The 72,089-nt window shown below is 33.8% G+C and overlaps 5 protein-coding genes and 1 pseudogene across 5 annotated transcripts; 4 read left to right on the top strand and 2 right to left on the bottom strand.

The window, feature by feature from the left end:
• The first annotated feature begins 18,493 nt into the window (after window positions 1–18,493).
• LOC125823158 (histone-lysine N-methyltransferase, H3 lysine-9 specific SUVH6-like) lies at window positions 18,494–21,297 on the top strand (annotated as a pseudogene).
• Window positions 21,298–27,571: 6,274 nt separating this feature from the next.
• LOC125823157 (histone-lysine N-methyltransferase, H3 lysine-9 specific SUVH6-like) lies at window positions 27,572–42,641 on the top strand. The gene is made up of 2 exons (XM_049502580.1): window positions 27,572–30,175; window positions 42,615–42,641. Exon 1 carries the CDS (start codon window positions 27,572–27,574, stop codon window positions 30,161–30,163), a length of 2,592 nt encoding a protein of 863 aa, XP_049358537.1. The 3' UTR covers window positions 30,164–30,175; window positions 42,615–42,641.
• On the top strand, window positions 39,567–42,118 carry LOC125823159 (histone-lysine N-methyltransferase, H3 lysine-9 specific SUVH6-like). Its single transcript, XM_049502581.1, has one exon. It carries the CDS (start codon window positions 39,567–39,569, stop codon window positions 42,111–42,113), a length of 2,547 nt encoding a protein of 848 aa, XP_049358538.1. The 3' UTR covers window positions 42,114–42,118.
• A 586-nt stretch (window positions 42,642–43,227) lies between the features above and the next one.
• Window positions 43,228–46,063, bottom strand: LOC125823166 (peptide methionine sulfoxide reductase A1-like). The gene is made up of 2 exons (XM_049502588.1): window positions 45,519–46,063; window positions 43,228–43,715 (listed from the first exon to the last, which is right to left on the bottom strand). The coding sequence occupies exons 1-2, from the start codon at window positions 46,038–46,040 to the stop codon at window positions 43,464–43,466; spliced, it is 774 nt and encodes a 257-aa protein (XP_049358545.1). The 5' UTR covers window positions 46,041–46,063; the 3' UTR covers window positions 43,228–43,463.
• A 926-nt stretch (window positions 46,064–46,989) lies between these two features.
• On the bottom strand, window positions 46,990–51,374 carry LOC125823175 (protein mago nashi homolog). Its single transcript, XM_049502595.1, has 3 exons — window positions 51,070–51,374; window positions 49,706–49,882; window positions 46,990–47,236 (listed from the first exon to the last, which is right to left on the bottom strand). The coding sequence occupies exons 1-3, from the start codon at window positions 51,286–51,288 to the stop codon at window positions 47,177–47,179; spliced, it is 456 nt and encodes a 151-aa protein (XP_049358552.1). The 5' UTR covers window positions 51,289–51,374; the 3' UTR covers window positions 46,990–47,176.
• Window positions 51,375–63,743: 12,369 nt separating this feature from the next.
• Window positions 63,744–64,277, top strand: LOC125823172 (uncharacterized). Its single transcript, XM_049502594.1, has one exon. The coding sequence runs from the start codon at window positions 63,744–63,746 to the stop codon at window positions 64,275–64,277; it is 534 nt and encodes a 177-aa protein (XP_049358551.1).
• Window positions 64,278–72,089: the final 7,812 nt, after the last annotated feature.

The raw sequence follows: 72,089 nt of genomic DNA, 5'->3' as shown, positions 1-72,089 counted from the left end.
CCAGGCCAAGGGTTCGCTTGGGGCCAGCAATGGTCTTCAGGTGCCGGTCCCGCCCAGGGTGTAGGCTCGGGGCGTGACATCTAGTTACATTGATCCAATCATATCTTACTCAGATTAGGAGAGTTAATACAAACTATCAAAACTAGACGATTAAATACATAGGGACTTATATAAATTTCATCTAATAGGGAGGAAGGTCTAAGCCAGGACATAAAACTAATACTTCACTACTATTTAATCTTGGTAATCATAGGAGGGACCTCTAGAACCAAATATGACCAAAACTCATATAATGATCCAAGAAAAATTCTTACTGGGACGTTCTTATGAATCTACCAAATTTCAAATCAATCAGAGTCCTCTTTTTTTTTTTAATTCCAAAACTATGATCGATTTGGTTGAAAACGTTATATGGTCAAAATAGAATTTAAAATCTTTCCGTTTGAAAATTCTTATCACATGACACATATCATCATTTGTGAAATAGATACACAAATCAAGAACAAAGAACAAAATTCTAAAAACTATTTACTTTATCTGAATACTATTCTACAAATTCAAAACACACCTCATAGATATCCATGCATCTTGAACAATATTTTTTGATGAAAAAATGACTACTCATGCAACATACATATGTGGTGTCAGATATTCACTTCAACAAATTTAGAACAAAAGCTAACTCAGATCGAGAGTATATGTTAATTTAAGTCAAGTGAATATCATTATCCTTAGAGCCATTGATCTAATCTATATTCCTCAGATAGGGAGAGTCAATACAGATAATCAAAACTAGAGATTAAATTTTAATGACTTGTATTAATTTCATCCGATATGGAGGAAAGTCTAAGCCAAGACATGAACTTAATAATTCACTAAAATTTAGTCACGAATACCATAGAGAACAATCTCTATTACCACTATATCATAGACGAGCAGTTTTCATTAACATTAATTTGCAAGATACAAAACAAAATCCAAAAACATCATTTGGACAACCTCAAATAACCAAATCACCGCATAACAATGAGTATTTTAAATTTAATCGTTTCTGACGAACCTATCGAATTTCAGATCAATCAGAGTTCACAAATAATATTTATTTCCAAAGCTATGATCAAATTTAGATTCAAATGATTTAAGGAAAAATAATCAGATCTACATCCTTATCATATATCAGTTCATGTTAACTCATTACGTGTAATCATGTACCACATATAACATAAATAAAATTGATATAAAGGATGTCATTCATACTTAATCATATTTTAATTCCAAAGAATAACTTTAAAATCATTTTAACGACCTCAAAGAATCATAACCACATAGCAATGAATACTTTTTAGGCCTTACTTACCAAATTTCAAGTCAATTGGAGTCTATAAAGAATCTTTATTTCCAAAGTAATGACCAAATTCAAATTCAAGTGATGAATCTTTTTAAGTCACCATGTGTAACCATACTCCAAATTTAACATAAACACAACTGACATAAAGAAAGATCTTATCATATTCAAATCGAATTTTAATCCGACAAACTATCTAACACCCATCTAAACTATTTTCGATGGAACCATCAAATTTCAAGTCAATCATAGATCATAAAATTCATGACCATCTAAACTATGTCCAAATTTGAAAAAATAATCGTTCTAGGCATAGTTAAAGATTAAAATAATAATAAAAAAATAAATTTAGATTTTCATTCTCCTTTAATAATTATCTCATGAGCATAAGACATATGTTGTATCCTTTCTTTACTAAGAAACACAACATCTCCTTATATCAAAATTGTCCTTTCAATTAATACATCTGAAAATTCAAGATATTACATTTTTTCCATCTAGATCGGCGAAAACTTTTAATATCTATTTTCATGAATTAATTAAGTGTAACTAGTATCTCAAGGTAAATTTCCATTCTAGTAAATAAATATACACCACTAGTATTCACTTAGGACAATTTATACATGATACATTGAGGATATTTTAATGACTAAAATAAATAGATCACTATCGTAAATCTTATTTATTAAGCATAATTCTCAATTCATATACTATAATCTCACATATATAATATATTAAGAACTTCTAATTATTCCAAATAAACAAACCACTTAATGGTAACCATCTATTAATTATAATAAAATTCTTAATATATTTACGAGTTAATATATACATTTAAGAAAGAGAAATCCTATGCCCATATAATTAAGAAAAACTTTCTAATTATTGAAGAAACATGGCACGCATGTGAATTTTAAAATTGTTCTCTTCCGTTGTTAATCAGGCAATAGGCAGTTAAGAGAAGCATATAATTAAATTGAATAAAATTGTAGCAATCTGGACGCAATCTGGACAACAATTGGTAGAAACCATTCAAATTTAATATGTTAAAATCAGCCTTCACATTGCCTAGTTCACATTATCAACAATTTCCTTTGTAATTAAAAAATAAAAAAATAAAAAAATCACACAAGACCAAACACTAATCCAAGCAATACACGTTTGCGAGTATGGTCACAGTTAATTTAGCCAAAATTGAAACCAAAATCACAATTGCTTTGATATTGTTCAAATCAGCCTTTAAGTCAATTTAGCTATAAAATTTACCTCTCCTGTTTTACCCAAAATAAAATCACACATAACAAATAAGGTTCAACCAACAGAGACCTTTTCGACTCACTTTTGTTTTCCCAAGTAACCAATTTACTTATAGAGCAACTGCATCACCAACATGTGTTTAAAACATGAACCGTATATATAATCGAACATACATATACATCATCTAGGTTATCTATTTAGACGGAAACATACCACAATCTTACTGCTTACATGAATGGTAGATAACCAATACCGTTTTTGCTAGAACACATAATTTTGCTGAAATTTAATTCGATAAATACCACTTGAAGCGTGAGCAGATACCTTCAAGCGAGTCCCCAAGTAAGACAACAACTATGATCTTCTACAGTGATTCCAAGTTTACATCCAAACTCTCTCAATACTTGGGTGGGCAAGCATACCTTCAATCTTTCTAGGGTTAGAAGAATCCCTAATTATAGAGATTTCTTCCGGTCCAAAGAGGAGAACCAAAGCACACGTTATTTTTCTTCCAAAAAAAACACGCTTGTTTTCTTTTTAAAACCAAATCCAAGCCTGACTCCCTTTTTTCCCTTAGAAATAGGATTCCGAGTTCTAGTTAAATATGGGCACTGTAGGGACCACATAATTAATTACTGAGGCGTCCTATTATGGAAATAATTCAAATAATTAATTTAAATTTATTTTTACCATAATAAATTACAAATCATTCCACTAAAAATTCGTAATTGCACTCCTCTATTTATATTTTGAAATTCCTCATTAAACACTTATGTAATTCCATATGTTAAGATTACATATACTAATCAATAAATTAAATTACTGACGAATTTAATTCAATGATTAATTTCTTTTAGAGCACTACTTAACTTATTTCATGTGTCGGATTCATAAATCCACTTGCAAGGTTTGCCACGATGAAAACTTATAAGTTTCTCGAAAAGGCATATCAATCAATCTCTATAACGAGACATGGATTCCATCAACTAACTTATTATTTCACCAATATATATTATTATCATCCAATCTACCAGGCATATTGACCCATCTCAGAATCTCACCTTTTAATAAATCAAAATGATAACTAATATATACAGATCATAATAGTTATATCAAGATTAAGAATATAAGTACATTTAACAGTTTAGAGAATACGCTTTTGTCAGTTAGTCTAAAACAACTATCTTTACTCGATCCCGTTCAATACATACAAAATGCACTAACACAAGAAGTTGGAACTATATCATTCCCATAACCAAGATAAATTATATATAATCTTATGCTACAATCGTACCGATGGCATGTCCAATTGCCATCCTAGATTGTGAAAAACAACATTATACTTATAAAATCGATGATTTAATCCGTTGTGTATAAGCTAAAACTCTATACACTAAATCATCTACTATATAAGTAAATAGACACCATAAACAAATATCTGATCTATTAAAACTGAGTAAATATTTATTCTATAATAAATATTATATCTAAACATATGGTTAATAGTATATATCCCAACACCAGACATTGTATTGGTACTCTACACTATAGTCTACACACTTCACAATACTTCTACTTCATATTATTATGTTTGGATTATAACATGTAATTGTAGCTTTCATACTGCATCAACTCTTATTGATGGAATTTCTCATTATATTTCTTGTTTTACTATATCAAAGTATTTATAACTGATTTTTCTTGTTTCACTGTATCACGCCAAATTTTTAAAGAAGTGAGAAGTCGTATATTTATTTTATGAGCATTTTTCTATTAGGCAAATTAAAAATCGAACCGTTAAGGACCAAAAACTGATGAAGAATATTTTATTGGTTTAGTGTATTTAAAAATTGAAAACTGATTAACTGTGTCAATATAATAGTACATAAAATCGAACCTAACCAACATATGCACACCCCTACATACTTAACAAAATGAGTGAAGGAGTGAAACTGTTTCCTAGAATGGTTCATACCTCCCTAAAGATCAAATCTGGATGTTAATACACCAATTCTCAGGACTCTATTCGATATTTGCTCTTCTACTGAGAGATCGGTGACCTAGGCTCTGATACCAAAGTGTCACGGTCCAACTTACCAGGCTGTGCGGACACCTACTCAAACATCTAGATAGGAGAACTCTTACCATCCAATTTAAATTGTTAATGCAGAAGTAAATGAATATCATTTTATCACCTTATTTAAGTACAAAATTACTCTCAAGTTGATTAAAATAAAAAGCCTTTGAAATTACAAGGGACCCTCCTTAGGAATTACTCTAAACCGGTACAAGATTTTCTAAGAGAATACAATATCTGAAAATAAGATACAACTCCCACCCTAAGGGAAGGATGAGTAGAAATTGTCAAATATTATCATCGTATTCACCTGAGAAACATCACTGACCCGGCAATAAGACTATGCCAAGTGGCATGAGAAGTATTATTACATACAACACGTACTGATAGACATCATTTGTAAATCAAAATCCACCACATAACAACATGTTAATATTCAGAAGAAACATATAACTTGGAGATATATACCCTTGATCCCTTAACCACATACTTTACTACCAAGTAATACCACATATAACTTGGAGATATATACCCTTGATCCCTTAACCACATCCCTTACTACCAAGTAATACCACCTCTAACACACTTTATCCAAAGCATTCCTACCTCCTTCTATTGCGAACTCCACCTTTGGAAGCCATCACACCCCTATCTCGTCAGAACCTAACTCCTCTTTTACATGAAGACTTTCCAACACAGCTCGTCCGGCCAATCCCTGCCCACACCCTGGCCCTTAGCCATTAGATAATTTAGTAGACTGTTCGTGAAACTCTTACCTATCTCTTTTTACTTAACCAAACATATAATTCACCAACACACTCTTAAATAACTCGGACCATCCAAAGATCCCAAAACTATCATATACGGTGTTTGACTTGCAATTTCTGGTCTACACAAGAATCATCCTGCATTTAACATATTAACTTGTACATGGACAAATATGTGATGAATACCAACTAAAGAATAAATTTGGTTCACACATGGAAGCACACACAGAGAAAAGTCAATCATGACTAATAAAATAATTAATATGAACACATAATATAATTTGAAAAATAGTTCAACTTGTAACACCCCGTGACTATAAAGAGCTAGAAAGAAGTTAAAAAGTGGAAATAGTCAATTTTGGAAAGAATATAAAATTTGAAAAAATTTATTAGTATGTTAAATTGGATTTTTGGTCAACTTCAAACAACCATAACTTCTAGCTCAGGATAAGTTAGGTCTGTTTCCAGATATCGTAGGAAATATCTTGGAACAATCTTTCCAACTCCCCGAGTTTGCATGATTCTGAATTCGTATGAGTGAGATATTCCCATTCGAAGTTGGGTTGTCCAAATAAAGAAAGTCCAATCTGGATTTTGAAAGGGTAGTTTGGTCTTTTCCTTACCCAATTAATTTAATTCGTTTTAGTGAATAAATTAAGGGTCAAAACTGAATTTGATCAGTTTAGAAAATAGGAAATCTACGCTAAGGCTTGGAGAAAGGAGAAAAGGCACGATTCATCAAGAACGTTCAAGTTTGATTGTGGATTTCGCCAAGGATTCAATCCTACAAGGTATGTGAGTTCACACAGCGTTGGGTTCGTTCACCCACGCACCAAACATTTTTAATTCAGCATGAATTCGTCCTAAAAGTTGAAAGTTTGAATGTTCTTGATGTGTGTTCTTGAATTTACTTTCGTTCTTGAATTTGGGATGAGATTGAGGAGTTCTTGAGAGTTTAAGGTCGATTTTAGAGTTGTGTTTGATTAGATTCTTGTGTACATAAGTTGGGTATCTTAATCAAAAGAGAATTGGAGAAAAAGAATTGAATTTAGGCGATTTGGGGTTAGAAAACGAAGAAGGAACAAGTCAGCAAAATCAGGGTACCACGTCCGCGTCGCGGTCCTGTTCCTCATAATTGAAATTTTTTCTTCGCGAAGCGGAGCGGTCACGGACCGTTATGCCTCAAAATTTATTTCCCAACCAAATAATTAAATGCATCTCCGAGTCGCGAACTTGCTTCCAAAGAGTGATTTCTTGATCTTTTCTCATGTTTAACTATCTTAAAACACTCCTAAACATCATAAGATCTTTCCTATCACAAATCTCAATCCTTGAATCCATAATTCAATCAAGAGAAGTTAAGAGCCAAGTCTAGGAAGTTCTTAGAGTTCTTTCAAGAAGTCTTTTGCAAATGCTTTTAAGTTTGTTTTTAAGACTTAAAGTTCAAGTTTGAGTAAAGAGTAAAGAGTAAAGATTGAAGTTCTTTTCTTCAAAGAAGTATATGGGGACTATGTATTACCAAAGAGTTTAAAATGTTTTCACATTTAAATAAGAACGGAAACTGAGATTTCCAAAGAGCCCTTGAGCTAGTTTTCAGAAAAGAGTTAATGCTTTCCAATTAAGCAAGAGAGGAAACTTTGATTACCAGGATAGCCTTTGAACTAAGTTTTTGAGCAATTATCTCAAATCACAGAAAGAAGTATTTTTTTTTTAAACATAAGAGCTAGTATAATATTTTGGGAGTATATTTGAGCACCGATATGGGGGAGAGTTCAGACAACTCACAGCCCCCATAAACCATGTAGCCATTATGGGTAGAAAAGGGTCATACTTTTTAGATGATTCCTTAGTGCTTTTTAGCATAGACTAGTGGATCCACTTAGTAATTCAGGTTCTATACCCTCGGTAAGGTATAGGACGGCCCTGGCAGCGTGAGGCAAAATGTCGTATCATCACAACAGCTCTTATTCCGGAAATAGCCTCTCTACCTCCACGAGGTAATGGTAAGGTCTGCGTACACTCTACCCTCCCCAGACCCCACTTAGTAGGATTTCACTGGGTATATTGTTGTTGTTGTATCACAATAGCTCTTACGTGATGGTTGTCGGTTAGAGAAACTCCCACAGCAGTATTTTGTATTTTTATATACATCAGAAATATTTGTATTTTCTTTTACAAACAGAGTGCATATTGTATCTTTGCATACATACAGAGTTATTATTGTATTTCTAAATACACAGTGTTGAAAAATCATGTTTTAAAGCTTTTCTTTATAATGCATTTTTATACACTGCTTTATATTGAAATCAGTTCAGTTGAGTTGAGTTGAGCCAGGTAAGTTCTTCAGTTCCCTTCAAGCTTATGTCTTGTTTTAGAATTCCTCTCGCATACTCGTACATTCAATGTATTGATGTCATTTGGCCTACATCTTTTTATGATGCAGACACAGGTAACCAGGATCAACATTCAGCGCATCGTTAATCCAGTTGAGCACTCAAAGTCTTGTGGTAAGCCTCCTTGCTTCCGGAGGATCCCTTTTATTGCTTTCAGTTTTATTATTAGTTCATTAGGATGTCGTGGGTCTTGTCCCGACATCCATCTTAGTTGTTTAGAGGCTTCATAGATAGTCAAATGTTAGTTCTTTAGTCTTTTCATTGTCATTTTCTTATGATGAGACTTTAGTTTACCTTAATGGCCAGTTGAATGTTCCTTTATAACATTCCAGTTTATTTCATAGGTGTATCTTTATTGAGTTAAGTCTTCCGCAGAGTAAGTAAGTCAGGCCAAGGGTTCGCGTAGGGCCAGCAATGGTTCTCGAGTGCCAGTCCCACCCAGGGTGTAGGCTCGAGGCATGACAAACTTGGTATCAGAGCATAGAGTTCAAGAGTCCTAGGGTGTCTATGAAGCCGTGTCTGTAGAGTCCTAGTTATCTGTGTGAAGCGCGCCACATCTATAATTAGGAGGCTGCAATACTTAGGAAAATTTCTCACTTCTTGCACACTCATTTCGTGCGTTAGAGTTTGATCTCTAAAAAGTTTCTTCTAATTCGTTCTTGCGTGTGTTTTCAGATAATCATGCCTCCACAAAGAGTTGTTAGAGGTCGTCCTGCTAGGCGTAATGTTGAGGAGCAATGGGTACCCAATGCACCTGAAATGCAACCCCCAGGAGAAGTTACTAATGATGAGTTCAAGGAAGCGATAAGGATGCTAAGTCAAGTTGTGACTAATCAGTTTGGGCAACAATGAGGGGCTCAACAAAAACAGGCTGGCACTTCAAGAAATCGTGAATTCTTGTGGATGAACCTTCCAAGTTTCACTGGTTCAAGCACTACTGAGGATCCAAAGAACTTTATTGAGGAGCTGCAAAAGGTATTTGATGTCATGCAAGTTGCTGATATTAATAGGGTGGAAATAGTTGCATACCAAATAAAGGGTGTCTCTAGGATTTGGTTCGATCAATGGAAGAAGAACTGAGTTGAGTATGCACCACCTACGAGTTGGGCTTGTTTTGAAGAGGCCTTCTTGGGGCATTTCTTTCCTTGAGAACTGAAAGAGGCTAAGGTACGAGAATTCCTCACACTTAAACAGGATTCTTTGAGCGTTCATAATTATGGGTTGAAGTTCACCCAACTATCCCGTTATGCTCCGGAGATGGTTGCGGATATGAAGAGTAGAATGAGCTTGTTTGTTGCTGGGTTGTCTCATCTGTCGAGTAAGGAAGGTAGGACTGCAATGCTAATAGGTGACATGGATATATCAAGGTTGATGGTCTATGTGCAGCAGGTTGAGGAAGAAAAGCTAAGGGATAAAAAAGAGTTTAAGAACAAGAGAGCTAAGACAGAAAATGAGTTCGGGAAGCAGAAGAGTAATGCCAACCGATCATCCTTCCAATAGAAACAAAAGGGACCTGCTCCATCATCTGCTAGTGCACCTGCACCTAAGAACAAAAGTGAGTACAATAGTCAGAATTTCAGAGCCAAGCCTTCCTATTCTCAGGGTAGTATGGCGCAAGAGGGTAGTAAGCCTCCTGCCTGCGCTAAGTGTGGTAGGAACCACTCAGGTACATGTCGCGAGGGCTCCACTGGTTGTTTCAAATGTGGCAAGAATGGTTATTTCATGCGAGAATGTCCAAAGAACAAGCAAGGTAGTGGTAATGGGGGAAATAGAGCCCAGTCTTCTTCAGTTGCTCCACCATACAGAGCTGCACCTAGAAGGGCTACTTCTGGTACTGGCGGAGGATCAAACCGCCTATATGCTATCACAAGTCGCCAAGAGCAAGAGGATTCACCAGATGTTGTTACTGGTATGATCCAAGTTTTTAACTTTAATGTTTATGCTTTTCTAGACCTATGAGCTAGTTTATCCTTTGTAATACCGTATGTTGTGATGAATTTTGATGTTCTTCCTGAGCAACTTAGTGAACCCTTTAGTATTTCTACACCTGTTGGTGAGTCTATTCTAGCAGAGAGAGTCTATCGTGATTGTCCCATTTTCGTCAATCACAAGAGTACCATGGTTGATTTAATTGAGTTAGACATGGTAGATTCTGATGTCATTCTTGGTATGGACTGACTGCATACCTGTTATGCCTCAGTTGATTGTAGAACTCGAGTTGTCAAGTTTTAGTTTCCAAATGAGTCAGTCTTAGAGTGGAAAAGTATTTCAGCAGTGCCTAAGGGTCGTTTCATTTCGTACCTTAAGGCAAGAAAGTTAGTTTCTAAAGGGTGTGTCTATCACTTATTCAGAGTTAATGACTCTAGTGTTGACATACCTCTCATTCAGTCAGTTGCAGTAGTAAAAGAGTTTTCAGAAGTCTTTCCAGATGATCTTCCCGGAGTCCCTCCTGAGAGAGATAGACTTCGGTATAGACCTTCTTCCAGATACTCGTCCTAGATCTATTCCGCCATATAGAATGGCTCTAGTAGAGTTGAAATATCTTAAAGAACAGTTGAAAGATCTCCTTGATAAAGGTTTTATTCAATAAAGTGTCTCACCTTGGGGCGATCCGGTCTTGTTTATGAGAAACAAGGATGGTTCCCTTAGGATGTGTATAGATTATTGTCAATTGAACAAGGTTACCATCAAGAACAAGTATTCTCTCCCAAGGATTAATGATCTTTTCGATCAACTTCAGGGTGCCAGCTATTTCTCTAAGATAGACCTCAGATCTGGCTACCATCAGTTAAGAGTAAGGGAATGTGATATTCCAAAGACAGCTTTCAGAACCCGTTATGGTCATTATGAGTTCCTAGTTATATCCTTTGGTTTGACTAATGCGCATGCGGCATTCATGGACCTTATGAATAAAGTATTCAAACCTTACTTAGATATGTTTGTTATCAACTTCATTGATGACATACTAATATATTCAAGGAATGAAGAAGATCATGTTAGTCATCTCAGAATAGTTCTCCAGACTCTAAAAGATAGAGAGTTATATGCCAAGTTCTCTAAGTGTGAGTTTCGGTTTGAGTTTGTGGCATTCTTAGGCCACATTGTGTATAGAAAGGAAATTAAAGTTGATACTCAGAAAATTAAGGCAGTGCAGAATTGGCCTAGACTCACATCTCCAACTGATATTAGGAGTTTCTTGGGTTTGGCTTGCTATTATAAAAGGCTCGTAGAGGGGTTCTCATCTATTTCATCCCCTTTGACCAAGTTAACTCAGAATACAGTGATGTTTCAATGGTCTGAAGCTTGTGAGAAAAGCTTTCAAGAATTGAAAAAGAGGTTGACTACTGGCCCAGTATTGACCTTACCAGAAGGTACGCAAGGCTTTGTTGTCTATTGTGATGCGTCTAGAGTTGGATTGAGTTGTGTGTTAATGCAGAATGGCAAGGTTAAAGCTTATGCCTCCAGACAGTTGAAAGTTCATGAGAAAACTACCCAACCTATGATTTAGAATTGGTTGTTGTTGTATTTACTTTGAAAATATGGCGCCACTATCTCTATGGTGTCCATGTGGATATGTTCACTGATCACAAGAGCCTTCAGTATGTGTTTACTCAGAAAGAGCTTAATCTCAAACAAAGTGGGTGGTTAGAATTACTCAAAGATTATGACATGAGTATTATTTACCACTCAGGTAAGGCTAATGTTGTTGCTGATGCTTTAAGCAGGTTGTATATGGGTAGTACCGCCCATGTTGAGGAAGAAAAGAGAGAGTTAGCAAAATATGTGCATAGACTTACACGCTTGAGAGTCCGACTAATGGATTCCACAAAAGGAGGAGTGGTGGTGATGAATGGGGCTGAATCATCATTAGTGTCAGAAGTAAAAGAGAAGTAAGACCAAGATCTTAGTTTGCTTAAATAGAAGGCAAATGTTCATAAGCAAAAAGTATTGGCTTTTGAACATAGGGGAGATAGTGTATTGAGGTATCAAGGCAGATTGTGTGTACCAAGGGTGGATGAACTCCAAGAGAAGATCATGGAGGAAGCTCATAGCTCCAGATATTCCATTTATCCGGGTTCCACAAAGATGTATCGCGATTTGAGAGAAGTCTACTGGTGGAGTAGTATGAAGAAGGGCATTGCAGAGTTTGTGGCCAGGTGTCCGAACTGCCAATAGGTTAAAGTAGAGCATCAAAGGCCCGGTGGTATGGCTCAGAATATAGAACTTCCGGAATGGAAGTGGGAGATGATTAATAAGGATTTCATCACAGGTTTACCAATGTCTCGCAGGCAGCATGATTCTATTTGGGTGATCGTCGATAGAATGACAAAACTAACCCACTTTTTGCCGGTAAAGACCACTCATATAGCAGAGGACTATGCCAAGTTGTATCTTCAAGAAGTGGTTAGACTTCATGGAGTTCCGGTCTCCATTATATCAGATAGAGGTGCGCAATTTACTGTGCAGTTTTAGAAGTCATTCCAAAAAGGCTTGGGTTCAAAGGTGAACTTAAGTACTGCCTTTCATCCTCAAACAGATGGGCAAGCAGAGCGCACTATTCAGACTCTAGAAGATATGTTGAGGGCTTGTGTGATTGATTTCAAAGGTAATTGGGATGATCACCTACCTCATCGAGTTCGCTTACAACAATAGTTACCACTCTAACATCCAAATGGCTCTTTATGAAGCTCTTTATAGGAGAAGATGCAGATCTACTATTGGATGGTTTGAAGTTGGTGAAGCAGGGTTGATAGGACCAGATTTAGTTCATCAAGCTATGGAGAAGGTGAAAGTGATTCAAGAATGGTTGAAAATAGCGCAGAGTCGTCAGAAATCCTACACTGATGTTAGGAGAAGGGAGTTAGAGTTTGAAGTAAATGATTGGGTCTATTTGAAAGTATCACCCATGAAAGGAGTTATGAGATTTGGTAAGAAGGGGAAGCTTAGTCCCCGGTATATTAGCCCTTACAGAATATTGAAAAGGGTAGGTAATGTAGCTTATGAGTTGGAGCTACCCCAAGAGTTAGTCGTGGTTCATCCATTTTTTCACATCTCCATGTTGAAGAAGTGCATGGGCAATCCTTCATTAATCATGCCAATATCAAAGATATTGGGATCAAGGATAGCTTATCTTATGAAGAGATTCCGGTCCAGCTTCTAGATCGCCAAGTTCGTAAGTTGAGGACTAAGGAAGTAGCATTAGTCAAAGTTCTTTAGAGGAACCAATTTGTTAAGGAAGCTACTTGGGAAGCTGAAGAAGATATGAAGAAAAGCTATCCACGTCTCTTTGAAACCGGAGAAATTCCAGACCAAGGTACTAATTCTCTTCTTAGTACTCTTTAATTTATGAGATTCCATGTTGTATTTGCATTGCTTGCTGGGTGTTTGAGTTGAATGTTAGATGTTACACCCTTAGCCTACTAAGAGTAAGCTCATTCAAGGACGAACGTTCCCAAGGGGGAGATATTGTAATACCCCGTAACTATAAAGAGCTAGAAAGAAGTTAAAAAATGGAAATAGTCATTTTTGGAAAGAAATAAAATCTGGAAAATTTTATTAGTATGTTAAGTTGGAGTTTTGGTCAACTTCAAACGATCATCACTTCTAGCTCAGGATAAGTTAGGTGTGTTTCCAAATATCGTTGGAAATATCTTGGAATAATCTTTCCAACTCCTCGAATTTGCACGATTCCAAGTGCGTATGAGTAAGATATGCCCATTCGAAGTTGGGCTGTTCAAATAAGGAAAGTCCAATCCGGATTTTGAAAGGGTAGTTTGGTCTTTTCCTTACCCAATTAATTTAATTCGTTTTAGTGAATAAATTAAGGATCAAAACTGAATTTGGTCAGTTTAGAAAATTGGAAATCTACGCTAGGGCTTGGAGAAAGGAGAAAGAAGGAGAAAACGCAAGATTCGTCTAGAACGTTCAAGTTTGATTGTGGATTTCGCCAAGGATTCAATCCTATGAGGTATGTGAGTTCACACAGCGTTGGGTTAGTTCACCCACACGCCAAACATTTTTAATTCAGCATGAATTCGTCCTAAAAGTTGAAAGTTTGAATGTTCTTGATGTGTGTTCTTGAATTTACTTTCGTTCTTGAATTTGGGATGAGATAGAGGAGTTCTTGAGAGTTTAAGGTTGATTTTAGAGTTGTATTTGATTAGATTCTTGTGTACATATGTTGGGTATCTGAATCTAAAGAGAATTGGAGAAAAAGAATCGAATTTAGGCAATTTGGGGTTAGAAAATAAAGAAGGAACAAGTCGGCAGAATCTGGGTACCACGCGGACCTCTTCCTCAGAATTGAAATTTTTTCTTCGCGGAGCGGAGCGGTCACGGACCATTCTGCCTCAAAATTTGTTTCACGACCAAATAATTAAATGCATCTCCGCGTCGCGGACTTGCTTCCAAACAATGATATCTTGATCTTTTCTCATGTTTAACTATCTAAAAATACTCCTAAACATCATGAGATCTTTCCTATCACAAATCTCAATCCTTGAATCCATAATTCAATTCAAGGATCAGTTAAGAGTCAAGTCAAGAGAAGTTAAGATCCAAGTCTAAGAAGTTCTTAGAGTCCTTTCAAGAAGTCTTTTGCAAATGCTTTTAACTTTGTTCTAAGACATAAAGTTCAAGCTGAGTAAAGAGTAAAGATTGAAGTTATTTTCTTCAAAGAAGTATATGGGGACTATGTATTCCCAAAGAGTTTAAAATGTTTTCACATTTAAATAAGAACGGAAATTGAGATTTCCAAAGAGTCTATGAGCTAGTTTTCAGAAAAGAGTTAATGCTTTCACAATTAAGCAAGAGAAGAAACTTTGATTTCCAAGATAGCCTTTGAGCTAAGTTTTTGAGCAATTATCTCAAATCACAGAAAGAAGTATGTTTTTTTAAACATAAGAACTAGCATCATATTTTGAGAGTAGTATTTAGCACCGATATGGGGGAGAGTTCAGTCAACTCACAGCCCCCATAAACTATGTAGTCACCATGGGTAGAAAAGGGTCATACTTTTTAGATGATTCCTTAGTGCTTTTTAGCATAGACTAGTAGATCCACTTAGTAGTACAGGTTTTATACCATCAACAAGGTATGTACTGATGCCATTTGGCTTGCATCTTCTTATAATGCAGACATAGGTAGCCAGGATCAACATCCAGCGCATCCTTGATCTAGTTGAGCACTCAAAGTCTTGTAGTGAGCCTCTTTGCTTTCGGAGGATCCCTTTTATTGCTTTTAGTTTTATTATTAGTTCATTAGGATGTCATGGGTCTTGTCCCGACATTCATCTCAGTTATTTAGAGGCTTCATACACAGTCAGATGTTAGTTCTTTAGTCTTTTCATTGTCATTTTTTTATGTTGAGACTTGAGTTTGCCTTAATGGCCAGTTGAATGTTCCTTTATAACATTCCAGTTTATTTCATAGATGTATCTTTGTTGAGTTAAGTCTTCCACTGAATAAGTAAGTCAGGCCAAGGGTTCGCTTGGGGCCAGTAATGGTTCTCAAGTGCCAGTCCTACCCAGGGTGTAGGCTCGAGGCGTGACACAACTATCACCTACCATAGACGACCCTTTCTAGACAAAATTCCAGCTCATAATTCGATAACCCAAAGGTTACCACCCATAGAATAACACACAACAACAATCATAAGTCCAATATTACTAACCAAGTATCTTATCATCCTAAACCACAAAAATTAATGCATTTAACCATTCAAACTTTGTGTCCAAAGGCCTAAGTATAAAATCTCCTGCAAATCTACGACGAATTATGCATTTTGAGACAGGTCCAACTACTCCGTTTAGCCTAGCCAACGTAGACGTCAAGCAACTGCTAAAGAAATATGAACATGAACTTCTAGCTTCATGGAGAGAATCCTTATGCAAGTAGATCTTGACCCTATTTGCACTAGAGTCCCTCCTCTCTATTGTTCCAAGTTTCGAGCCATCTAAGAGGATTTTTAAAGTAACCCTCATCTATTTTACCACTAAAGACGACTCAATTTATAAAATTGAAGATTTTTAGGTTCTGGTCCTATCAATCCCTCTGTAGCGACCTGGCAAGAGCTATAGTGGAGGCGCCACAGTGAACAAAAATTTACTTTGGCGGAATGACATCAGTCCGGAACAAATTTAAATTTTGAAATTTTTGTCATGTCACCCCAATTTAAATTGACAGTGTATTTCTAAAAATTTTGAATTTCACAGGAGGTGACTTTTGAATAACGTCGTAATAGGTCATTACAAGGGTGGGAAGGACTAGTAGATGCGGAAACTAATGATAAACATGATGGTGATTTTATTTATAAATTATCTTGGCTAGTATCATTTTTTATGTTGTTACCTTTCTCAAAGAATAATTTTAATATTTTTTTCTATTTATTAGTGATTTATTGAATTTATTGGTAGAATTATTGAAAGTTTTACTTTTGCTTATTGTCTTAATAATAAAATTATAAACTAAAGTTATGTGAGATATTACACCCCGTAGATTTATGGAACTTACACCTCGTATTTCGGAGCGTACCCCCTCACCCCATGTTGCATAAAAGGTCTCACCTCATGCCCCTACGTTTTAAAACACTGCATAAGATATAATAAGAAAGATACAATTAGAACTTATATTATGCTGAAACTTTTTTTTTATTTCACCAGAAACAAAGGAGCTCCAATCAAGTGTATTTTTTTTTGGGAAACTTACATAAATATACTATATTAAAAAAATATTTACCATTTATAGTAATAATATTATTTTTTTCACTTGATCACTTTTAACACATTTATAATATTGTTTTAATACATATTACAAAGAAAAATTTATTATTCACATATAATACAATTTTAATTGATGGATAATACATTTATCACACATTTTAATACACTTATAATATAATGTGTTAATTTCTTACCAAACAAGCATAATATATTTAAAAAAATTAGTTATAATACATATATATTGCATATATAATTCACTTTTAATACATATTGCAGATTTTGCTATATATTGCTATAAATGGTAATAAATAAAAAGTATCGCTAAAATCAGTAATTATTTATTAAAAGGTATCAATCCATGTAATTTTTCCTTTTTTTTATAAACGTGGACCAAAAAAAAAGATGATAGACGAAAATAAGTAGTCATTAAATCTAAATAAATTTTTTTAAAAAAATACACAATTGCATACAACTCCATTATTTTTGTCAAACCTTTTTTATTAGACTAAAATAAATGAAACTCTAAGTTGTTTTTCCCCAATTATTTTGTCATGATAAGAAAATGCACAATTAAAATAAATAATCATTGTATTTAAAGAAGAAACACATAGTTTGTACCTCATTATTTTTTACGAAACAACTTTTATTTGGCTAAAATGATGGGGTTCAAGCTATAGAAGCATCTATTGATGCTTGCATTAGGGTATACGATCTATATGACAACATGCATCACACGTCTTATAAATATAAAGGGCTTTGAGCACTAAATTGTTCTTCTCATAAAATTCGAGTCAAGTTTCTTTTTAAAATTTGTTTGAAAGAAAAAATAAATAGTTAGAAACAAATTAGTTGAGGCAAATCATCATTATACTTGGTGCACTTGTATTCCTTGTGGAACCAAACATGTATAATAGGAAAGTGAGATTTGTGAATTTAATCCCAAAAATAAAAGATGAAAAGTATTTTTGGTAACTTTGTTTGTTTAAATTTAAAGAAAAAAACGAATTTGAATAGGAATCAAAGGCAGACCTTATCGTATAAATAGGAGCTTGGTATTGGCATACCCTTCCATACTAATTTTTTTTTTTGTGTTGTGGGGTTTTTGGTTTTATAAAGCGTTTTGATTTTATGAAGCAAGCCAACACTTGAAATTACACCTCAAGTAAGTTGTTTCTTTTCTTTTCTTATTGTTTTGAAATTCTTTAGTTTAATCTCTCTGCCGTAATTTTTCTTTTCTTTACATTATTGGTTAATTTTCTAGCCAGAATTTTACGATATGCTTTGATAAGATTCATAGTATTTTAATATAATCCTAAATAAACACGAATTAACTCAACGTGGTTGAAATCCGTCTCTAGTACCCTGAACCAATTGGGTTGAATTTTTGTTGAACTGAAAATTTGGCCCTACCCCTCACAAGTCTAAATAAACCCGAATTAACCCTAAATCGATTGGATCGAATTTTTCTTGAACGAAACCGGTCCGGCTTGAAATCGGTCTCCCAGACTCTCGACAGGCCGATCAATTTTTTTTTAACTAAACTGGTCCGTCTTGAAACCGGAAACCCCGTACCTGTCAAATCAAAATTTTCTTAAACTGAACCTGTCCGGCTTGAAATTGGTCTCCCGGACTCTGGACCCGTTGGGTCAATTTTTTCTTTGAACTGAACTGATCCGGCTTGAAACCAGTCTCCTGGACCCTTTCTATGGCACTAATTTCCCTCCAAATTCAAAGTTAGAAACTGCCATTTTTCCCCCAAAATCTTTGCTCTCCTTTAGCCCTAATATATGTTTCCTTTGCTGTAACTTCTTTATTTTGTCCCATTCATATATTCATAATGCCTTGTCTTGCTAGGTGTTAATAATCATGTAATGTAAAATTATTATTTCTAATAAGGTTTTAAGTTGTCCATACTTTATAAATTGTAGATTGTAGATGTATGTGTTAGCGGAAACAATGAGTCCCACAAAGATGTTAGGCAAGAAGAAACTTCATCATATGGTCGATACTAAATCTCCCTCCACATTTAAGCGCCTAAAAGTTGATGCTACCTGCAATTTTCCTAAAAATTGTGGTTCATTTGTTTGTCAAAAAAATGGAACCAGAGAGATCAACCCGGAATTTCCAACCACCACCAAGCCTGTAATAGTCGAGACCACAAGGAATTTTCCTGAGAATTGTGGTCCATTTGTTCGTGAGAACAACGAAACCAGAGAGATCAACCCGAAACTTCCATCCAATACCAAGCCTGTGAGAGTCGAGACTAGGAGGAATTTTCCTGAGAATTCTGGTCTATTTGTTCGTCAAAACAACATAACCAGGAAGATCTATCTGAAATTTCCATCCAATACCAAGCGTCTAAAAGTAGACTCTACGAGGAGTTTTCCTGAGAATTGTGGCCCATGTTTTCCTCAAAAGAGGAATAGAAGTGATACTCAATGCTATGTTGATGCTGAGAGCAAAAGTTGTTCAGAAGTGGCAACAAATGTGGTTGAGTCAGCGCGTCCAAAAGAGGTTGGTGGTTCAAGTCATTTAAATACCTCATGTCGACCTACTAATGGAAACCAACCTTTGAAATTGAAAGAAGAAAATCTTTTGTGTGATGAATCTACTCAACAGCATGAAGTATTGGTTAGTCAAGCTCTCCAAAAGCCGTCAACCGATACAAGTGATACATGTGATTGGTTTATAAAAGATGTGCCTATTGAAAATGAACCAGAATTGCCTGCTATTGTTTCACAAGAAAATCTAATCGAAGCTCTAAATGAACTTAATAACGAAACAAGCCAAAGAGTTCACCATGAAGAAGTTTCTGACATTTGGGTAGATGATTATGACATTTCCATTTTAACATGCTCCGAATGGAACTCCCTAAGATCATGTCTCAACGCCCAAAGTACCGATGGTAAGAAAGGTGGCAAGGAGGGCAAGATTATACACAAGTGCTCAGATATTTTAGAAGAAGCAATTGATTTCAAGCCATTGCCCGGCATCATACGTCCTGAGCAGCACGATGAACTGAACAAAGGCCAGTATTTTTTCTGCAAGGATTGGGATGAATATGAATCTATGGTCATGAAGAAGCAAATGGATCTCAGAGTTCCTCAACAAGATTTAAGGAATTCTTCTGTCATGTGTGGTGTTTCTGGTCATGGATTGTCAACTGAATATGAACATATTCATAAGGTAAAAATTGTTAGAGAGACTCTGAAACTTTTTGATGACGTATATACTAAACTTTTGCGAGAAGATAAAGCAGAGAAACCTGAAGGATGATCCAAAAGAAATATCCATATAGAGAAAGCAATGACTTTGAAAAATCAGAAAAAGTGGGTAAATTGTGAGTGGACTTTTGGACATGTTCCTGGAGTTCAAATTGGGGATCAATTCCGGTTCAAGGCAGAACTTGTTATGATCGAATTACATCACCAATTAATGAACGGTATCAATTATGTGAATATTGGCAGAAAATATGTTGCAACAAGCATTGTGGATTTTGGTCGGTACGATAACAAGGCCATCTCTTCTGAAACATTCATTTATGTAGGTCAAGGCGGGAATCCAAAAGTATCTGCTAATGCGAGAGTGGAAGATCAAAAGCTTAAAGGGGGTAATCTTGCCTTGAAGAACTCCACGGACATGGGATGTTCGGTGAAGGTTATTTGTGGTCGACAAAGAGTGAATAGTGAAAAGAGTGATAAAAGATACACTTACGATGGGCTCTACACTGTGACCAAGTGTTGGGAAGAAATAGCTCCAACTGGAAAATATGTTTTCAAGTTTGAACTAAAAAGAAATCTTGGCCAACCAAAACTTAATCATGAAATTAGTGTCAAGGCCAACTAGTTTAGTCAAGTTAGATCATTTTCATGTTAACAAGGCAACAAAATCAATTATGCAGTCGGAGTTTGTTGTGGACTATGATGTCTCGCAAGGAAAAGAGAAGATACCAATTCGTGTTGTCAATGCAATAGATGATGAGAGACTCCCATCATTTACTTACATTACCAATATCAGTATCCAGATTGGTATTACATCTCTAGGCCTCAAGGTTGCAATTGCACAAGTGGATGCTCGGATTCCGAGCAATGCTCTTGTGCTTCTAGGAAAGGAGGTGAGATTTCATTCAACGCAAAAGGCTCTATTGTTAGAGCACAACTTCTTGTTTATGAGTGTGGTCCACCTTGCAAATGTCCCCCTTTTTGCAAAAATAGAGTTAGCCAACATGGTCCTTGATACCATTTGGAGGTTTTCAAGACCGAATCGAGAGGATCGGGTTTGAGGTCACGAGATTATGTCACATGCGGTAGGTTTATATGTGAATATGTTGGGGAGTTGCTTGATGAAAAGGAAGCTGAAAATAGAATAGGCCATGATGAGTACTTGTTTGATATTGGCAATTATGATGAAGAAATCCCCAAAAGGAATGTTGCACGTAATAATAACCTCAAAATTGAGTCAAATTCTTTGATGAGGAAGGATGAAGATGGCTTTACCCTTGATGCGTTAAGATATGGGAATGTTACTCACCAAACCTTTATGCTCAAAATGTCATGTATTACCATGGTGATAAGAGAGTACCTCACATAATGTTTTTCGCTTCTGAGAGTATTGCTCCATTAAAGGAGCTTACTTATCACTACAACTACCATGTTGACCATGTTTCTGATAAAAATGGCGATATGACAAGAAAGAATTGTAGATGTGGCTCCCGGAAGTGTGAGGAGAGAATGTACTAAATAACTATTGTTAGTGTGACATTTTAATATTAATAAAAAATACATCATATGTCACTTTGGACTCTTCAACTAAATCCGGAGTTGCTTGAGTTGTCTAACGTTGTGGGTTGTTGTATCCTAGAGGGGACAAGTCAAGAGACATATTGTTGGATCAGTGTAGATTATACCACAATCGGCATGAATCTCGTTAAAGAAAGTGAGATATTTGTACCTCAGCCTAAAGATTTGTTTATTCATTTTTGTCATTTTATTTTCAATTGTAATTTAATATGTTTGTTTTATATTACACCAACAACTACTAATGTGACACTATTTCTCTTGACCTGATGTTTGAAGTATAATTTTTATAATCTTTGTGCACTTGTTATTCCATTTACGTTTAATTGTGCAAACTTTGGGGGAAATAAAGTACCTATTTCAGTGACGCCTATTGCCTTCGTCTTATTCAAACATTATTGATAGAATGCCTTCAATCTAGTCTTGAAGCAAGGAACCAATTGTCATGCTTAACATAATTTCATGTTTCTTTATGACTGTTGTTTGGTTTTGAATGTAGAATAACTTAAATGGTTGCATAACCACATTTGGGAGTTAATACTTATTTGTTTTAGACTTGCTGAAATAAGGCTTACTTACCACCAGGCTGGACCAAAATCCTAACATTTATCTTAAATGCAAATGTCTATTTTCCTATCAAGTAATGAAATTTGTACATGATTGCAACACTTTGGGAAATCTTAGTGAGTTATGACATCTGCTCCTACATACTAATCAACTTGCCACTGAACCAAAGAGAGCATGGGTTGAGATTCTTCAATTCTTTGGCCTACTGTAGGATGTTGCCATATCTTTGCTAAATTCATTTTTAGAAGGTGTAATACCGAGTGATGGTGTGTTTGCAAATTTCATTCTCACAAACAAAGGTCTACGCGGAATGCACATATGGAGATTCTTGCTTGCCCTATTGTTACTCATGTGGTTATTTCATCCTTCCTGATATTCTTATATTGGTTTTAATTTGGATAATCAAACGGTAGAAAAAAGAAAACTCCAAAGATGTGGAAAAGGTATGCACCAGTAAATCAAGACTCATCAATTAATTTCTTATCACAAGATTCAACGACCAACAAATAATTTTGATGAATCCAATTTGAATTGGTGAGGGAGGTTGTACAAAGGCCATAAAGGTTGTGGATTTGGCTATGGCAATCCAAGTCAAAAAAACTACGGTGACTTAAGTGTTTTACTTAGAGCCCCTGTTTGGAATTGCTATGGGAACGCCATAAGTGCTTTTTTGAGAAAAAAAAATACTTATTTTGATAAATTAAGTGTTTGGCAAATGCTTAAAATTGTTTTTAAATGGAAGCAAAAGCAGATTTTCTGTTGTTGGGAAGAAGTTATTAAGAAACAGAAGCAGCAGAAATAGAAAAAAAAAATTAATACTAAAATATCTCTTACATCTATACATATTTATCAATATATCCCTTATTAATTAATTAACATATCTCATAAGTTTGGTTGATTTTTATTCAAGAATTTTATTTTTTATTTTTATATAATAATTTTTTTATTTTATTTGTGTTTATATTATTATTTATATATTATATTGTACATATTACTTTATGTATTATTTTACAAAATTAGAAATAAAAGTAACAACGATATTTTCGTAGGATTAGAAAAGAGAAAAAAATAACAATTAAAGATTTAGACTCTCCAAAAAAAAAAGTAACAAATAACAAAAAAAAAAATTCTTAATTTTCATATTATTTTATTTTAATTTGATTTTTTTAAAACTTCAAAGTATTATAACAAAAAAATGATAATAGCTAAGATTGAATCCAAAAAAATAGGTAACAAATAACAAAAAGATTCCCCTATTCAATATTTTTCAACAATATTTATATACGTATAATATTGATTGAAAATTTGAATATGTACATTTTAATTAATTAAATTAAAAATGTAATTAAAGTTTCTGTATTAAATGTTTAAAATAGTTTCTCTTTATAAAATAATCCTATTATTAAAAGCACATTGATACTTGTCATTTTTAGTAATTTGACTCTCAAAAGCACTTTTTAAAGAAAACTAACCAAACACAAATTGATTATCAAAAGCACTTTTCAAATGAATTTGTCAAACACAAATTGTTTTTTTTTCTTTCGAAAAGAACTTTTCTAAAAAAACTATTTTAAAAGAACGCTTCTAAAAATAAGTAGTTTTTAGCAGTAATGTCAAACAGACTCTTAAATTAGAATTAGTAATTACGGTAACTTGTTGGTTTAAAGAGTCCCAATTTGAATAAGAATGAAATGCATACTCCCTCCGTCCCAATTTATATGCCACTTTTCGGATTTCAAGATTCAAACAAAGTCTATGTTTGACCCTAAATTTTTCCTATATCTTTTAATTAGTTTGAATTGTCAATTATTGTGACTTGTAGTACTTTACGTAGTTTAAAAATATATAAATTTCATTTCAAAAATTTGAAGATTCCACGCACAAATTTTTGGTCAAACTTAAGTTGTTTGACTCTCGAAAAACGAAAAGTGTCACATAAATTAGGACAGAGAAAGTATTTTATTGTACCTTCACTTTATTTTTAGAGTTTAACTAATACCACCATCCTTAGAAACTTTATTTTACACAAGTATATAAGTTTAATAGATAATAGGCTAAGAGTTAATTACCACAATATTTTCTTAAATTACTTCCTTGATTACTTACTAGTTATTCTACAGAGAATGTAGAATCATACTTGGAAAAAAAAAGTAGTTTTTGATCTCAATTTATGTGATGATGTTTGGATTTTAATAACTAAACGAGTTCTCTTTATTCTAATTGTTTATGTGCATGTTAAATATTTTTAATTATTAATTATTATAACTTATACTAAAAAAATTCATAATTTTTAAATATATAAGTTTTATTTCAAAAAATTAACAAATATAATACTAATTACATAATCAAATTTAAAAGAAAATGAATTTTACGAAATGAAAAGTATCAAAAAAAATTGAAACATTAAAAATACTATATTATAGAATAGTGATAGTGATTGTTTATGTTTTATTTTGATGATTGCTTTGAAGGTTGATACTGCTAATTGATTCAAATTTCAAGGGATCCTATAATTCAAATTCGATGGTAGAGTAGAAATTGACATGTATAAAAACAATATATTATCCTTCCTGATTTTGGTAAAAAAGTCACAATGCTAAAAATAAAATGGTAGAGTAAATATAAAGTCCTAGTTACCTTCTACAACTATTATTCTTATTTTTAATTTGAATATAAAAATAATTAAAACTTATCTATAATAGGTTTAAAGTACGTGCTTGCGTAGAAAAATAATTTTCACGAGGTTGGTACTAGCATTATCGTTCCAATTTTATCGGATGTCCACGAAGGAACGTTAACGTTATACCCTTGTTCGATACTAATATTTTGGCTTTGAAAAGTGTTCGATATTATGAAGCCAGCCAACACTTGAAATCACACCTTCAAGTAAGTTGTTTCTTTTGAGTTTGAGTTTTGAAATTCCTTAGTTTAATTTATCTGGGGTAATTTTTTATTTTTTTTAATGTGTTAGTTAATTTTGTAGCCGCAAATCACAATTTTATGATATGCTTCGATTAAAATTCATAGTATCTAAATAGATGTATGTGGAGATTTTGATATGTAGATAAAGTGGCACCCGAAATACACAAATAAGTCTCGGGTGTCATGATTTAGTGCTGCATTTGGAGCGTTCTTCCGCGCCCTGAGTCCGAGTTAAGATCCTTGGAAAGCACTAAGATTGTTTTCCCCTGCATCTTCTTGGCCTCAGCTAATTAGGGTGTCTAACATATCGGGCTGATTTGGAACTGGATCGGACCGAACTGATTTTCATCAGGACCAGTCCTGCCCGTATAGAGGGGCAGGGTTGGGCTGGTTCTACAATAGATTAGCCTGCACGGATCCATTTGGGGTGCCGATGGATTGCGACCGGTAAACCTAGTAATCGGCCCGGGCTGGTTTGGTCCGCGTAATGCTAACTTTAAGTTAGCATATTTTACCAGTATTAATTAATTAAAAATACTAAATTTTATTTAAGTTTAAGAATATTATTTTAAAATAAATTGGACCAGCCTGGTCTAGTCCTCATAGGCCTAAATAAACTCGAATTAACCCATCTTGGTGGAAACTCGTCTCCCCAACCCATACCCAAGACCTATGGTTATCAAAATGTACTCAAATATAGGTAATTTGCCTCAAAATTTTATAGATTGGACTCGAGATAATTTAAATTGGGTCAAACTCAACTTATTGTAGTCTTAACTCATTTTAAAATGATCTTCAATTGAGTTTAATTTAATCTCCAATTCAACCTGTCTTAAGACACTTTATTTGCATTGGTGCAGTAAATTGATTGGTTAATGACCCGCCTAATAGCTAGTAGGGTTGAAATATGGGTCAAAACTCAACCTGCATAATACTTAGTTTTAAATGCTTTATTTGTTCTCTTATTTTTTAGTACCTAATAAAGTTAGGAGAAACAAACATTCCTACCACATATATTAATTCAATCTATAGTTTGAAATAATTACATATTATCTCACCAATTTATAATTTTGTACAGATTTCAAATCAGATACATTACTCCTTCAAATTTCCCCCTTCGCTCTATTTCTTTCTTTCATCTCTCTACTCCCCACCCCCCACCCCCCACCCCTCTTCCTTTCTTCTCTCTCCCCCTCTCTTTTGCTCTCTTCCCCTCCCCTCTCTGTATGCACGGATTCACTGATGAATATAGAAGTGCATCTTTTTTGTATAAGATACATTGTAAAATATATATACAAAGGGAGAGAGACTAGTAAGAGAGTCAACATGCATTTATGATACCAAATATGTTCTGCCATACAAATACACAGGTAGAGAGGTGTTTGATACCAAATATATTTTGAAATACAGAGAGGCGAGGGAGAGAGGCACAACAGGGCGGAGCTACATTATACTAGGAGTGGCCACGCGGACACCCTTCGTTGTAAAAATTACACCATATATATAAGTAAAATGTTACTTAAAATAATAAAATAAGACAATTTGAACACTCTTAAAACCACAAAGTTGTGTAGCCTAGTGGTTCCAGATGCTCAGGAAAGATGAGGCTGAGCGATCAACATGTGCGCAAGTTTGATTCCCCGTTCAAACTAATATTATCTTTCAAAATAATTTTTAATTAGAGACCTACAACTTAAAAGTTTGAAAGAAAAACAAAATTAGTAGCCAATTGGATTTTTGATTGATTTGACTTTTTTTCTGTTCATTAAAATTTTAAATAAAATCTCAAAGTAATATTTAATTTAATGTTAATAAGCAAATTCTATTTATTTTTACTATAAAGCTACTATTGATTCTAGTCTATATTTTTTTCATGTCTAGTTGTTACTGTTATCCTCACCAGAGGTTGGTAAAAGTGATTTCACTCTAAGCTGAATTTTCTTTTTTTCTTTTCTTTCTCTATGTGTTCACTTCCGATTAAATTAAGCATAAACATTGAAATTAAATATTATGTAGTTTGTTTTTTTTTTAAATTACATTTAAAAAAATAATTAATAATATTACGTAGTTTGATTTACAAAAATATAGTGGACTTATTCGTCAATTTTTCTTTTACCTATGCGATTTATGGGCACCTTTCGTGAAATTTCTAGGTCCATCACTGAGAGTCTGTGTATTCTAGATACATGCAAATCACTAATGAATATAGTGTATCTAGAACAATTTACACCGTACCTGTATTTGGAAAGAAAAAGGTATGGAAGTCAATTTTCTAAATTGATGTGAACTACGTAATTAGAACCTAAACTAGTGGATTTTGTGTTGTTTGTTCATAAAATTATTATTTATCTTTATTATGGCTATATATAATATATCAAATAAAAAGATATATTTTCGAAAATATTTCTCATGGATCAATTTAGGTCATATATCAACCCAAATTTTGGGATCAAATGGATTGGATTAGGCTAATAATGAGCGGGTAATTAATCAGTCCTAACTTGAGAATCTCTGCTCTCCTTTAGCATCAATGTGAGTTTCGTTACTCTCCTTCATTGCTTGTTATGTGGTATCCTTTGCTGTTACTCTTTTTTTTTGTTTGATTCGTACATTCATAATGCCTTGATTTGTCAGATGTTAATAATCATGTAAAGTAGTATTTGTTTTTATAGTAGAATTGTTTTTTTCTAGTAAGGGTTTTAAGTTGTGCATACTTTATAAATTGTAGATGTCTGTGTTAGCGGAAACGAGTCCCTCAGAGATGTTAGGGAAGAAGAAACTTCATCAGATGGTTGATACTAAATCTCCCTCCACATTTAAGCGCCTAAAAGTTGATGCTACCCGCAATTTTCCTGAAAATTGTGGTCCATTTGTACATGAAAACTACGGAACCAGAGAGATCTACCCGGAATTTCCATCAGCTACCAAGCTTGTAAAAGTCAATGCTACAAGGAATTTTCCTGAGAAATGTGGCCCATGTGTTCTTCAAAAGAAGAATGGACGCGACACTCAATGCTCCGCTAATGCTGAGATCGAAAGTTGTTCTGAAGTTGAAATGAATGTGGTTGAGTTAGGTGAAAGTGTTTTTGTGCCAAAAGATAGGCAATTTGATTTGGCTGCAGCTGGTGCGTGTGAAAAAGAGGGCGATGATTCGAGTCATTTGAATACCTCATGTCAACCTACTACTAATGGAAATCATGTATTGAAGACGAAAGAAGAAAATCTTATGTATGATGACTCAACTCAATTGAATGAAGTCTTGGTAAATCAGGTTCTCCAAAAGCCGTCAACTGATACAGGTAATACATGTGATTGGTTTATAAAAGGCGATCCTATTGAAAATGGACCAGAATTGCCTGCTATTGTGTCACAAGAAAATCTAATTGACGGTCGAAATGATGAACGTAGTAAGGAAACAAACAAGAGAGTTCAGTACAAAGAAGTTGCTGACGATGAATCCAGGAGACAGGTAGATAGTTCATCCTGCTCCGAGTCGAACTCACAAAAATCAGGTCACAAGACCCCAAGTGCCGGTAAGAAAGGGGGAAAGGGTGAGATCGTGCAGGAAGAAGCAGTGAAGTGTCCCGAACCCCTACACACGTGCAAGGTTATTTTTGAAGATGAATCTGTGGTCATGAAGAAGCAAATAAATCTCGGAGTTTCTCAAGAAGATTTAAGGAATTCTGATGTATTGTGTGGTGCTTCTGGTAATGGATTGTTAACTGATTATGAACATATTCAGAAAGTGAAAGAAGTCAAAGAGACTCTGAAACTTTTTGATGACGTATATACTAAACTTTTGCAAGAAGATAAAGCAGAGAAACATGAAGGACGGTCCAAAAGAAGAATCCATATAGAGGCAGCAATGAATTTGAAAAAACAGAAAAAGTGGGTAAATTGTGAGTGGACTTTTGGACATGTTCCTGGAGTTCAAATTGGGGATCAATTCAGGTTCAGGGCAGAACTTGTTGCGATCGGACTACATCACCAATTTATTAAGGGTATCAATTATGTGACTATAGGCAGAAAAGATGTTGCATCTAGCATTGTTGATTCTCGTCGGTACGACAACGAGGCCATATCTTCTGAAACATTCATTTATGTAGGTCAAGGCGGAAATCCAAAGGTATCTCTTAATGGAAGAGTGGAAGATCAAAAGCTTGAAGGGAGTAATCTTGCCTTGAAGAACTCCATGGACTTGGGATATCCGGTGAGGGTTATTTGTAGTCGACAAAGACTGAATGGTAAAAAGAGTGATATAAGATACATTTACGACGGGCTCTACACCGTGACCAAGTGTTGGGAAGAAAGAGCTCCAACTGAAAAATACATTTTCAAGTTTGAACTGAAAAGAAATCTTGACCAACCAAAACTTACTCGTGAACTAGTGTCACGGCCAGCAAAGTTAGTCAAGGTAACTCATTCTTGTGTTAATAAGGCAACAAAATCTGTTATGCAGTCAGAGTTTGTTGTGGACTATGATGTTTCGCAAGGAAAAGAGAAGATACCGATCCGTGTTGTCAATGCAATAGATGATGAGAGACTCCCACCATTTACTTACATTACCAACATGCAATATCCAGATTGGTATTATATCTCTAGGCCTCAAGGTTGCAATTGCACAAGTGGATGCTCGGATTCCGAGCAATGCTCTTGTGCTTCTAGGAACGGAGGTGAGATTCCATTCAACACAAGAGGCTCTATTGTTAGAGCACAACCTCTTGTTTATGAGTGTGGTCCATCTTGCAAATGTCCCCCTTCTTGCAAAAATAGAGTTAGCCAACATGGACCTCGATACCATTTGGAGGTTTTCAAGACCGAATCGAGAGGATGGGGTTTGAGGTCACGAGATCATGTATCATCCGGAAGTTTTATATGTGAATATGTTGGGGAGTTGCTTGATGAAAAGGAAGCTGAAAATAGAATAGATCATGATGAGTACTTGTTTGATATTGGCAACTATGATGAAGAAATCCCCAAAAGGAATGTTGTGCATAATAATAACCTTAAAGTTGAGTCAAATTCTTTGATGAGGAAGGATGAAGATGGCTTTACCCTTGATGCGTTAAGATATGGGAATGTTGGAAGATTTATCAACCATAGTTGCTCACCAAACCTTTATGCTCAGAATGTCATGTATTACCATGGTGATAAGAGAGTACCGCACATTATGTTTTTCGCTTCTGAGAGTATTGCTCCATTAGAGGAGCTTACTTATCACTACAACTACCATATTGACCATGTTTATGATAAAAATGGTGATGTGAAGAGAAAGAATTGTAGATGTGGCTCCCGTAAGTGCGAAGGGAGAATGTACTGAAGAACTACTCATGTAAGACTATTCTTCTTGACATGATATTCGAAGTATGATATTTATTATCCTTGTGCACTTGTCATTTCAACAATTTGATCCCTTGTTTTTCCATTTATGTTTAATTGTGTAAACTTTGATCTCTTGTAACATTCATTATACTTAATTTCCTACTTTTTATGACATTTGTTTGGTCTTAGATCAAATGGTTGTATAACCACATGAGGGAGTTAATACTTATTCGGCCTCTTAGTTTTAGACCAAAATCCTTAGAAGAGACATTTGTCTAAACTGCAAATGTTTATTTTTCTATCAAGTAGGTGAACTTTGTATACAATTGCAATTGATAAGTAAAATTCTTCATTGAATCATGATATGATTGTTCAGTTAATGTTTTTTTCTGATTCTCTTCAGTCTTTGTCATGTATGATTATGGTTGTCTGAATCTATCGAGTGATTTGTTTAATCTTGTTTCTACAGCCTGAAATTTTGAACTACTTATCAGCGGATGATTTTTTTCGTGGACTAGTAGCAACGAATACCAGCTTGTCACATGTTGTATTAAGGAACTGAATTTTTCTAGTTCAGCTTTCATGGAGTTCAGCTTTAGCTCTTGTTGGTAATTGAACTCAATTGTTTTCTAACTAGATTTTCGGCTTATTCTATTTTGAAAAGTTTGGACAGCTATTACTTTCAGTTCCTTATTTCGTGCATCAAGCTCTTGAACAGAAGAGAAAATGACAGTTCTTTTGCAAGCATTTGCTTTGCTGCTTTTGTTTTCTAGACCTTTTTTTTTTCTAGCATCTCTGTATAAATTTAGTGTAGTTTACAATTTATTCGTTAGGTGTTGTTTGGTATGCTATTATAGTCTTGAGATTAAATTGTTTGACAAATTTATCCCATCTCTGGGGTTGGGATAAAATAATCCCTAGTTTGATGGGATAAGGTGGGATATCTAGGATTAAGTTTGAGATTATATTTATACTGTGTTTCATTGACGGATAAATTTACATAGTATAATGTAATCCTATACTTAATTCTGGGATATCCCATCAAGTTTCATAAAGTGGAGTATCTTTCTTAAAGGAACAAATTTATTAGCGAAAGTTTCTCCTCTCCCCTCCCCTCCCCTCCCCTCCTCACCTCTCCTCTAAGTGATTACACACACCACACGTCTTATAAACAGAGTCAAGCACGTAATGCACATTTACTTGTTTCTCGTTCTGGCATTCTTCACTCTATTCCTTGTTCTTGGGTCCCATGGAACCTCTATTAATAGTCATGTTAGCTTTCTTTCAGCTTGCATTTACATAGAAAGATCATGGTGTTCTTCCAACATATATAATGAAGGAGTTCAACTAATTATATGCAGGATTGAAGCAACTGAATTCAATCTCTAAACTCCATAACATAAGATAACGAGATAAGTCGAGTTTTCAGTGATAGTAATTGTGAATGAGCAAACTTCTATTAACTGCCTAAGCAAAAAAGATTTGTGGTAAAATTGACTGCTTGAGCAAAAAGATTGTATAACTTACATCAGAAAAGTGGCTACATATGTTGACAAAACAGTAAAAGATGGTTTCAGGATCTATAAAGTTTTCCAGACAGAACAAATCAACAAAACTATAACTATAATGTTTACACTTTAATTTTGAGTCTGCTTTGACAAACAAGTTCATTAGCATTTTTTTGGTATAAATCTAACTCAATTGTTACACTAACTGTCATAAGTGGCACCCATACTAAACAATCTGGTGGAAGAACCAAGTCTAACCCGAAACCAACCCAATATTATTTAAAAGAAAACAATTCATCATAGATAAGGTAAAACAGTTTAGTTGGCTAGAGAATTGACTCCCCATAAACTCAACCCAATAGCCAAAACATCTAAATGCGGAAATAAACCCCTAAGATCTAAGAGTCACCATATCAAAACTCTAAAACAGTCAAATTAGGGATGCAACACCGAAAGCTAAACATAAACTAAAGTTTGTAGTCTGTGTCCGAACAAATAGACAAGAAAGTGTAGAAGAATTCATGGGAGTCTGAACGACAAAGCTCACCCTAGGACTCGAAATCAAATGTCTCTCAACTGAGGTCTCGGATAAGCCGCTGGAAGATTCGTTACACCAACAAGAAAGAAACAAGTGCAGTAGCAGTACACAAATCACTGTGTACGGGTGGGATCACGCAGCCAATCCAATATATGAATGAAAAAAGTTCACCACCAAATAGTAACACAGAACAATGCAGAATATAGCAACAATTATCAACCACACATAGACTCCAGTCACATGCCATAAAGCAACAATACATGAATCAACCAATGCATAAAACATGTCTCGATCACATGATCAAAATGCAAATGTTCGGTGCTCTCATGAAATCTCAAACACATACATGGTCCTCTCACTAAACTCAAACCAAACTGTCAGTATCATACCAGGTGTGGTATCCAAGCTAACTGTATATAATCATATCAAGCATGTTATCCGATCCAACTGTAACACCCCAGAAAATTTTTGAACTAAGACTCGAACCGTTCTTTTAGTGAGTGAGATTTTACCAAGAAATTAAAATTTCTTAAGTGTTAAGGTCACTAGATGTAGCACCTTGAGTTCCAAGAAGAACTAAAGAGAGTTCATTCAAGTCATTCCTAAGTTTTTCTTAAGTTTTGGGTCAACTTCAAACGACCATAACTCCTAGTACAAGATGATTTAGGTGAGCTTCAAGATAGAAAATTAAAGCCCTTCGAGTCCTCTTTCCAACGCCACCGAGTTTGCTCAATTCCGAGCTCTGAGTAAAAAGTTATGACTGATTTACTAACGACGCGCAAACCTGGCAGCAGCTCCGCGACGCGGAGCCAATACGGTCTGTTCTAAGTGGCTAAATTGTTGTTCACAGCACCAGCTAATTCCAATCAAGGCTGCATGAGGTTCACTAAAATTGTTAGTGCAGAAGTGGGTTGGATAAGCAAATGCCATGATCATCTCCCCAATTCTGTTCCTCACAATTCCCCCAGCTCCAGCTTTGTTTTGGTTGATCATATAACTTCCATCTGTATTAATCTTCCAGGTATCAAGGTTAGGTCTAGTCCAGTAAACCATTAAGCTACATATAGTAGTTTTTTTATTTTGTACTACTTGACATAGTTTTCCCAGTCTCATCTCCATTCCATTTTGTAGAATTTCTTTCCCATTGAAATTTTAGCTTGGTAGTTGATTCTGTGACAGATGCTGTCAATGGAAATGACCTTCTGTTCATGATTCCTAGTACATCTTGCCTTCCAGCATACGATGTTGGGAGTAATTTGAAGAAGGAAGTGGTGTGCTTTGGATGTTAGCATATGTTAATTTATAACTGTAGTTTCCTTTGTAACTTAGCAAATAAGTCAAGAATGACTAATTAGTGACTTTATGTTGTATTTGACAGATATTGGAATTCCTAATGAGATTAACAAGATATTGAGGATCTATACATGAAAGAGTATGCATCAATTTATCGAGTCATTGACAAAGATGAAGCTTCCATTGGACATTGAAAATGGGACAACAAGTTTGATAATTCGAGGTTAGCTGATACACCGTCTGATAATTGTTAATTTGTTACTGAAACAACCGAGATCTTATTGGTTTGCTAACGGATTAGTACATTTGAAAACTAATATTCTATAGGTCAAACTGTTAAGCAAAATTATCCGCCCGACAAGCAGCCCTAGAGCTGCCCTGCCAAAAAGTGTCAATTTTGGTGCCAGTTTCGGACAGTGAAGTAGAGTGGGATGAAGGCGGCATGTGGTGAATGCGCTCAGAAGTAATTTTCACAGCTCAGATTTCAGTACATGAGTGACAAAATTTAGTCACTAATTAACTAGTCTTTTACAATTTATGTTGGCCCTTGTACAATTAAAAGTCTTGAAAATCATTCAAATATCTACAATATTTTATGTAAGTTTGATGTGAGAACTTTCTCTTAAAATGATACTAACAAAGATGAAATAATCTAAAACTGCAGTAATATACTACAAACAGCATAAGCAAGTCCTTAAATACATTGATAAAAACTAAATAATGTGCCAGATATGCTAGCAGCATGTAATGTCATATACAAGAATTCTTACTCAGGTACAGATATATATTCTGTCAGAAACATATTTACTTAGTCTCAACTCATAAATATCTACACTTTATCAGATTCATGAACTCCTATTCAAATACATGTGTATATATATATTATGAGATGCATATATACTTATCAGATATATTGATAAAACTAGATACATATAATCTTAACTCGGTAATGTATATACACATCAACAATGTGTCAGATACATGCGTAAATCTCCACTTATTGTTTCCACAAACAATTGTTTTTTTGACAAAAAAACTTCCATAACTTTTTACCTTTATGCAAACTTTAGAATAGACATAATACATAAATATGATGGGATAAGACACAAGTATCTCCTTAGACTATGACCGAAATTTCAGAGACACATCTTAACAAAATTAAGGTCCTATTACCCCTGAACTTATTTTTTTGTAATTGTGTGCACCTTTTAGCTTACGTGGCATACTCCGTGACTCTACGAAATTGAGGCGCATGGGAGATATTTGGATGTCACATAAGCCAAAAAGGTGTACAAAATTACAAAAAAAATGGATTCAGGAGGTAATAGGACCTTAGTTTAGTTAAGGTGTGTCTCTGGGATTTCGGTCATAGTCTAGGGATACTTGTACCTTTTTCCTAAATATGATTTTTAACTTGGCTTCAACTGGTATCCATGTCCTTCAACTTTGGGAATGCACAAGTAGACACTTAACTTTGTATAAATTAAACAATTAGACACATATCCTACATGACATAATACACATAGGACGTCACATAGGACAAAAATTGTCATGTAGGATGTCACGTGGGTCAAATATATCTATTTATTTAATTTTATACAAATTTAAGTGTTTATTAGTGCACACTCAAAGTTAGAGGGCGTAAATGTCAACTGAAGTCAAGTAAAAAGACATATTTATATATTATGCCTTTAGAATATCCTCCACCTCGTCGTTAGTGACATTAAAAATCACAACCCATCCACCATAGAAAATAGTCAGCACTGCAATCTTCATGTCATTTTTTGAGCAACAATAAGCCTCGACATAAGACTAAAAACGATCAACAAAGGGTAATTCTCCCAAGGCGTTAAAGGATCTAAAAGGCTCGTGCATTTTGATGCTGCTACGGCATTCACTAATCCAATAGAATCAATCTTCAAAACTATACTATCAATATGCATATATATGCGCATATAAACGAATATATGTAACAAATTAGTGAAAGGAGAGAACAAAAGTAGTACTGGACGTTTTCTTCATGTTGAAAGTGCAGTAATGGAGGTGGGTTTATCAGACGTCTGAGGGAGAAGTACGAGAGAATGATGAATAAAATGTAGGAGGGGAAATTTAGGAGAGAGAGTGAGTGCATAAATTATGAAAAATATTAAGTGGGTGGTTCTATTTTTAGATTATTTTTGAAGAATGATGTATCTCAATATATCTAACATAAAAAATTATACAAATTCTTAATTAATAAAAATATATGTAATTATTTGAAAGTATAAAATAGACTTGATATATATGGTATGAATGTATATCTAATAAGGTAGTTTTTTGATTGGTAATGGTAACTTTGTGTATAACTTAGAAGAAACCCAATTTGAAAAGGAATCGAATGCATACCTTATATTTACGTTCAGTTTAATTAGTATAAAGAGGAACTTTGGTATATTGGCATACCCTTGACCCTTGTTTCATACTATATTTTTGTGGTTCATGGCAACCTTTTGTGTTATGGGGTTTTTTGGCTTGAAAGCGTTTGGATCTTATGAAGCCAACATTTGAAATCACACTTCAGTAAGTTGTTTCTTTTCTTTGATGTTTTGAAATTCTTTAGTTTAATCTCCCTGGTGTAAGTTTTTTTTTTTCTTTATGGTGTTGATTGACTTTGTATCTAGAATTTTATGATGGGTTTAACTTTTATATATATATAAGTTTTGGGTTTCATGATTTCGTGTTGCGTCTGAAACGTTCTGTCCCATCCGGAGTCTGAGTTTGGATCCTTGGGGAGCACCATGATGGTTTCCCTTGCATCTTCTTGTCTTTTCCCCTTTTCCATGATTGTATGAGGCCTCACCTAAGAGTGTCTAATGTGTGGGCTGATCCAGGATCAGTTGTTTCCGTCAAGATTAGACTGGTCCATGTAGAGGGGCAGGGTTGGGTTAGGTTATACAATAAATCAGACCCACATAAATACTTTTGGGGTGTCGGACGATCTGGTAAAGTCCCATCAGATATAGAATCGGTTAATCGACTCAGACCTATTGGGCTCGGTTCAACAATAACCTTAGGTTAGTAAAAAAATTTACGGGTATAACTCATAGAAATTCCACTAGTTTAGGAGCCAATTACTTACATACACGCAGTATTATGAATCTTAGCAGAATTTGGTGCGTCCAGATACATGTGTCTTGGGATACACGAGGTTAAAATTAGGTTGTTCTAGATATATTATATCTAACTAGATTCGCATGTACCTAGGATACATAGACAAATCTCGCTTGCCTCTCTCACCTCCCTCCCAACTCGCTCACTACTCTCGTCACTCTACTATGTATCTAGTATCTTAGATACATGTAAATTACACTAGATATATACAAATACATGTATCTAGTTATATCTAGTGTGATTCTCATGTATCTGTGATTCTCATGTATCTGTGATACATAGACTAGACAATTCTCACTCCCTCCCTCATATTCTCGCTTGCCTCTCTCCTTATTATAGTGTATCTGGTAGCAAAAAAACATGTATCTAGGTGTATCTTACTTTAAATCTGGTATATAAAATTATTAACTTAGCGATATAAAACGTAATTATCTCAAACTATATGGAGAACTAGTAAATATGGTAGGAATATATGTGTAATTTAGTAGTTTCTCCTTTTTATATATATAAATATTAAAATACTTTAAAAAATAATTATTTTTAATAAATTTTTAAAAAATATTATTTTAATATAAATCCACCCAGTTCGATATAACCCAACCCCTCACGTGCCTAAATAAATCATAATTAACCTAGCTCGACTAGAACCGGTCTCCCCAACTCGTACCACAGACCAACTAGATTGATTTTTTCTTGAGTTGAACCAGTTCGGTAGAACCCAACCCCTCACAAGCCTAAATAAATATGACGTAACCCAATTCGATTGGACCTGGTCTCCTCAACCCGTACCCTAGACCATCCAGATTGGTTTTTTTCTTGAACTGAACTGATCCGGCCCGATCTGATAGAACTCGACCTCTCCCAGATCGGTTGGAACTAGTCTCCCCAACCATACTCCAGACCAGTCGGATTAAATTTTCCCTTAATTTAACTTATCCGACCCAACATGATAGAACCCGACCCGTCACAAGCCTAAGTAAATTTGAATTAACCCAGCTGGGTTGGAATCAACCCAGGTAGGTTGGAATTGGTCTCCCCAACCTATACCCTTACACTTTTAGCCTATGCTCGTTCGTGATTTATGTTTATTTGTAATTTTATTCAAGAATATAATTTAAATCAAGGTACAAAACTGAATAACCACAATCTTAAGATTTTGGATTCGTTACAACTAATTGCCCCATTACTCCCTTTTTATATGACATTATTTAGGTCAGTTTTAAAATGACATTTTACTAAATTTATTAGTAATAATTTGACTTTAAATTTCTTCTTTGTTTTTGATAACCGTGGTACGGTTAACTTGTGTATTATATGAAATATCGATCACCTCCCACTAAATTTTAAACTTCTCATTTATCCTTAATGAGATAGTTTGCAGCAATACATATACCTATGATTTATTTTAGACTACAAATTCTGAGAGTCTTTCTCTCATTCTTAAACTCCATGTCCAGTAAAAATATCTTTTTTTTGTTAGAGAATTGAGGTTGAATACATCAAATAGTCCATTAAACTTATCATATATTTCATTTAAAACGTTCCTATGAACTTCTGACTAAAATTTGGAAAAGAATTTATATGTGTTTTCAAGTGTCCTTGTGCAAATAAGTTAACCAATTAAATATGTCACCTCAGTTTATGATTATACAGATTAGCCTAAATAAGCCCTAAACTTTCCAATTGATGTTGATCTATATAATTAAAAGAGATAGTTTATGCGACTATAGAGGTGTTTGACAACACGTGCAAAAAATATATCCTAAATTTGAGGCAAAAATATTTAATAGAAACAGTTTATCATAGGTTAAATTGTTCAATTGAAAAAGTTCATGTTGAACCATCGAAATAAAATTAATGTGATTGTATGTGAATAATCAAGAGTTTAATTTTGTAACTTTGAGGCAGTAGGCCCTCTGTCAATTTATAGGTGGTAAATGGTCGGGTTGGATTAAATTTGAACGGGTCAAGATTAAGCTCGGATGATAAATGGGTGGGTAAATGACACCCCTAATAATTATTAGGGCTTAATTGTGGGTTAAAATTCAACTTGCTCAATTCTTATTACGTTTTAATTATTTTATTTATTCTTTTATAATTTTAAGTTACCTAATTAAATTATTATTCTTTTATATCATATAAAAAAAATGTCATTTCAAAAATATTTTGATAACATTTCTCATGAATAAAGTTAAATTATATATCAACTCAACTTTCGATGGGCTGAAATTACAGTTTTTTTTCCTTTTTTCTGTTCCCATCCGGAGTCCGCATTGGAGCCCCCACTAAATTCGAATCGCACACTGCAAGCCCATTTGGGGTGAACCTCCCAATAGATTTTTCTCCATACCCAAGTCTCAAATTCGAGACATCTGGTTAATGGTAAAGCAATCCCACAACCATGTTAATGACGAGTCATTAATCGGCCTTAACTTGAGTAATTTTTCCCTCCAACACTATTTTCCGTAGAAAAAGTTTAACTAAACTTTGAGTAATTAATCTTTTAATGCCTTCTACTTCGCCTAGTTTAAAGCGTTATAACGACCCACTAGTTTAAAGCGTTCCACTTCCCCTCTTTCTATGGCACTAATCTCCCTCCCAAATTCAAGTTAAAAAACTGACATTTTCGTAGGCTTTCAGAGTTCTGCACTCCTTTAAGGCTAATGTGAATGTGAGTTTCGTTATTCTTCTTCGTTCCTATTCTTTTTGCTTCTCGATTTGTGTTTCTTCTTGCTTTACTATAACGTTTTTAATTTTGGGTTCGATTCAATAATGCCTTATCTTGTTAGGTGTTAATAATCATGTTAATGTGTTTGTGTTATCGTAAAATTGTTCGATATTATACTGTAACCAGTAAAACTGGGGTTTTTTCTAGTAAGGGTTTTAAGTTGTGTGTACTTTATAAATTGTAGATGTCTGTGTTAGCAGAAATGAGTTCCTCAGAGATGTTAGAGAAGAAGAAACTTCATCAGATGGTTGATACTAAATCTCCCTCCACATTTAAGCGCCTAAAAGTTGATGCTACCCGCAATTTCCCTGAAAATTGTGGTTCATTTGTTTGTCAAAACAATGGAAGCAAAGAGATCTACCCGGAATTTCCATCCAATACCAAGCGTGTAAAAGTCAACTCTACGAGGAGTTTTCCGGAGAATTGTGGCCCCTGTGTTCCTAAAAAGAAGAATGGAAGTGATACTCAATGCTCTGTTGATTCTGAGATCAAAAGTTGTTCTGAAGTTGATATGAATGTGGTTGAGTCAGCTGAGCCTTTAAGTGCTTTTGTGCCAGTAGAGGCTGGTGATTCAAGTCATCAGAATACCTCATGTCAACCTATTAATGGAAATCAGCCTTTGAAGATGAAAGAAGAAAATCTTATGTATGATGAATCTACTCAACATCGTGAAGTCCAAAAGCCGTCAACTGATACAAGAAATACATGTGATTGGTTTATAAAAGACGAGCCTATTGAAAATGAACCAGAATTGCCTGCTATTGTTTCACAAGAAAATCTAATTCAAGGTCGAAATGAACCTAGTAAGGAAACAAGCAAGAGAGTTCATTTCGAAGAAGTTCCTGACAATGAATCCAGGAGTCGGGTAGACTATGTTGAAATTTGCATTTTATCCTGCTCCGAGTCGAACTCACTAAAATCAGGTCTCAAGACCCCAAGTGCCGGTAAGAAAGGGGGCAAGGGTGATATCGTGCAGGAAGAAGCAGTTAGGTGTCCAGAACCCCTACACAAGTGCAAGGTTATTTATGAAGATGAATCTATGGTCATGAAGAAGCAAATAGATCTCGGAGTATCTCAAGAAGATTTAAGAAATTCTGTTGTCATGTGTGATGTTTCAGGTAATGGATTGTTGACTGAACATGAACATATTCAGAAAGTGAAAGAAGTTAGAGAGACTCTGAAACTTTTTGATGACGAATATACTAAACTTTTGCTAGAAGATAGAGCAGAAAAACATGAAGGACGGTCCAAAAGAAGTATCCATATAGAGGCAGCAATGGCTTTGAAAAAACAGAAAAAGTGGGTAAATTGTGAGTGGACTTTTGGACATGTTCCTGGTGTGCAAATTGGGGATCAATTCAGGTTCAGGGCGGAACTTGTTATGATCGGACTACATCACCAATTTATTAAGGGTATCAATTATGTGACTATTGACAGAAAAGATGTTGCATCTAGCATTGTTGATTCTGGTCGGTATGACAATGAGGCCATATCTTCTGAAACATTTATTTATGTAGGTCAAGGCGGGAATCCAAAAGTATCTGTTAATGCAAGAGTGGAAGATCAAAAGCTTGAAGGGGGTAATCTTGCCTTGAAGAACTCCATGGACTTGGGATATCCGGTGAGGGTTATTTGTGGTCGACAAAGAGTGAATGGTGAAAAGAGTGATATAAGATACATTTACGATGGGCTCTACACCGTGACTAAGTGTTGGGAAGAAAGAGCCCCAACTGGAAAATACATTTTCAAGTTTGAATTGAAAAGAAATCTTGGCCAACCAAAACTTGCTTGTGAACTAATGTCACGGCCAGCAAAGTTAGTCAAGGTAAATCAATTTCGTGTCAACAAGGCAAAAAATTCTATTTTGCAGTCGGAGTTTGTTGTGGACTATGATGTCTCCCAAGGAAAAGAGAAGATACCAATCCCTGTTGTCAATGCAATAGATGATGAGAGACCCTCACTGTTCACTTACATTACCAACATGCAATATCCAGATTGGTACTATATCTCTAGGCCTCAAGGTTGCAATTGTACAAGTGGATGCTTGGATTCCGAGCAATGCTCTTGTGCTTCTAGGAATGGAGGTGAAATTCCATTCAACACAAGAGGCTCTATTGTTAGAGCACAACCTCTTGTTTATGAGTGTGGTCCATCTTGCAAATGTCCCCCTTCTTGCAAAAATAGAGTTAGCCAACATGGTCCTCGATACCATTTGGAGGTTTTCAAGACCGAATCGAGAGGATGGGGTTTGAGGTCACGAGATCATGTCACATGCGGTAGGTTTATATGTGAATATGTTGGGGAATTGCTTGATGAAAAGGAAGCTGAAAATAGAATAGGCCATGATGAGTACTTATTTGATATTGGCAATTATGATGAAGAAATCCCCAAAAGGAATGTTGCGCGTAATAATAACCTCAAAGTTGAGTCAAATTCTTTGATGAGGAAAGATGAAGATGGCCTTACCCTTGATGCGTTAAGATATGGAAATGTTGGAAGATTTATCAACCATAGTTGTTCACCAAACCTTTATGCTCAAAATGTCATGTATTACCATGGTGATAAGAGAGTACCTCACATAATGTTTTTCGCTTATGAGAGTATTGCTCCATTAGAGGAGCTTACTTATCACTACAACTACCATGTTGACCATGTTTCTGATAAAAATGGCGATATGAAGAGAAAGAATTGTAGATGTGGCTCTCGGAAGTGCGAGGGGAGAATGTACTGAAGAACTACTCACGTAAGACTATTCCTCTTGATATGATATTTGAAGTATATGTTTTATAATCTTTGTGCACTTGTCATTTCAACATTTTGATTCCCTTGTTATTCCATTTACGTTTAATTGTGCAAACTTTGATCTCTTGTAACATTCATTATGCTTAATTTCCTACTTTTTATGACATTTGTTGGTCTTGGATGTAGAATAACTTAAATGGTTGTATAACCACATGAGGGAGTTAAATACTTATTCGGCCTCTTAGTTTTAGACTTGCTGAAATAAGGCTTACTTATCACCCAGGCAGGACCAAAATCCTTAAAAGAAACATTTGTCTAAACTGCAAATGTATGTTTTCCTATCAAGTAGTGGACTTTGTACACGAATTCATAAGTATTCTTCACTGAATCACTATATGATTGTTCAGTTGCTGATTCTGTTCAGTTTCTTTCATGTATGTTTTTGGTTGTGCGACTCAATTGAGTGATTTGTTTAATCTTGTTTCTACAGCCTGAAATTTCGAACTACTTATCAGCGGATGAGTTTTTTTCGTGGACTTGTAGCAATGAATACCAGCTTGTCACATGGGTGTATCAAGGAACTGAAATTTTTCTAGTTCAGCTTTCATGGAGTTTAGCTTAGCTCTTGGTGTTGATAATTGAACTCAATTGTTTTGTAACTACATTTTCGGCTTACTGTATTTGCAATGTTTGAACAGCTATTACTTTCAGTTCCTTATTTCCTGCATCAAGCACTTGAACAAAAGAGAAAATGACACTTCTTTTGCCAGCATTTGCTTTGCAGCTATTGTTTTCTAGACGTTTTTTTTCTAGAATTTCTGAATAAATTGTGTAGCTTACAATTATTCATTAGGTATTGCTTGGTATGCTGACTAAATTATCCTGGGATTAAATCGTTGAGCTAATTTATCCCCTCTCTGGGGTGGGGATAAAATAATCCCAAGTTTGATGGAATAAGGTGGAAATATTCAAGATTAAGGTTGAGATTAGATTTATACTGTGATTGATCAACGAATAAATTTACACAGTTGATCAAACACACTATAACCACTTATTAGCTAGTCTATTTACAATCTATGGTGGCCCTTATAAAATTAAAAAAGTCTTGAAATCATCCAAATATCTACAATATATCTTATGCAAGTTTAATATGAGAAATGACACTAACAAAGATGAAATAACCAGAAACTGCAATAATATACAGTTGGCTTTTTTTTTGTAAATTATATAACAGGTCGATGAAATAAATACACTAGTATAAAATCACAATTTCAAGCCAGTAAACAAAACATAGCTTACAAGAACAAACATGTATTTCTCTTCTGCAAACAGAGCGGCCTTAACCATAGCATCGGATGGGATCGTTGCATCCTTTCTCAACAGACTGCCTGAAACCAAAGCGACCCCCCTTTGCAAGGTACTGTTGATGATACTCCTCAGCTCTGTAAAATTTCTTAGCAGGCAAGATCTCAGTAACAATATTCCTGTTCAATATCTTTTGTTGTCTGTCTCGCGCTTCTAGTGCTGCCTTCTCTTGCTCAGGTGTATAGAAGTAAATTCCAGACCTGTATTGGGTGCCAACGTCATTACCCTACAAACAGCACAAACAAGCTGTTAGATAAATTATACAAACGCTGCTGTCACTAAAGCTTGTATCCACAATTATTTAGTACATAATGACCACTAACGAAAAATTCACAGTAAGAGGTACCCAAGACCACTAGAGCTAGTCCCAAAATAGGAATAAGAAAACTTGCAATTGGTGAGACGTGGAAGGTCCAAGAGTCCATTTTTCCAAGTTTCCAAAATCTACTTATTTTGGGAAGCACTTTTGTTAAAATAGCAACATGTGTTTGACAAATCCATTTGACAGTACTACAGAAGTCATTTGTATTTGGCCAACATTTCAAAATGTGCTTTTTAAGAGCTATATTACGAAAAGGGCATATAAGGTTTTCTAATGAAGTTTTCCAATTTTATTTCATCAAAATGCAGACAAGAGAATCACACAACAATTTTATTTTTTAAATCAATACCAGTATAATTAAATCGAAGTAACAAAATGAAAAATTATATACAATTACTCTAGTCTTATATGACGACTTAAATATATCAAAGTACATCATTCGATATGTATCAAGGAGGGATAGTTCGGTGTGTGTGTCTATATATTGTATAATTCTGTTTATAGTTGAGAGATATATGAGATCAAATTAAGGATGAATAGTTAGTAAAAGTATCCGGTAAGGTACTTTTTCCTTGAATAAAATATTTTTTCTACTTCCACTTCCGATTCTAGGATAAGCTACAATTTGTACTTCTTCCCTGTGGCAAAAAGGCCGTCTGCTACGGCTTAAAATTACTTATTTCTTCCTAGAAGCTTTCCCCAACACCTGCGAGCTCTTTAAAAAGAATAATCTTTTTGGAGAAAATAACTCAAGATGTTGAAGCCCGACCAACAGGCTATAAATCATCCAGAAAAAGGAAGCTAGGAAGAAGTGTCTAAAATCTAAATTACTGTTGGAATTTATCTCGAAGCACATAAAGTAATGCTTCAGACAAAATTCCTACACTAATCAATAAACCCCGAAGCTAATGCAGAGCTGCCTATTTATTTAGCCAACTATATACACAGGAGACAAAGTAAGCCTCCTGTGTTACCTTTCTCAAAAAAAAAAAAAAAAAAGTAAGCCTCCTATACTACTATATTTCATGGCATAAGTGGATATCAATAGAAATAACTCCAAATCTTATAACACTCTTTTTTTAGAAAACATCTAAAACGAAACCAATTCACTGTGGTTGCCCCTTAAAAAGGAACTGGATGCCAAATCCTCAAACTAGAATAACAAGGCAAAGTCTTTAAGCAAAACATGACCTTTGAAGATCTTAAAAGGCATGGTCTTTGAAGATAATTCAAAAGACATAATCTTTAAGAAAATGCAGCAATTTGATGATGTACCTGAGATGACATTTTACTTATATTAAAAAAAAAAAAAAAAAAAGGATGGTTGGGTAAGTGGACATTCAAAACTATGCTAAACATGCTTCTAGTACTACTAACTTTGAAGCCTATAAAGACCTGACTTAGGTTATGAACACCCAAACTATGCATACGATTGAATGCCCCACAAAGACTCAAATTGGGCAACAAGCTTAGCAACAGTGACCAAATACAGCTACCCAACCTAGAGGGAATAAGCTCTTAACTACTTACAAATCAATCACATTAACAAACCATAGAAATTCAAGATTCTTGCATCAATTTCTCTACCAAAATTCAACTTAAACCATTTGGGGTTAAGCAAAATGGCACAATTCCATCCAAAACAAAACAATTCAACCATTATTTACCACCACAAACAAAATAAACACAAAAATTTCAGAAACCCACCTGTCGATTGAGGGTGGTGGGGTCATGCCGATCCCAAAATACATCAAGCAAGGTATCGAAATTGCACTCCTTAGGATCATACTGAACTCTAACAACCTCTGAATGAAAGGTATTCCCAGAGCATATATCTTCATAAGTAGGATTATCCAAATACCCTTGTGAATATCCAACCTCTGTCTTGGTAACACCAGGCACTCTCTGAAACGCCAATTCGACACCCCAAAAGCATCCCGCTCCAAATTGGACAAACTGTTGGCCTGGGGCAGGGATGTCGGTGTCAGGTCCTTGTGGAATTGCAGAGGAAGAAGAGTCCATTGGCGTATCAGTACGAGCACCAAAACCCAATTTGTTGAGCCAACTCATCTTTGGTGGAGAGTAGAGAGATGGGGTTTTGGAAGTGCGCGGAAAGGGTGAAGAAAGTTTATGGGAGAAGGGAAGAAGAAGAGAGGGTTTGGAGAAGGAAATGAGTGGAGAAGTTGTGGTGGTGGTTATGGTGGAGGGGAGGCAAGTCTTGAGGAGCATTGTTGATCTATAAGAACTTTTGTTTGGATAAGTATTGGGGGAAATGTCAATGAGAATTTCCTTATAATAATGTTTTATTACTTTTTCTTTTACACCACTAGTATATTCCTATAAAAATTCAAAATCTATAACCCCTGTTCACAAAATTATTGAGACTTAATTTTGGTATTATTACAGATTGCCTAGAATCATTTGGTTTTTTTTTTTTTTTTCTGTTGGAATTTAAAACTAAAATTTCATAGATCTCAATTACTTTATTGATCATTAGACCACGTATTAGAGTGCATTCTTTTATATTTTCTAGTAGAATAGTTTGAGGATATTGAAAGGATAATAGTAAAGAAAAACAATATCACAATAATTTTGAACATAAACGTAAGTTTGATAATACGACTATAACATATGTTATGCTAGATTGAGCGAGTGATTTTCCGTTCCCCTACCTACAGCCTTCTCAGTCAGATTTCATCGCCCTAGCCAGCTACCGGCTTCTGGGAGGTTCCAAGAAAAATTGATCATTAGGATATACAAATGGTCTTTTTCTTCACGTTTTAAGAGTTTCAGGTGTTTAATTTATAATTAAAAAGACGTAGCATAGATGATTCTTTGACTAGAAGAATTCAAATTTTGTTTCTGTTTCTAGACTTTCGTGGGGTTGAAAATATATTAGAGATATCTGTCAAAGCTTATGATATGTTATTTATTTATTTAAAAATATATGGACATAGTATGTATGCGGAAAACGAAGCATACGCGGAATTTGGTCCACCTCTCGTGCACAACGAAAAAGGGACAGAGAAACCTTGTATTTTTAGAAGCATCTGGAAGGGAAAAAGGCAAAGATGCCAAAAAGATTTGTTAATTAAATGGATTATTTACCCTAACATGTTGCTACAGAGATGAACAACTAAATATACAGCGACAGATTCGACAAACATATGCAGATAGATGATGGTAAAGAGCACACGAACAGTTATCTTTACTCACAAAAACAAGGTCTACAAAGACTTGTCCACACATTTAAAAAAAGAAAACACCATCAAACGGCACCATCTCTTTGGATACACGATTCAACACATTCAAAACATGAGGCTGAGCACATCCAGCTAACGTTTAGCATACGCCATAAGAACTAGTTAAATGGGTTTGATCTTGAAATGGAGCGAGATCAGAGAGAACACAAAACACTTCAGATCCTGCAATGACAAATCCACAGTCACATACTGCTGAAACAAACTTAAAAGAAATGCATCAATCATACTCTGCTTTAAAAGATAATAACATGTCAGCAGTTGCAGACTTGCAGCAAGTTTTCAATTAACAATTAATTAGATCAAAAGAAACCAAGTGGGAGTTTAATTTCTTCCCTTCTTTAGTTCAGGAGACGTACTATAGTTTAGTTCTATGAAATCAGAAAATCTCACAGGAATCTTTGGCAACTCATACATTTTATTAAATGCATGTCCAAGAAACTACTGTTCCCCCTTACCCCTCCACGCACCCCTAGCCTCCCACCCCCAAGAAAAAAGGAAAGAAACATCTCCTCTTAATTTACTATATTCCGCTTCAGATAATACAACATCTTTATTCAAAAGTCACTTGCTAACAACATTCTCACAAGACACCTAATCCATCCAGCCTTTTCATATTCCAAGTAGCTTCAATATGTGCTTATAAAAAGCTAAAGTGGTTACTTTTCATCTATCTAAGTCTTGGTTAGCAGAGTTGCCTCATGCATGTGCTGGTGGGAGGTACCAGGTACCGGTGGAAGAGCCAGTCTAGCCACCAGCACTACTGAAAATGAAAAAAAAAAAAAAAAAGGAAGTCATTGTGCTTCGGAATCAACCACCAGTGCAAATTTTATCATTATTAGGGTGACAATATGTAGCTCAAATTCCTCCATAATTTTTCAACCAAGCAATGGAACTCTATGTTGCTCGGACTCTTCAAAAATGCCAATGGTTGCGTGTCGGATTCACCAAAAGTAGTGTATTTTTGAAGAATCCAAGACGAGTGCGGCATCAAAAGTGAAGAGTCCGCGCAACTAAGAATTGGAACTAATTGGTTGAGAACACGAAATCCTGGAGAATCTCTCCCAACATAAAAGGAACAGAGAAGATCATGAGATTTTTTTAAATGAGTGAGAGGATCATTAGATTTTAACAGTGTAGGACTAGAGACCACAGTTATTAAGGCAATCCTTTGGCCTGCGGCTTCAAATTACTTAGAGATTCTACGTTCAATAAGCACAGGCAGCCAGGACTAAAGTTCCCGCTATGCATGGGATCAAGAGAAAGGCTGGACCACAAGGGTCTATTGTATGCAGCCTTACCCTACATGCATCACAAAAACACAGGACGCATCGCAAAGTCAAGCCATCACAATTACAGCACAATACCAGTCAGAGGTGTAGTAACTACACATCTGGTATGAGCTGAGCTAGTTCACACTTTTATAAGTTTCAACTTGAGCCTGAGTTTCCATTTTGTAAAGTTCTATATACCAAAGTTTCTGCTTTGTTCCTTAAACAATGCACAATCTCATATATTTTTAGTGCATAAAATATTCTAAGGAAAAAAATTGCAGTCTTCTCCTTGATGTTTACCACTCAAAACAGTCAGACCAACTTCAACGCCATTGTATCCCTGGACCATCTGAAGTCCCTCAAGATACCACCACACGGACTTCAACCTTTCCGCTGGCCTCTCCGCACCTAGCCCCCTCCACCATTGTTCTTCTCAAGTCTAAATTCCAAAAAAAACCTCCCTCCCCCCTCTGAATCCTGATACCATGTCCTACTTTCTTGCCATCCTGGATCACTATTGTCATAAGGTAGGAAGTTAAAGGACTAAGATCAACAAGAATTCTTAATATCGAATGCTCTTTCTTTTCTTTTACTCCTAATAATTATAATCTCCCCCAACCCAACAAAAAAAGAAGTAAAACGATAATAAATACCCATCACTTTCTCTTCATGATCAAACCATGTTGTTATTGAAAGGGTGGAAGATGAAAAAAAGGAGAAAGTATGCAACCATAGAAGCAGCATTATGCACAATGAGACTACAAACTAAGTCCAGCTGCAATAAGAGGAGTATCTCCAAATCAAAGTCGCTCTTCTCTATTCTTGTAAAGATAGAACAGAGGCCTTCACCATCCAGTTTCCGATGCAATCTAAAGAGGGAGTTTGATGGGAGTTAATTTTTCTTATGGAACTCAGCAATTGGAACCAGATTAAGTCCAGAAGGTTCACATATAACAGATTTACACATTTGAACGACCATTTAACTGTTTACAACTAGGATCCTTGATCTGCTTTGAGTGAGTAATATATCTAGCTAATGAAGACTAATACCATATTGCTTGTACAGCTCCAAATAAAAGTGAAACATAATAATATTAAGTATCGTGCATCTAGACCATTTGAAAGAAGAAAAAGGATCCTCTAAAAGTAAACTCCGCTAGATAAAATGAGACCTACATGTATATGTAATAAAAATATAAAATATGGATGTAAATAGCCAGAATGATGTTCGCATTTCTATCAGAGCTATTTATATTGCATTTTCACACATTAATACGTACAACATTCCAACTTATTCCAAGAAGCTTTTGACATATCCACATAAAGAAGTAAAAAAGAGAAAATTATTGTAGATCATAACCTGAACAAGATAATAGAAGATACGAAGTCCCTCGGGATCATTACTGGTCTGCACATCCATTAATGAACCAATCTTAGATGTAGTGAATGATATGTGTTCATTTCCCATCACAATCTCAAGCTCTTGTCTACCAACTCTATCTGGTTCTGGCCAGTTGTTATCATCTTCCTTCATGATCTACAACAAACACACACGCAAATCCTTTTAATTCTTCCATTTTGTAATCAGAATGATAGTCAAGTTATTTATACCAAGGAAGTAAAGAGGTGGAAGAGATACAAAGTCGGAGTCGCACAAGACATCAGCCTGAACAAAACAAACCCCAACCCTCCACTGCACCTCTCTCCCCTCCTTAAAGAACCCTTCCTTGGACAACAATTCAAACAAGAAAAGTTCATCTATGTGATGACTAGAAATTTACATCTAGTTTTTTTTATGACGAATTTACATCTAGTTTTTTATGTTATCAAAATAATAATTTTGCTTCCTTGCAATGAACATTAACCCCAAAATTGCTTCAAATATAGTGGTTATCTTTCTTCTGATATGACGATTTCGCCTCTTCACTAACATTCTTAGATCCAAATGGCTCTAAGAATTGGTATTCCTCTCTTTTTATTAATCTTCCACAATCATTGGTCTTTAAAAGACTATGATCTTGGCAGAATCAGGACATAAGTAACAAGCGAAAGTTAGTCCTGAAAAAGAAAAATCCCACCCCTCCACCACAGCTCCTTCTAAAGGAACTCTTCCTAGGAAACCAATTCAAATGAATAAAACAAGAAAATCTCCTTTTCACCAAATTGATATCTAGAAATTTACACCTAGTTGCCATGTTATCAAATTGATAATTTTGCTTATCACCAATGAATGTTGCACCATAATTGCTCCAAATATCGTGATTATCTTTCTCCTAGGATGAGAATTTTGGCTCCTTACTAACATTCTTATATCATAATGGCTCTAAAAATTAGTATTCCAGTCTTTTCATTGTCTTTCCCACAGTCATTGACCTAGAAATAACTTGGATTTTTCCCACATCAGAACATAAGTAACAACCAAAAGCTAATGGACAGCACTCCATAGACAATCAATCAATCAATTATGCCTCATCCTCACATTAACTGGGGTTGGCTAGATATATAATCCTCCACATCATAGTTAGACTACTCATCCTTCAAACGTGCTTCCGACTGACGATTAAACCACATAAATAACATGTAGCAAAAAGCAGCTGTAAGTTAATCCAAAACCCTACACACCAAATTGAAAGGAGGAAGCGAGTTTGGCCGAAACCCTATTGTAAGCCAAAACAATAGAATGCAATGGAATAGAAGAAAAAGAGAGAGAGAGGGACAAAAAACCTCGCTATCAGCAACTATGCGGCGGCATTCTTTGAGAACAGAAGGGGTAAGGAAGACTTCCTTGCGAATCATTGTATCGTTCTTGTAGTTGGAATTGTTAGCATAACGGAGCTTGCCATCAGGCCTAAACTCAAACTCTAAGAACTCGTGACCGAATTTTCCTTTGTGACCCACGTAATATCTCAGGTAAAACTCGTCATTCTCTGCCATTTCCCCCATAGTTTGCCCTCTTCTTCCGAATACAGTGTCAACGGCGACTCCCTTTTAGGTCTAAACACCGCCCCTTTGAGTTTTGAGGCCAAACTGTGAATTAAGAAAGCCCATAGGGGCCTTTTTTCAAAATTATAGAATTTTGGAGGAGTAAAGTGTTTAGACACAAGAAGTTAATGGGGTCATTGTGAATATTTAAATACATTAAATTTTTAGATAATTAAGTGCATTTATGGTTTAAATATTTACTAGTGAATTGAACCGCGCTTCGCGCGGTAATAAGTTTTTGAACAATTTATTCATAACATGCGAATGATAAAATTGATCTCTTAATGTACATGAGTAACAAATTGGAAACATAATTTTCCTTTGTACATTTTAAAAAATGTATTCAACCTTATTTCCTTTCATGGAAAATTTAATCTTTAATATGTTTATATACTATATTTTAAATTTAAATCTAAAAACGTGGTTACTATATAAACAGAACTTGTCTAACAGTCTCATTTACATGCTACCATGTTTTCTATCTTTGTATAAAATAAAATAAAAATTACTTTGTTCTCTTTTTTTTCTCTTCCTTTCCATCTTTCCTACTCACCACTCTTCTTTAATCTTTACATTTTCATTCACCTTCATTTATAAAATTGAAAAGAAGTAGAAAAAGAATAATATTGTAAATCAAATCTATCTTTCCTTTTTCTTTCTTTTTCTCTTCAAATTCGTTATCTCTAGTCTCCTATTAATTTTATCTAACTGTCTTATTTTTCTCTTATGATAATATTCATTATTGTGCCTTGTAAATTATATATGAAAGATATTGAAATAACTCTCCCAAGCAAAGCATACTATGTAATAATATGAAGAATCATAAATATTTGTATAATTGTATAACACAATATTTTATTCAATTTAATTAGAAAATATGAAAATTATTCAACCAGATAGGAGTTGGGACTTAAGACTTGGGAGCAATAATCTTAAACCGGAGAACAAATAACTAAGAATATTACGGAAGAACCAACATAATAATATAAATTATTCTAATATTTTTTTCTTTTTTATCACAAATGTGTCTGTAAGCAAATTCTTCTTCATGTTAGTAGTTGTTTCTATGTTTTCAATTTTTATATAATCTCTTATTATTGGTCTTTTTAATTGCTCGTACAAATAAATTCAACCAAATAAAAAAAATATGAATCTCACAAGATAATTTTGATTAAACAAAGTTTTAAACAAATAAAATAGTGAATATGCCAAGTGAAGATCTACATTCTTTCTTTGTCTTCATTGTCTTCCTACTTATCTAACATAAAATAATTTAAACAAATTAAATAATGACCTGGTATTTATTGTTGATGAGAGGTGACATTTATCTCATGAAATTAATTAAAATGCACGCACAAGCTGATCTAAAGATCACACCATTATATAAAAAATATATATAAAAATTAGACTTTTAGACATAAGCTTACAACTGCAAAACTGAAGTACTACATGCGATATATTTGAATGAAGAATTTAAGAAAACCCAAGGAATATGAGAGAAGATTAAATGCATGAATATTAATATGTATTAACTGTTAATTAAACTTAAATGAGATTAAATAATTGTTAATCATCTACAAACACGAAAGAAATGAAAAACGGATTAAGAAAATGAAAAAGTCTCATAAATATGTATTAGTTATTCAATTCCATTAGAAATAAAAAATTGTTACATAGAGAATAATGGAACAAAAGAAGTCAAAAGAAAGAAAAGAAAAAAAGGGGAGATCCCCAGCTAAAGAATATACGTGTTTGTTATTTTATTGTATAGTAAGTAGTCATTAAATTGCCAAATTAATGATAATCACTCTTGGGTTTTTTTAAACTAAAAAAGAGAGGAATAATTAAAAGAATGTAATTAAGAATAACTTTAGATTTTCTAATAATAAATTATATAAATAGAAAAATTAAGAAAAATATCAAATATATATAACTATTTCATTATATATACACATATACAGAATTTAAATATTATGCTTGATCTTTATATGCATAAACATAATTAAGTATATTTAGAAAATGTAGGAAAATAAACATAATCATCATAGATTGTTGTCGTATGATTTCTTGATACTGAGTCACAATGACAGATTACAAAATACTTTTCTCCATGTTAGCGTCATCGGCAAATCCCTACATCAGATCCAATTCGGTTATTAATAGAATTTCCATCATGAAATAAATTTTTGTTCAAGAATAAAATTTTATTGAAATTGTTCATATCCAATTTATTTTTCGGAATCATATCACAACCTAAAAATGATGAATTGACATGATATTGTCTAAATATTAAATTATTTTGAATATATTAATCATTTTTTAAGTTTTTGATTGATTGAAAGGACAACAAAATACATGATATATGCAACTTCATTTTGATGCAAACAAAAAATATATTTTCTTGCCATCTTTTCTCCCTTTCCCCTTTGTTCTCTACTCAATGTCTCCTCTATATATTCTTGTTTCGGTAAATCATCTCCCTTTCTTCTAAGTTCTAAGCATATCTATATCCAATTCCGTATTTTCAATCTAATATTTTTGCTATTTGATTTTTGTTGAAATTGTTTTTTTATATTTTTCAAGACCTCATCAGTTGCACTTATAAACTATTGTAAAATTGAGATTCAGAATATTTTACAAGGTCGAGATGTTCATAGATATACTATCAGTTAAGCATGGAAAGATATGAAGATCTAAATAAAGTTTATCCATTAGACCAAAGAAAAATGACGATACTTTAAAAAAGACTATTACATCTCAATTAATAATGAATAACGTAAACTATAATTTAAAAAATAAAAGGAACCTTTGAATTGTTCATAGGCTTTGGCTACTATGTGATAATATTTTTTAATAAAAAATTGAAGCATAAGAAAAGGGGGAAAATAATGTAATAGAAGAATAAATTTGACATACCAAAGAAAGTATATTGATGTGTTAATAGCATCTCAGATCAAAGTTCAAACTTGACAAATTGAGAAGAAACAGCAGTCACATTTCATGGCTTAGTAGTAGGAAATAAAGATGAGTTTCTCCTCTTATATATATTTGTTGGACAATAAAATTGATGTCACTTTTAAACTTCCTAATGAATCGGTTATTCTCCATTAAAGAGATTGAACGTGTGTAATAAATTTTTATGATAAGAACATCTTAGATTACTGCTATAACGTGGGCTGACTCAATATAATTACATGAGATTTATTGTCCAAATATTTAAGGCTTTTGTTAATCAATTTTTATATAGAGAAAGAAAGAAAAGAAATCCAAAAAAAAAGACAAATGTGAATGGAGGCCATAGAGAGGTGCCACATCACCTCCTCTATGTTTCTCCTTTATATAAATATATAGATTTGATTTGAATATATTTTAATAATATTAAGATTTAAACAGTTATTTTGTTTACATTAACATCTTTATGGTCTTAATATTATTAAGAGATTTTTTGTGTGGATAATTTTTACTAATATTTTATCCATAATTACCGACCATCATTGCTAGTCATCTCCTCCATCATAACCAGTGCACCACCATTATCCTCATCAGCTACCAATCATCTCAGTTATCATAATCACTACAAATAACTAGGGGTGGCAAAAGATTATGAAAAACTGACTAAATCTAATCGTATTGAATCGATATAAATCATTTATATCATTTTTCAATAAAATTGTGGACTTTTAAGTATATACCTATTCCGAACAATTGGTATATCTCTTTAATTTATAAAAAAGTCAAATTGAACCAAATAACCTTACATGTATGCAAATATATTTTATGTATTAACAATACGTTAAATTTAATATATAAATATATTTTATAACATTTATCAAATAGAAATATAACTTAGGTCCCGAGTCTCTGGAGACTTGACGATTTTGGGTCTTTGTCCTTTATCTAGTCCTTAATTAATTAGCTTTAAAATTAAAAGATACCATAATAGATACTTCATCAACAATACAACAAAACTTATGTAAACACTCCTATTAAAAGTTTAAGATCAAATAATACGACAATAAAGTTTTACATTCTTGGCTTCTTGGTGAAGAATTAAAGTGTGTCTTCAAAAATATACTTGCGAAAGAAATGTTTTAATAATAGTGTATTTTAAAGAGACACTTTAAAAGTAAAAAAATAAAAATTAACCGAATCATACTGATTTCGAAGAGAAAGCGATATGATTGGGTATTTTTTAAAACAAAAAATTAAAATGGCATAATATTTTACAATAAGCCGACCGAACCATCTCATTGACACCCCTACTTGCAACCACTATTGTTTGCAACTATACATGTTAATTGCTACTACATATACCACTTCCATAGCTATAGTTATTTTTATTGCCATCATCCTCATCGCTACCTCCACAACCTATCACTGCCCAACTATCGAGTCATGCGACACATATTCTAACACCTAGATAGGTTACCTTTATCATCCAATTTAAAACAAGTTTTGCGAAAGAAAATCAAACATACTATAACTCTTCAAAATAATGACTAAAAACTTCTTGTAATTCAACAGAACTCCTTATTTCATATATAAAAACATTACATGTATATATACTCTAGCAAGAAGCTATACCAAAGGTAAGAAAATATCCTACAGATCTCTCCTATGATTCTTACAGATTTCTCCTATGATACTGCTAACTATATTAGGTAATAGAATATTTATAACATTCTGTCACACTCCCCCTCAAGCTGGAGCATATATATTGATCATGCCTAGCTTGTTACACAAATAGTTAACTCGAGCTCCAGTCAATGCCTTTGTGAACAAATCAACTAGTTGCTCTCCTGTCTTTACATAGCTCATGGAAATCAAGTTCTCTTGAATCTTTTCACGAATAAAATGACAGTCCACCTCGATGTGCTTCATTCTTTCATGATACACTGGATTTGAGGCGATGTGAAGGGCAGCTTGATTATCACACCAAAGTTTTGATGGTGTGGGATACTTCAACCCAACTTCACTTAAGAGGTGATGTATCCACATAATCTTACTTGTGGATTGTGCCATAGCTCTATACTCGGATTCTGCACTAGATCGAGATACAACATTTTGTTTCTTATTTCTCCATGATACCAAATTTCCACCCACAAAGACACAGTAGCCAGTAGTAGACCTTCTATCAATCTTGGATCCAGCCCAATCAGCGTCTGCAAAACACTCAATGCGAGTATGTTCATTGTTTCTATATATAATGCCAAGTCCAGGGGCGCCTTTCAAGTAACACAATATTTGTTCCAAAGTTGTCCAATGTTTGATTGTAGGCGTGGAAATGAACTGACTAACAATACTTACAGCAAAAGAAATATCCGGACGAGTTACAGTGAAATAGTTTAATTTCCCAACTAATCTCCTATATCTCTCTGGATCATCGAATGGATCACCATCATCTTTTGTTAGCTGCGTATTGGGGACCATTGGAGTACTACAAGGCTTGGCTGCTGACTTTACAGTTTTCTCAAGAAGGTCTAGGATATACTTCATTGGAGATAAAAATATTCCCTTCTTGCTCCTACTTACTTATATTCCCAAGAAGTATTTCAATTGTCCTAAATCTTTCGTGTGAAACATAGAATGCAAGAATAATTTGAGAGAAGATATTCCTGCATAATCACTCTCATTGATGACAATGTCATCCACATATACAACAAGAAGAATAATGCCAACTGCTGATTGTCTGTAAAAGACCGAATGATCACAATTGCTCTTTCTTAGCCCAAACTTCTGAACTACCTCACTAAATTTCCCAAACCAAGCACGTGGACTTTGTTTCAGACCATATAAGGATTTCTTCAAGTGACAGACTTTCTTATTCTCCCCCTGAGCAACAAAATCGGGTGGTTGCTCCATATACACTTCTTCTTGGAGATCACCATAAAGAAATGCATTCTTGATATCCAACTGATGTAGCGACCAATTTTGAGAAGCAGCCAGAGAAATAAACAAGCGGACGGAAGTGAGTTTGGCCACCGGAGAAAAAATATCAGAATAATCCACCCCATAAGTCTGAGCATATCCCTTAGCCACCAATCTAGCTTTAAGCCTAGCCACAGAACCATCAGGATTTACTTTGACTGTAAAAACCCATTTACATCCCACTGCCTTCTTCCGTTTTGGTAAGTCCACCAAATTCCAAGTGTGGTTTTCATCTAACGCATGTATCTCATTGAGCATTGCATTATACCACCCAGGGTGATTCAAAGCTTCTCGAACTGTTTTGGGTACAAAGATAGAATCTAGAGAAGCAATCAAAGAGCAAGATACGAGAGACAAATGGTCATATGAGATAAAATTAGCAATGGAATATATTGATGGACATTGACGCTTACCTTTGCGAAGAGCAATAGGAATGTCAAGATTTTCTGTTGGAGAGGGATTGACTGGAGGAGGATCTGATGACAAGAGAGTTGGTGCAAGACATGTATCATTGGTCACTTGTCGCCTCGAATAAACTTGAACTATCGACGACTTTGTTTAAGCAAGAGGAACATCAGAAGACACATTTTTCATTGATTGTTTAACACTACCAGGGACTTCTTTATGATGTTCTGATCTCGATGGAGTTGTCCTATAAATGAGCCATTCTTCTTCTTCCTACTGCCCCTGAGTGGGAAAAGTGTCGGAAGAGGAAAAAAATGATATGCTTTCAAAGAACACCACATCTATCAACATTATATATTTGTTAAAGGTTGGAGAGTAGCATCGATAACCCTTCTGTAAGCGAGAATATCCCAAAAAGACACACTTCAAGGCCTTTGGATCTAGTTTAGTAATATGGGGTCGCACATCACGAACATAACAAGTACTCCCAAACACCTTTGGTTCTAATGGAAATAATGGCTTATTAGGAAAGAGAATACCATAGGAAATATCACCATTAAGCACTGTGGATGGCATGCGATTAATTAGAAAGCTAGTTGTGGATACCGCATCCGCCCAAAATTGCTTAGGTACCTTCATTTGAAATAGCAAAGCACGAGCTGTCTCAAGCAAATGTCTATTTTTCCTCTCAACCACTCCATTTTGAGAGGGTGTATCAACACACGAAGATTGATGAAGGATACCATATTGATTCATGCAGTTCTGAAATGATGCTGACATGAATTCTTTAGCATTATCACTCCTCAATATATGTACAGAAGCATTAAATTGTGTCTTAATCTCAACACAAAAATTTGAGAAATGGGAGAACACTTCAGAACGATTTTTCATAAAGTAAATCCATGTCATTCGAGAAAAATCATCCACAAAAGTAACAAAATATCTAAACCCAACTTTAGACACAACAGGGCATGGTCCCCAAACATCTGAATGAACTAATTCGAAAGCAAAATCAGCCCGCTTATTATTTCTAGGACTTAACGAGCTTCTATGGTGTTTTGCAAAATAACAAGACTCACAGTCTTCAAAACTGGAAGAAAAGGATGTCCCAAACGACAATGTGCTTCAAATGACGAGACGATACTAGAGCAAGCAACTGATGGAGGTGCCCATTCATCAAGAATGTATAGACCGTCTGATACATGTCCTTTACCAATAATCTGTTTCGTCATAAGATCCTGAAAAAGACAATGATCGGGATATAATGAGACAAAACATTTTAGTTCTTTGGTAAGTTTACTCACAAGAATTAGATTAACGGCAAGACTAGGTAAGCCTAGCATAGAGGACAAAGTAATAAATGAAGTGGCGTTAACGGTCCCAGATCCCTCAATGGTATAACTAGACCCATCAGCTATGGTAACAGAGGATGGTACTTTATGTGCCCGGAATTTAGAAAAAAATTTGGGATTACCTATCATGTGATTTGTGGCACCCGAATCAATGATCCAGTTGCTTCAGGAGGAAATGAGACATTTGTTACCTGACTCATTAAGGGCAGGAGCTGGCATTGATTCTTGATACTTTGTAAGTCTAGCATACTCATCAGCAGAAATTGTAACAGTTGAGGGTGAACTCGAAGTGGCAGCAACAGCGGCAATTTGAGTCTGTTGGTTGCGAAGTTGTAATTTTTTATAGTTTCGCCTTATGTGCCCGGGTTCCTTACAATAGCGACAAGTATTGTTATTGTTCCATCTCCCAGCATCATTGTTTCCTTCTTTGTTATTGTTCCATACCCTAGTATTGTTGTTATTGTTCCACCTGAATGGTAGAAGTACATTCAGTTCCTCGTAGGTTTTCTTGAACTCCATGAAGTATGTAGTGAGTGACTTAGCTTCCTTCTCAGAACGATAGAAAGCCTTAGAAACTTCATAAATCCGAGATAAATTACCTTTTCCAGAGTACAAATACTTCAAATAATCCATTAATTCTTTCACAAACTCACAGTGATTAACCAAACCAACCATTTCATTATCAATAAAGTTTATGATTTGCAAGATTAGTGTAGCATCATCTCTAAGCCAAGCCTTTTTAGCATCATTGGTTGGAGGATCTTGTATAAGATGACCATCTTTTTTAACACTACGCAAATAGATCCTGATTTTTCTACTCCAATCTAAATAATTAGACCCATTTAATTTAGAATCTGTAATTTTGGATAATGCTGGAACAATTTCAGTCATGGCAGATTTATCCTCAGCCATTTTAACTAATGTTTAGCCAAGAAATTGATCAAGGAGAACAAAGGATCAAAAAATCTGCCACTAAACTGGTCGATAAGAGCAATAGATCGACACTAGAACTGACCAAAGCAGTCACAGAAGCAAAGGTAAAAATACAAACCCGAAAGTCGATGCTGGGACAACAAGCGAAGATGTAATCTTCCAAACCCAAGAAGTCGAAACCTTTTCCCAAGATGCTAGGAAAAGTTCCAAAATTTTTCTGAATCAAGATCTTGAGCCCTAATGGCTCTGATATCATGTAATTCAACAGAACTCCTTATTTCATATATAAAAACATTACATGTATATATACACTAGCAAGAAGTTATACCAAAGGTAAGAAAATATCCTACAGATCTCTCCTATGATTCTTACAGATTTCTCTTATGATACTGCTAACTATATTAGGTAATAGAATATTTACAACATTCTGTCACACTTCTCAATCTCAACTTCCAATATAAAATTAGTGGCGGAACCAGAAATCTTATCAAGGTATTCAAGAATAAAAAAATTTCGATAAGTGAGTTGAATGTTATTTTGTTTAGCCTAGCTGATTTTTCCATGAACGATCTCAACATTCTATCAAATACGAACAATCAAGATGTTTTTTCTCCTGCATTGATTTTATAATATAAAAAATATAGTATGAATTATTGTGTATAAAGTGAAATACTAATTAAACAAACGAGTCCAAATATTTACCAAACACAAATCACACCATCAATGAAAAAAATTCAAAATGATTTTTTCGAAAATGCATTCTATATTGGATAAAATTATAAATACAATTGTTATCTACTTAATCACATATTTCAAATAAATAATTTATTTATGAACTCTATATTGATTTAAATTTGTAATTTTAAGAATTAAGAAAGTTGAGAAATATTTTTAAAAATTTAGGTGAACTAAAATTAATAATCTAAAATAAATGTATTTGTTTGATGCAAGAAAAATGGTGTATGTACAAGTGAGTTGTTGTCAAAATAAAACAAAAAATATTGTGCTATAAAATGGTTCGAAACCTAGGACTAATTGATTCAAATAGACATCCTTTACCACTGCACCAAATGTGTAGCTTTTGTCAAGTGTGTCCAACTTTAAATATATATCATTTAAACGCAGAATTTCACATATATATTCAACGTAATTTTCAAGATAGCTACAACTCTGCCCCTGTATAAACCCATTGAAGATACAATGAAAACCTTTTGAAGATATCATAAAAATCTTTCCTAGGAACTGGTCTAAATAGGTACAAAAGCTTCTAAAAATATGAAATAACATAAAAGAAAAATGGGCATGGCTTCCACCATGGCCAGAGAGGAGTCAAAATTGGTGGAGATTATCATCGTCTTCACCTAAGAAACCTCATTGATCTTTCAACCAGACTATGCAAAGTGACATAGCAAGAGTAGTATCAGTATAAACAACATGTATTGGTAGGCATCATTAGCCGATCTGAATCCACCACATAATATCATATAAATATTTAGAAGAATATATGCAATATGAAAATCACTCAACCCAACTTTTAGCCACACGTTTTTACCATCACAGTCTAATAATCATGACCCGTAAGCCTTATTTTCGGCCTTCCTACCTCATTATGTTGTCAACTCTACTATTAAACATTCAACCTTCTTATCACTCTAAGGCTTTACCAAACCTACTACTTTTGCCACCCTAAGGCTTCTTAAGTCTACCTTGTATACCAAACATCATACATATCCCACTCTAGCCACTCTAACTCTTGGTCTGCTTGACTCTACCATTTTTTATAAGAAAAGTTCTAAATCACTATAACAAACATATATCGTCCTAGCAAATAAATTATGCACAAGATCCCCAATGATCAACCTAATCAGTAACTTAACAACCATATGAGACATGTCTAAACAATCACAATAACTCATACTACTTGATTTCAACTCACCTTTCAAGTAATTAACCCCGATCACTCAGAGATTCCTAAAATATCTATTAAAGTGTTTAACGTCTAAATTCGATCTACACAAGAATTATACCTGCATTAAACACAAGCACAAATAGTCGAATCATAAATCCATATAAATGTGATATCCAACTTTTTAGTCAGTATAGTATTTGTCAACCACATAAGTTTTTGTGTGTGTTTGGCCGTAACAAAAATCAATAGTCAAATTTTCTAACTCGTACAAATTATTTTATTATTCTTATTATTATTTTATCTTTTCCAAATGAGATAAAATCAGAGTCAATTAATAGAGTGTTTAAGACAATTAATAGAACTGAAATTGCTTGCACACCCAACCTTCAGAGAATAGAGTATTGAACCTTGTTGTGAAAAGTGTACTTAGGTTTTTAGAAACGGAAAAGGGCCAAAAATACCCTTATACTATTCGAAAAGGTTTAAAAATACCCCTCATCCACCTATTGGGTTAAAAATACCCCTCAGTCAACCTTTTTGGTCCACTATTACCCTTTAAACTAACAGCCCCATATTTTTTAATTATTATTATTAATAATTATTACGTGGCGTCTTTCTATTGGTTAACGTAAATTCTAACACACCAAACTTTCTCCTACCCACCGACCCGACCCATATTGACATCCTTGACCCAAACCCAATTAAAATGATCCATCATAAATAAAAAAAATTGAATCATCTCCTCTCCCCTAAACCCAATAACCTATTTTTCTTCATTTCCTTCTTATTAACCAATTTCAAGATCAATTTCACCTAAAATGGCTTAGATTTTTAGTGCAATACTTTGTTGAAGTTGAGAGATTCAAGTTGGAGCATTGACTTTTGAAGTCTTCTCTCTTTTAAGTAGGTCGTTTTTCCATTTTCATGGCTTAGGGTTTCTGAAATTTTCATGTAGTGTTACTCTCGAATATTTTGAATGTTTTTACGTCTTTCTTTACTTAGCTCTCAACTTTTAGTGGTCCCTTTTCAATTGTTATTATCTGAACTTTGATTTTTAATATTTCTTTATATTGTGTTTAGTTATTGATATGGTGTATTCTCTTTCTCTTTTGCAATAGTTTATTCAAAAAATGTTTAGTTTATTTATCTATAGTTTGTTGTGGACCCTTTCTCTTATTCTTGTATGTATTTTAGGGTAATAAATATTGTCTTCTTTAACCTATTCTTTGAATGATGTTGATGGGTCCTTTTTCTTGTTTTTTTTCATGTACTCTTTTTGAAGAATGATTAAGAAGGTCGATTTGGTGTTTAACTATGGAGGCAAGTGGGTGTTGAAACCTGAAGTGTTGTATCTTAAAAAGTTGAAGCACATGATGCAAGATTTTGATGCGGATTTACTATCTTACATAGATATTTGCGCAGAGTATACTGAAAAGTTAGGTTTCAGTAAGGTGAAACAGGCACTAATAAATGGGCCTTCTGGTAGATACTTTCTGATTGAGAATGATGCATGCATTATAGCACTACAATCTTTAATGTGTACCGAGTTCAATGAGCTTCAACTATATGTTGTGAATGAGAATGAATTACTTGTTCCATCTCCTAGCATTATATCATTGCAACCCTTATTGTCTAACCAGGTTAGTGAGCTTCAATTATATGCTATAGATGAAGGTGAACTACATGTCTCTACTCCTAACACCATTGATCAAAATGAGCGTCATAATATTGCGGTAGATGTTGGAACAGATTGTGATTTATCTGATGAGGAGAAAAATGTTGGACTTAACTCTAGTGATCGTGACAGTGAAGAATTAGAACTCTTTAGAAAGGAAAGAACTTAAGATGTTAATGAAAAGCTTGACAAGTTTTTACACTTGGAAAAAGGCATGAATTTTAAAGATTTGTTTGAAGCTAAAAGGGTTATGGGATTCTATGCAGTTGCTAATAAGGTTGGTCTTAAAGTAAAACAATCGGACACTACTAGACTTAGATATGTATGTGATACTGGATGCCCTTTTGTGTGCTTGATATCTAAGGATAATAAAGATCAAGGATTTAAAATCAAGACTTTGGAGACAAAACATAAATGTGATCCAACATTTCATAATAGAAGAGCTACTCCTGATGTTTTAACACATTATTTCAAAAACAAAGTCCAAAATGATCCTAAGTACAAGATCAAACAAATGAGGATGGACGTGGATCAGAAATTTAAACTGAATATTAGTTATTCTAAGATGAAGAGAGTTAAGAAACTTGTCTTAGAGGAATTAGAGGGCAGCTTCATTGATGATTTCAATAGGTTAGAGGCTTATGCTCAAGAATTGAGGGATAGTAATCCTGGTACAGATGTGGTTATAAACATATCAAAAAATGCTTTGACAGAAGGAAAAAGGAGATTTTTGAGAATGTATGTGTGATTTCAAGCTTTGAAAAGTGGTTGGAAAGCAGGATTGAGGCCTCTAATAGGTTTGGATGGCACATTTTTGAAAGGAAAATGCAAGGGAATTTTACTGGTTGCTATGGCACAAGATTCAGCAAAACACTTTTATCCATTTGCTTGGGCCGTGGTGGATAAAGAAACAAATAAAACATGGAAGTGGTTTATGGAGCTATTGAGATCTTCTTTAGAGTTGAGAGAGGGTGAAGGAGTTACATTTATATCAGACATGCAAAAGGTTATAGATTCTCAACTTAATTTACATTTGCGTTGTAAGTTTCTTTTAATTACTAATCTTATCTTATTTACTTAACTGTTTGGATATTATAGGGGTTGATTGGTGTTGTTGATGATGTACTTCCTAAATCACATCACAGATGGTGTGCTAGACATATAGAAGCTAACTGGAGTAAGAACTGGAGGGGTATACTAATGAAAAAATTAAGTTGGTGGTGTGCTTGGAGCACTTATGGAGAAGAGTTCAATGACCAATTGACAACTTTAGGGACTGTTTCTGAAATGGCTGCCAAAGAACTAATAGGCTACCCACCCCAAAAATGGTGTAGAGCTTATTTTGACACCTGATGCAAGAATCAAATGGTTGACAACAACTTTACAGAATCATTCAATAAATGGATTTTAGAGGCAAGACACAAACCAATTATCAAGATGTTGGAAGAGATAAGAGTCAAGGTATTTAACTATTACTTTGTCTTTGATAATTTTTTTCATTATTAGAGTTTTTGTCACTTGTATTACTATCAATTTTCTGTATTTATAACATTGATGTGTATAAAATTTTAAGCACATTGTGTCATTACTTTACCTATGTTTCTCGAACTCATCAAAAATGCTAACGAGTGCATGTTGAATTCTCTAAAAATAGTGTATTTTTAGAGAATTTGACACGAATGTGGCATTGAAAGTGAAGAGTCCGTGCAACTTAGATTTTTATAGATTTGTAAGCACAACTTTAATTTTAACATCATTGCTAGAAGTTGCAAGAAATTGGTCACCTTCACATCACTAAATTGCCTAATCTAGCTTATAGTTCCAATTACACTAAACTGTTTTTTTGTGCGTATTTGAAATTTAAAGCTCCAAAAAGTACATCAAAACTGCTACCAAGTAGGCAAAGATATTTCTTGTTAGAATTATGTTATATTTTTGTTAATTATGGATTTTTCGTTGTTTGAAAGGTAATGAAATTACTGAAAGATCGTGAGGAGGAATGTAGGAATCGGAGAGATGAAATCAGTCCATATGCCAAGGATTTGCTGACTGATTACAGAGAAATAGCACAAGGGTATGAAATTTATTTTAATGGAGACTTTGGATATGAAGTGCATGAAGGTGAAGACAAGCATACCGTCAATCTTCAATTAAAGAGGTGCACATGTAGGGTATGGGATTTGACAGGAATACCATGTTCCCATGCCATCAAAGCTTTGATTTACCAGAAAAAAAATCTGATGAGCGAGGTGCATTGGTGGTATTCAAAGGAAGCTTACATGTTAGTTTATATGCATAAACTACAACCAGTTAGAGGTGAAAAATTCTGGAAAGGGAAACCAGAACATGCAATGGAACCACCGAAAAAACATAGAATGGTTGGTAGACCAAAGTTGAAAAGAAATAGAGAGAAGGACGAGGCAAGGAAGAGAGAGGGGGCTTGGTCATCTTCAAGAAAAGGACTTTTAATGACATGTGGATATTGTTGTAACAGAGGTCACAACATCAGAAATTGTCCTTTGGGTAAATATTGTTACTTTTGAATGCTTATAAACTGAAACATTCTTAATTTTATTGCTTGCTTGATTCGGTGAAATATTTATGGTTGTTTTTGCAGGTGAATGAGAAGATAAAGAATATGGGTGAAGGATCTTCCCAGAAAGTGCAAGATGTGACCTTAACAATAGCACACGAGAGTCAAACTTTTGAACAAGAACAACAATTTGATCAACATTCAACCATTGGTGATGATGAATGGGAAGGTGAAGAGGAAGATGAAGTTGAAGACGACCAACCAATTTTGAGGCCGAAGGTGGTATCTGAAGAAAGGACTAGGCTTCAACAGAAAAAATTACAACGAAGACCAACTGGTACTAGAAAAATTAGCTTCAAGGGAGATGAATTTGGTGTCGTGGAGCCTACCAATCTGCCTTATTCACCAAAGAAAGTTACCTGGAAAGGCAAGGCAGCAATGACCTCAAACTAGTTGGTTGCAGAGAAGGAAAAAAAAGTTGGTAAATTAAAGACTAAGAAGGCAAGATTAGAGAAGAAATGACCAACGTTTAGGAAACGTACATATTTTAGGTTTAACACACTTAAAATAAGTCAATTTTATTGTGTCATTGATACAAATAAGAATTTGTCAATTTGTTGCAAAAACATGCCAGGCCAGCCAAATCAAGAATACTCCTAAAGCACCACAATAGATACTACACAATGCTGCCACAAAATGGCTTTACACTTCCGGAAAAATAAAATTTAAGTTTCAAAGCTATTCTTATAGTTGTTAAACATGAGAAATTCACCAAACTATAAAATTATAAAAGCATTGAAGAATAACAAATCTATGAAATTAGAATAAAAATAGCTTCAAATCTAACACCTAAACTCGATCAAACAGAACCTAAATTCTACCAAAAACTACACAAACACTATAAAGAAAAAACAGCAACAAGAACTCAACTAAAGTGCATGCACCATTATGAGATAAAAAAACTGATCCAAAAATGAACAAAAAATTGATCCTAATTAAATTTCATTAGCAACGAAATACATTACAATGAAGCTTGCGAACTAAACAAAATTTCGCTACAATACCAACAATAATAGAAATTATAATTAAGAACATTACACTAACTAGACACCATCAACAATTTTTCATATCACAAACTTATCTAGAGAAAAGTAGCAAAAACAACAATTCAAGACATCATCTTCAAAGAAAAAAAAAACCATGACCATAGCACAATCTTCCTCCACCGCTTGTCTTTGAACTCCAAATTTGAAACTTTCTCCTTAAGGTAGATACATAATTCAAATTTGTCAATTTAGACATATCATTCACGTCTTCCTTAACATGTTGCGTTTTTGACGAATGACATCCAATGATTTTTTTTTAATGTGAATAAACATTGTCACATGAGATGAAAATTGATTTTTACCTTGCCAGTCGTCATAGCGACATCCATTTGTCGTCATAGCGACAACAAACCTACGACCATCATTTTAGGTTTCGCAGCGGTAAAAAAGTTGGCAACCATTCAAGACTCTCCTACATCACGATAAGTAACAGAAGAAGATTCAGATATTTGAATGAAGAGAAGACTTCAAAATTCAATGCTCCAACTTGAATCCCTCAACTTCAATAAATTATTGCACTGAAAATCTAACCCATTTTAGGTGAAATTGGTCTTGAAATTGCTTAATAAGAAAAGGGAAAAGAAGAAAATAGGATATTAGGTTTAGGGGAGATGAGATGATCCAATTTTTTTAATTGGGTTTGGGTCAGGGATGTCAATATGGGTCGGGTCGGTAGGAGAAAGTTTGGTGGGTTAGAATTTACTTTAACCAATAGAAAGACATCACGTAATAATTAATAATAATAATAATTAAAAAATATAGGGTTGTTATTTTAAAGGGTAATAGTGGACCAAAAAGGTTGACTGAGGGGTATTTTTAACCCAATAGATGGATGAGGGGTATTTTAAAACCTTTTCGAATAGTACAGGGGTATTTTTGGCCCTTTTCCGTTTTAGAAATTGTATATATTTATTTTATTATTAATAAGATATGTTGGACTTTGTGAACTAAACTCATTCAACTTGTCTGTTGTTTGTCTAATAATGGCTCAACAAAGTATCTTCTACAATTGATGAGTTGCTTAGTTTCATGCCTATTACCATGTTAACTCCTTTTTTTTTTCTTTTCTAAACCTTCATTATGAGTAGATGTATTTTGTGCTAATCTAATCTATGAGAGTCATTTTTATTTTAGTAAAGAATTTATTGAAACCACAATTCTTTTTCATTTTAAAAACTATTGAATGATTTTATATTGATTATTTTTATTAGTAGTAGATGAATCAGTAATGTCATACTATTTTACTAAATTATAATTTGTAGTTTTTTTTTACCCTTTACTCAATCATGACTAGAAAGAATATGAAAAATAAATTCATAAAGATATTATTATATTTTATATGTGTTAATCACTTATTTCACTATCAAAAAGTCAGAATAAGTCTTGAAATTTATCGTCAATCAGTCGCTAAATTGCTCATACATAACATATATCTTTTTGATAATATGTTATTCATATGTTGCTAAATAAAATTATTTTGTCCACGATGATTTTATATTTTCTTCGTCAAGTTTGGTATATGATTTTCTAGGTAAGAATTTATTTTTAAAATATTCTTTTGCTAAAAAATATGTAGTATAACATGAAAATTTATGGTAAGAATTTATTTATTTTTAAAAAGAACAAACAACTTTGAGCTGACACCGATAATATTAGTATTAGGGATGCACAAAATCGAATCGAAAGTCAAATCAAACCATAAATCGAGTCAACCCGAAAGAAAAAACCCGACTGATGGTTTGGTTTGACTTGGTTTGGTATTGGAAAAAAAAACCCAACCACACTTGGGTTGGTTTGGTTTTATCTAAAAAAAAAGTCAACCTGAGACCAAACCAACCCGACATTATATATATAATTTTTAAAAATTATTTTATACATAAAAATATTTACTTTATGTAATTTCTAATTATTACTTATACATTTTCATAATTTTTATCTTTTAACATATATTTTCAAGTTTTTTAAAACTTAGAATTTTGAATGGTCCAATAAATGTTATAGTACGTAGATATTAGTAACTCTAATAAAACTCAATTCAAAATCAAATCAATACTAATGCTAACAAAATAAATTAATTCAACACTAAGAATGACAATAACCTAATTTTAATTTTTCTTTAATGTTTAATCATGTAATTAATACTTATTATTAGACTTATTTTAGCATGATTTAGTACTTTTAAATTATGATCATTTTTCATTATGACTTATCAATTTGAAATATTTATTTTATGCATTTTCATTTTTATTTTTTATTGAATATTTTAAGTGTCAACACTCATCATATTTTGTGTTAAATTTTTAAGAAACACCTTAGAGATAGTTGTATTTTGGTTGGACTAAAGAAATGTTTGGAGTACAAGTTAATTATGTGTTTGTATGAATACTTTACCGGAAAAATCCAAAAACCCAAAAAAAAATCGGAGGTTTATTAGTGTGGTTTGATTTAAAAATTTAAATATGCGACATGAATGGTTTGGTTTGGTATTTGAAAAATCCGAACCAACCCGGAAAAACCCGAGGTTGAAAAATCTAAAAAAATCCAAGTTTTATTAGTTTGGTTTGGTTTATAAATTTAAAATTTTGACACTAGTGGTTTGGTTTGATATTTGAAAAACCTGAACCAACCCGGTCATGTACACCCCTAATTAGTATAAAGATTCTTATTTTCTGTCTTATTTTATTACTAGATACCATGCACGGACTGTGTAGTATGGATAAAATTAGGAGAGTCAATTAAATTTTTATATCATTTAAAAATATTTTAAGTAGTTAATTATTGTGATTTATAATATTATTTACATAAATTTCAAATAATATATGCAACTTTCTCTGTTCCAACTTATGTGGTATAGATGAAATTTTGAGTTGCTCGACATTCGTTTCTCTATATATACTATGTAAGAGTAATTGCGCGCCTTCAATTTCCTCTATTATATTTAATATTTTCTCAATTTTAATTTATTTGTCTTACTTTCTTTTTTAGCATATAAAAAGTAGTACTATAAATTACAATAATGAATGACTTAGAATATTTTAAAAAAAGACATATTCTAAATGTTGTTAACTCTAAAAAATTCAGTTGTGCCACATAAATTCAGACAAAAGGAAGTAATACATATTGTTTGAAAATTACATTAAAAGAAATATAAAACACAATAATTAACAAGTCAAAATATTTAAAAGACCTATTCAAAATTTAATTAATTCTCAAAATTTCACATGTAGTACGTAAATTGGGACAGGGAGAATAACACACAGTATTATTTAAAAAAATACGTTAAAAATATTATAACCACAATAATTAACCTAAAAATATAAAGATCAAATAATATAAAAGAAAGAAAATAATAAATTATTACACCTAAATGGATAAATATCCAATTAAATTTATGATAACAACAAGTAATTCAATTGAAACATTTTTAAGTAATAACTATTTAGGAAGGCTAGCCTACGGTGGCAGGCAATGAGTGAGTCAAAAGGAAAAAATTAAGCTGCACACAAAATTGCTTAACATGACAATTACAAAAAACCCTCTTGACCCTAAGCTTCTTCATTCTCTCTTATAACTAGATACACGATCCCGTGCCAATATCCGTTCATCTCATATTAATAGATTACTTTTCATTTTATACGGTACTGAAGAAATTATAAATAAGAAAATAACTTTACTAATTCAACCCTTAAAAAACTTTGTGAGAATTTTACAAACAAATGTGACACTTTCAAAAGGAATTAACGGCAAGGGTAATATAGGAAAATTTTAAATAATGTTTTGTTGATTTAATAAGATGATCAACTAATATGAGACAACTATTTTAGAATAATAGTCAATTAATATGGGACGAAGGGAGTGTCATAGAACTTGAAAAGTTAGCCAAATTTTTATATGATTTTAAGTTGTTAGTACTTTTTATATATTTTAAAAATAATATATATTACTCTCTTTGTTTCAATTTACGTGCATATATAGAATTTCAAAAATTAATCATTTTTTATATGTCTTTTAAATATTTAACGTAATTTTCAGATCATATATGTTACTTCTCCCGTCACAATTTATGTAGCACTAATAAGATTTTTTTAGAGTCAAGTGATTTTTATATGTATTTTATACTTTTTAAATTGTTAATTATTATGATTTATAAATTGATATCAATAGAATTTCGAGAGCCAATTAAATTTTTTTATATAACTTTTAAATATTTAAGTTGTTAATTATTATGATTTATAGTGTTATTTAAATTTATACAATTTTTAGATATATAACAAACTAAAAAAAAAGACATAATATTTCCATATTTGGTAAACAAATAAAGTAATTAATTAGCATTTTAAAAAATGATTCTACCATAAAAGATAAAATGAAAGAAGTTATGAGGTATAAATAAAGAAAAGGAAATAAGAAGTGGGACCTATATTATATGCATTAATTAATAGAAGGAAAGTGGAGAAAAAGAATGGCCCACATGCATGGAAAGTAGACAAATTTTTTTGCGGCTGAAAAGTAAAATGTGAAAGGTCTTTTATGTCCCAAATTTCAAAAGTGCAACTACAAAAAATTGAAGTACAATTTTATTAATTAGAAAAGTATTAAAAGTTGGACCAAATTGCCCTTAAGCTTTCCTAAATATGACAAAAAACAGCCGTGTTGAAAGTTGAAAAACTGTCTCTTCTATATAAGAGAAAAATACTAGATGCAAAAGCCCGGGTAAGCCCGGGCCCAATATATATTAATTTAAGGAAAAATTATACTCCCTCTATTTAAAAAAGAATGACCTAGTTTGACTTGGAATGCAGTTTAAGAAAAGAAAGAAGACGTTTTAATCTTATGGTTATAAATTAAAGTTATGTCAAATGTATCAAAATACCCTTTAATCTTGTGGCCTTAAACATGCCACGTGGAAAGTTGAAGTTAA

Source organism: Solanum verrucosum, unplaced genomic scaffold (assembly GCF_900185275.1).
Source record: "Solanum verrucosum unplaced genomic scaffold, falcon-dt-bn FXZP01000199.1, whole genome shotgun sequence".
NCBI classification, from domain to species: Eukaryota; Viridiplantae; Streptophyta; class Magnoliopsida; order Solanales; family Solanaceae; genus Solanum; species Solanum verrucosum.
Note: the sequence above shows the minus strand (reverse complement) of the source record. Positions and strands in the feature narration are given on the sequence as shown.

Excerpts from the sequence above, each read along its gene's own strand:
- LOC125823172 (XM_049502594.1), top strand. The coding sequence starts at position 63,744 with ATGAATTTTAAAGATTTGTTTGAAGCTAAAAGGGTTATGGGATTCTAT.
- LOC125823175 (XM_049502595.1), bottom strand. The coding sequence starts at position 51,288 with ATGGGGGAAATGGCAGAGAATGACGAGTTTTACCTGAGATATTACGTG. Across the intron at positions 49,883-51,069 it reads GCATAGTTGCTGATAGCGAG|ATCATGAAGGAAGATGATAA; the intron begins GTTTTTTGTCCC and ends TGTTTGTTGTAG. Across the intron at positions 47,237-49,705 it reads TCTTCTATTATCTTGTTCAG|GATCTGAAGTGTTTTGTGTT; the intron begins GTTATGATCTAC and ends TTGTCATTGCAG.
- LOC125823159 (XM_049502581.1), top strand. The coding sequence starts at position 39,567 with ATGTCTGTGTTAGCAGAAATGAGTTCCTCAGAGATGTTAGAGAAGAAG.
- LOC125823166 (XM_049502588.1), bottom strand. The coding sequence starts at position 46,040 with ATGCTCCTCAAGACTTGCCTCCCCTCCACCATAACCACCACCACAACT. Across the intron at positions 43,716-45,518 it reads CCACCACCCTCAATCGACAG|GGTAATGACGTTGGCACCCA; the intron begins GTGGGTTTCTGA and ends TGCTGTTTGTAG.
- LOC125823157 (XM_049502580.1), top strand. The coding sequence starts at position 27,572 with ATGTCTGTGTTAGCGGAAACGAGTCCCTCAGAGATGTTAGGGAAGAAG.